This window comes from Gymnodraco acuticeps, unplaced genomic scaffold, assembly GCF_902827175.1.
Source record: "Gymnodraco acuticeps unplaced genomic scaffold, fGymAcu1.1, whole genome shotgun sequence".
Taxonomy (NCBI): domain Eukaryota; kingdom Metazoa; phylum Chordata; class Actinopteri; order Perciformes; family Bathydraconidae; genus Gymnodraco; species Gymnodraco acuticeps.
In genome coordinates this window covers 1-72,089 of record NW_022990371.1, presented here as the reverse complement: position 1 = coordinate 72,089, position 72,089 = coordinate 1, and the positions used below count along the sequence as shown (strand labels likewise).

Below are 72,089 nucleotides of genomic sequence, written 5' to 3'. Positions count from 1 at the left end.
AGAGCCCCCCTACCGATAAGAGAAAAGAGGAGGAGATGGGAGGAAATGGGAGGAGGAGGAATGTTTAAAAAAAAAAAAAGGTTTGGAGGCCGTCCAAAAACAAACGGTGGCTGTTGTCACTATCATGTAAAACTGATCCAGAGACAGGTACAACTGCTGAAGGATCTGTTCTCCATCCATTACACAGGACACCAGAGCAGAGGCAGGGAGGGGAGCTGGAGGTCACTTAACCTAAGGTGAGGGGAGGTGAGGTAACTTAAGGTGAGGGAAGGTGAGATGAGGTCACTTAACTTAAGGTAAGGTGAGGTAACTTAGCCTAAGGTGAGATAAGGTAACTTAATTTAAGATGAGGTAACTTAACTTAAGCTGAGGTGAGGTAACTTAACTTAAGGTAAGGTGAGGTGAGTTAAGGTCACTTAACTTAAGATGAGGTAACTTAACTTAAGGTGAGGTAAGGTGAGATAAGGTCACTTAACTTAAGGTGAGGTGAGGTAACTTAAGGTAAGGTGAGATAAGGTCACTTAACTTAAGGTGAGGTGAGTTAACTTAACTTAAGGTGAGTTAACTTAACTTAAGGTGAGTTAACTTAGCTTAAGGTGAGGTGAGATAAGGTCACTTAACTTAAGGTAAGGTGAGGGTTAGGGATGGGGATGGGCTCCGATAGCCGGATTTGCTAAGCTACTACAATGCTAACGAATCTCTTATCTCTACCTTTCGTCTCTCTTTATGCCTTTTTGTTTTTAAATGGATAACATTTAGACAAATCCTGCAGCTGATTTGAAAGCTGTTTCTGGTCTTTTAAAAGCCATTACTGCATTTACACTCAGAGTAATACTTTTAGCGTGGTCCTTAAGTCGACCCGGTTACGTTTTTTTTGCCTCAAAGAACCCGTCTGAAATTATTTAAGATACAAATTTAAGGAAAAAATAACATTTCCGTACAGCTTACTGTTACGTACCTGTTCACTCCTCCGCAGACTGCATGGAGACAGGAACTCATCAAACTTGAATTCTGGCATTGAAATGGAAATGTGAGCAAGTAAACGGAGAACCAAGGGGTTGGCTAGCTGCTAACCGTTTGTTTGCGGTTCACGGTCAATGCTTGGTCAGCATGCCGCTCAGAATATGATTTTAAGAATAACGGCAGTTCAGGAAGGTCAAGTTTGTATCGTGAGAAGAAGATGTTGCTTTTACTAAACGAGGTTTTATGCAGATATTTAGCACAAATCGATGCTAATGAGCCTCATTCACAAAGACCAGATAAACGACTTGAAAAGTACACAACAGATACGGATACAGATACAACAGGCTGCCATTGATTAAAGACTGTGGTGTTTCTGCCTCGGCCGACATCTTTTATTTTAACTTTGTACCACCCACAGATGCTTAAAGGCAACCTGAGATTATATAAGGAGTCAGATTCGATACAAAAGGCTATCGAACCCCATCCCTACTGAGAAGGAATTCATGTTATTTTAAAATTTTATTATATTTTTATACTTTACAAGAAGGGATGAGAAGCACATCTTTTTAAAGAGAGACATGAAAATATGTCATCGTCCATCCATGCAGTTCTTCCGAAACAGAGAAGCATCAAAGTGAACGACTGCGTCAATAAAAAGGTGTTTTAATATAAATCTCATTGTTCTTCATCTCATCAAGTAACAACATTCATATCCTTGGAATAAACTCTAAAAATGAATGAATGCCGTGGAGGTTAATCCCAGAACAAAGGGAGAAGGTGGTATTTATTAATAATTCCCTGTCAAAATGCGATTTCACGAGCTCACACCGTTTATTTATTCATGTCAATCCTATTTTAAATGGCTGACTTCAAAGCTTCTTGCTTACTGTGCTAAATGAAGAGCTGCTTCTCTCTTTCAGTGTGTTTGAATTTGTATCCCCCCCCCCCCCCCCGCTCCGAAGTGGGATGCAGGGTGAGGGGAATGTAATCTCTATGAGAATAACGGCGCTCTGCAAAGCCACAGAATATAATAGAAGGAGGTTTTCCTTCTCGTGTCGACCTCCTTTAATCCTCATTGCTCATCCTTCAGCATTTCAAACAGTAAAGATCGGGATTGTATATTTTGCTCATTAAAGGGAGAGTTCTGTGTTTTTAATGTGGGGTTAAATGAGGGCTGTGTGGAGTTTATGAAATATCATCAATTAACAGTCACACACATCAGTCAAATGGATCTAATGACTTCAATCAATAGCTGATTATCATAAATGACACATTCGTTGTTCGGGGTGTTCAGCATACAAGACACTCTCCTTCCACTCTTGCAGCGTACACATCCAGAAGAAATCCTGGAAGACTAATGATCAAATGGATCTAATAACTTCAATCAATCATTTTACATTTCATTTTATAATAACATAGCCCATTATCATAAATTACACATTAGTTTTTGGGGGGTGTTCAGCATATGACACTCTGTCCTCGCAGCGTACAATTACGATTCCTGATAAATCTATAGGAACATTTGTATAAATCTTGAGGAGAGCAAAAGAGGAAGGATCCTTCTCCAAGGATACACAGACGTGCAATAGATGATGTGTTTATAGATTAAAACCGATGAAAATGACAACATAGAGAATCTAAATGTCAAAAATCATCCGTGTGTCGCCAAAAAATACCAATTTGGGTAGTCATTAAACAGAAATCACACGAATTGGGAAATGACATCACTTTACTGTAATGCATCCTTTAAAACAGGGGTGTCAAACTCAAGGCCCGGGGGCCACAGCCGGCCCGCGACTTCATTTTATGTGGCCCTGCAAGAGCTTGCAAAGAATGTAATACGTTTATTATACGATTAAATGCCGCTTCACAGAATCAGGTTGCCCATAAACTACATGTCCCACAATGCATTTCGTTTTGTGACATGCCACTGAAGAGACTTGCAATTATTTGCTTTCAGACGTAGTTAATTACTAAGTTATTATCCTCTCCGATAATAATCCAATTCAGAGGCAATAATGTAATATAACACATTATTTTATATCTATTATATATTTATATATATGTATATTTTATATGGTTACAACCGGCCCTTTGAGTGCAACCATAATGCTGATGTGGCCCGCGATGAAATTGAGTTTGACACCCCTGCTTTAAAACAAGGAATCAAACAATACTTGTGTCATGTTACGATATCTTAAATCTAACATGAGATCAACATCATATTGATATATTGCCCGGTCTCCATTGATCATTGATTTGTTAGCTTTGAAAGCACATATTTACTGCCTCCATGCATTAGTGTTTGTGTTATTGTGGGTGATTGAAAACGAACCCTTTTTAAAACCCTGAAATCACACAATAACACAAACTAAATAATAGATATTTGCAGCTGTGCATTACATGCTAAAATGTCCTGGTTTCGTCAATGGAGTCTGGTGGAGTTTTAAAGCGAGGTAAAGAGGTGAGGATATCCAATCCATTTGATTTCTATAGCACATTTAAAAACAACAAAGTGCTGTACATCAACAACTATAAAAACATAGCATACATACATAAAAACAGACAGGACATGAAACAAATGTAAAACACGAGACAATGAAACCAGATCAGAAGCCACCGACTGAGAAACTCTCCTACATGACGTGAAAACAATACAAAACACTATGAAAACCCACATTTAAAAGCACAAGTGTCACCTGGCCTGTAAAAGCAAGTGGGTTTTTTAACGAGATTTCCGTATCCGAAATGTTGCGTACACTTCAAGTGATATTGATTGATTTCCACCTCATCAAACCCCACTTTAAAATATGTGAGCCATCCCTTTAACAACTCATTTAAGTGCATGCTTACTACAGCTTGGCAAAGAACATGAAAATGCCTTGTTCAGGCCAGTATAAAACGTATTTTCAAAGATGTAAAGAGAATATTCCTAATTAAGTAAGAGTTGTAAATGCGTTTCAAGCCTGTGAGGATTTCTTTAATGTTTGATTTTTTACAATTTGGGTTATTTTCAAAGAGTTTTTAAGCCATCATTCTTCAACTAACTGCTGTGAATGAAGCGACGTCGCTGAAAAAGAAGTACAGAGAGATGCAAAGTGTCGGGGGGGGGGGAAAGTTATTCGGATCTTATCAGAGGTTTTTTGTTAGCTGCCCATGTCTGTGGTGTCTTTTCTGATGATGTGAAACGTTACAATTGGTTATCCTTTCATCTCTAAAGGCATGCTGTACGATGATTAAATAATAAACTATCAACAAGTGGTACATTTTAATTCTATAATTCATAATTTTTCTTTGACTTTTGTTGCTTTTTGGTTTATTTATTGTATATTTGAATAAGAAAATGGAAAGTTATTATACAAGCTGTCTGTTGAACTTCCTTTTTAGCAACGATGCCACATTCACAAGGAATACCTTCAAGTGTTATTATAGCAAGAAAAATGATGGCTAAAAGACTCAAATGCAAATAATAATGTCTGGTATCGTTGAATCATCAATAATTACATGTGCCATGGATATTTATTTTTTCCAGATTTGGTGATATTTTATGCAATTGTTTTTCTCCATTCTGAGTTGTATTTGTTTATCGTATTTGTATGTTTATTTTTATTTACTTTCATGCCTTCAATACCATGATTTTGCTTACAATCTCTTACTGAATAAACAAAAGAACACATTGCCTTTTAAACAAAAAAATGTCATTCAATATTTTAACCTTTTCGAATCTGTTTTTCTTGCATCTCCATAATGAGCTTATATCCTGCTGTGTGTCGACCAATGAGTCTTCTGAACCATCAGCAGGAAAGTAAATAAGCACGAGGAAAATGTGAATTTAAGGGATTCACTCCTGATGAAACTGGACACTGGTTCTTCCAAACGTGCAGATCTGAGTCCTCTCAGGAAATAACCTTCACCTAGAGCTCAGATCTCACGTTGCTCCTCTGACCATAAGCACAGCGACGACTGCGTTTACAGAAATACTCCTTTGTATTGCCCTTAAAGGTAGGGTAGGTAAGAATGGAGAAACCAGCTCGAGTGCGCTAGAATTTGAAAATACACAACCGGGAAAAATATGCCTCTTCCTTCAGACTTCCTCACAGAGCCCCTCCTCCAACACACACGAACGCGCACATGACCAATGAGGGCACGAGGTAAGTTTGTGCACAGAACTGATGATATTTTGTTATATATGTATTGTCAAAGCATTTAATATATTCATTGCTATCGGGACATTAAGAGCATTCCATGGAATATAACAAATGTTTCTGAAATAAATTACATGCCCCACCTTTAATTCAAATAATACAATATTGCTGGTTACCAAGCTGTTTTCATACTAAAAATGACTATTTAGAAGTTTTCCGATGGTGGTGGACTTATGCAAAACATATGAAAGTAAGCCTGCAGCAGACAATATCATAACAATTACAAAAGTAAAACACCAGCATCACTCCCTTGAAAAAGAGATCTATGATCTCAAGGGACAATCTGGATAAATAAAGGTTTGAAATTAAATGAAAAATCACCTACCTTAAAAGGACCTTACAGAAACTTATAAAAAAGATGTTTTGTCCCTAAACCTAAAGATATTGACTTAAATGTCATAAAAGAGAGAAAAATCGGAATACCTCCATATTTGAGAGGCTGAAAACAGCATTTAGTGCCATTTTTGCATGAAAAACTGCTTGAAATGTGATTTTTGTCAATCGGCTTAAAAGAATCAGATTTGGTTTATTACCAAACACATTTTCACATAAGGATAAAACTATCATAAAACCAAAGGAAAAAACAATAAGAATACGACAAATAACTGAAAATCTTAATTCAAAGTGGTAATTAAGCAGAAATCTTGATTAGTCAATTTATCGTTACAATAAATTACCCTTAAACCTGAATATTATATCGATACACTTCATGTCTCTTTTGGAAAGGGACTCATTTTTGATATGTCCTCATATTTGGATTAAAAGACAAAAAGTGGAATATATGAATTCCACTTTTCATATATCTGGTGTAAGCGTCCGTGACACCAGATCACCTCATTTCTTTGTTGCAGTGAGATGTAACCGATGAGGGAGTGAAGTTTTGTTTTGCTCGAGTCCTTTAAAGACTTGTATCTGAAGAAGAAAAACAACTGATTAAATTCAGAGCATCTCATTTAATGTTTTTTGAAATATCCTCGAAATGTAAAGTGCTTGTTTCTGCCTCTGTGTGTCCGATGTTATTACAGTGTGTTTCCTTTTCTAATCTATAAAGGACTTATCCCAGCAGCCTTCATCCAGGAAGAAAATAAATGCTTTAAAATGTAAATTTGAAACGCCCTCAAACATCGGAGCTGATTTGCATCTGCTGCGTATCTCAGAGATGAAGGAGCTGCTTCAGGCGTTTCCTACAAGATGATTTTAAGCGATGTGTCACAGCCAATCAGAGTGAAGTCGAGCAATAATATCCAAGTCCAGTCCTTTCCCATCCCTCTGTGCAGTGTGTGTGGAGAAGCACGAGGCAGCGGGGGGGGACCTGTAGGACATCCTGACCTCTGACCCGTTACACAACACAGGAACACATTCAAATATAAAGATTAGTTTGACTTGTAATACTTTTTGTTATCTAATAAGTGGATTATTGATGGTTAACTTAAGTTCAGACGCTTCATATATCAAAGTCAACTTTATTGTCAATCTTTCAGTTTCTGTGTACAGATCGAAATACCGTTTCCCACAATCCCGAATACGAAAATACAAATGTATATACAAATATGTATATATCTATATATATATACACACAATCAACAGACACATTTGTACATATGCACACATTAAGACATATATAAATGCACAACAATCAATATATACAACATAACAGTCACTTCAATAACTTTGATAAATGTATAACTTTGACTTTTGACTATATGAGCAGTTTATGGATGGTAGAGACACTACATACTGATATACACCTGAACATCAGCAGGAGAGGACTCTTTAAAGTAGAGACACTACATACTGATATACACCTGAACATCAGCAGGAGAGGACTCTTTAAAGTAGAGACACTACATACTGATATACACTTGAACATCAGCAGGAGAGGACTCTTTAAAGTAGAGACACTACATACTGATATACACCTGAACATCAGCAGGAGAGGACTCTTTAAAGTAGAGACACTACATACTGATATACACCTGAACATCAGCAGGAGAGGACTCTTTAAAGTAGAGACACTACATACTGATATACACCTGAACATCAGCAGGAGAGGACTCTTTAAAGTAGAGACACTACATACTGATATACACCTGAACATCAGCAGGAGAGGACTCTTTAAAGTAGAGACACTACATACTGATATACACTTGAACATCAGCAGGAGAGGACTCTTTAAAGTAGAGACACTACATACTGATATACACCTGAACATCAGCAGGAGAGGACTCTTTAAAGTAGAGACACTACATACTGATATACACCTGAACATCAGCAGGAGAGGACTCTTTAAAGTAGAGACACTACATACTGATATACACCTGAACATCAGCAGGAGAGGACTCTTTAAAGTAGAGACACTACATACTGATATACACCTGAACATCAGCAGGAGAGGACTCTTTAAAGTAGAGACACTACATACTGATATACACCTGAACATCAGCAGGAGAGGACTCTTTAAAGTAGAGACACTACATACTGATATACACCTGAACATCAGCAGGAGAGGACTCTTTAAAGTAGAGACACTACATACTGATATACACTTGAACATCAGCAGGAGAGGACTCTTTAAAGTAGAGACACTACATACTGATATACACCTGAACATCAGGAGGAGAGGACTCTTTAAAGTAGAGACACTACATACTGATATACACCTGAACATCAGCAGGAGAGGACTCTTTAAAGTAGAGACACTACATACTGATATACACCTGAACATCAGCAGGAGAGGACTCTTTAAAGTAGAGACACTACATACTGATATACACCTGAACATCAGCAGGAGAGGACTCTTTAAAGTAGAGACACTACATACTGATATACACCTGAACATCAGCAGGAGAGGACTCTTTAAAGTAGAGACACTACATACTGATATACACCTGAGCATCAGCAGGAGAGGACTCTTTAAAGTAGAGACACTATATACTGATATACACCTGAACATCAGCAGGAGAGGACTCTTTAAAGTAGACACTACATACTGATATACACCTGAACATCAGCAGGAGAGGACTCTTTAAAGTAGAGACACTACATACTGATATACACCTGAACATCAGCAGGAGAGGACTCTTTAAAGTAGAGACACTACATACTGATATACACCTGAACATCAGCAGGAGAGGACTCTTTAAAGTAGAGACACTACATACTGATATACACTTGAACATCAGCAGGAGAGGACTCTTTAAAGTAGAGACACTACATACTGATATACACCTGAACATCAGCAGGAGAGGACTCTTTAAAGTAGACACTACATACTGATATACACCTGAACATCAGCAGGAGAGGACTCTTTAAAGTAGAGACACTACATACTGATATACACCTGAACATCAGCAGGAGAGGACTCTTTAAAGTAGAGACACTACATACTGATATACACCTGAACATCAGCAGGAGAGGACTCTTTAAAGTAGAGACACTACATACTGATATACACTTGAACATCAGCAGGAGAGGACTCTTTAAAGTAGAGACACTACATACTGATATACACCTGAACATCAGCAGGAGAGGACTCTTTAAAGTAGAGACACTACATACTGATATACACCTGAACATCAGCAGGAGAGGACTCTTTAAAGTAGAGACACTACATACTGATATACACCTGAGCATCAGCAGGAGAGGACTCTTTAAAGTAGAGACACTATATACTGATATACACCTGAACATCAGCAGGAGAGGACTCTTTAAAGTAGACACTACATACTGATATACACCTGAACATCAGCAGGAGAGGACTCTTTAAAGTAGAGACACTACATACTGATATACACCTGAACATCAGCAGGAGAGGACTCTTTAAAGTAGAGACACTACATACTGATATACACCTGAACATCAGCAGGAGAGGACTCTTTAAAGTAGAGACACTACATACTGATATACACTTGAACATCAGCAGGAGAGGACTCTTTAAAGTAGAGACACTACATACTGATTGTAAAGTTATATTTGTATTTATTCATGTTAGCAAACTATGGATAAGCTTAAAAAGGGAATAATTTGGGTGGAACTGTGAGCTGGATGTGGGGCCTGTTTGGACATATGTTTTTGAGGACAAAGGAAGATGGGGGAAGGTGAAAGCATGTCTTGAGTTGCCTTCAGTTTAGACATGCTACAGTGATTGGGGAAGCCTAAGGTCTAAGGGGTCTGTGATATTTGGGGCGGCCAATCAATGATGTCCGAATGGGAGGATCTGATAACTCCTCCCATTGACACAGAGTAGAAACACAGAAACACAGGCGGTGTTCAGCCTCTTTCCTCTGGCTGGCTCACGTGCAGGTAAATTCGGGATCCCAAAGATTAACTGTATTGAATTTGTACTGTATTGATTGTATTATTTTGTCATATTACCATTAAAGTAGATATTGTTTACTTGGTGGCACTGGATTTCTTCCTGTATTATAACCAGCTTCATAGGAACGCGCGGAGATTTGAAAAGCGGATCAGATATCCCTTTTAATCTCTAACAAGTGGTGACCCCGACGTCTAGATATAGCGAAGCTGAGGAAGAATCCAGACGACCGGAATGGGTCGAGAACAAACGCTTTCAAACTTCTCAGACAATCAGCAGGGCCCTGCACAACTCTACACAAAGGTACAGACGCCTGTTATGAAATTCGACTGTCTGGAATTGGATACACTAAAATTTTAGGATTGTCTGTAGGTGTTTCACAGTGTTTTTTAAAGTTTAAATGGAATATACAATGCATATTTTACTATGTTAGGAAAGTTATATACAAAACACAAACGTTGATCGCCAGGTAGACCAAAAGTCCTGCGTAACGAAAATAGAGCAGTTTGGCGCGGATCTGCAGGTAGAAAATTCCTGAGTGGCGTAGAGACGGGGCAGTTTGTGGGTGCGAGGTTTGACTCCTGCACGACAAAACCTGAAAACTCGATATATAAGATCGGGTCTCCGTCTAAAACTGGGGTAAATAACAGACTAAGGCTGAAAGCTAAAAGCCAGAGTTCTGTTATATACCAATCGAGGGAGAGAACGCGAACCTCACAAAATATTGTGACGGGACCGTCTCTCGTTTTCCCTTGGTCTGTAAACTTAATTTGAAAAGCTAAACGTGTGATAAAGGGCTTTTCACGACCTGGGAGTTCCCCATGGAATGGTCACATTCTTTCAGAGTGTCGAAGCATCATTCGGGTCCACTAGCCTGTTGAAATAAACATCACATTATAAAAGCTGGACAAACTGTACGGGGAATAAATCTGTGTGATTTTTCAATTGTCTCCGGGGATAAAAGAGGCACTCAGAAGAGTGAAGCTCATTTGTGGTCTGCTGCTGCCATCTAGTGGCTGAAAGGGGGTAACACACCCTTGACATTTGTATATATTTTAGCTTCAAACTTAGAGTTTCATCATTACATTGCTGGCCGGTATTGAAGACGGGAAGCACGTTAATAATAACAACGACAATAGCCCAGTATATGAATACAAGTGAACACATATTAATTAAGTCGGATAAATAAAAGCGAAGTGAATATGGAACGACAGAATGGTAAGGACTATTCTGAAATTCCAGGGAGTTACCGGGAGCAATGGGAACAGATTAAGAGATTGATTTTAAGTGGAATCAAACAGGGGGCTAAAGAAAAGGCTTGTACGGATCTCAGATTCCTACACGATACAATGATAACAGAGAATAAAGTGGGGGATGACGACACCGTAGGTAATTTGGGCACAGCATTGAATTTATATGAAAGACAGATTGTAAAGCAACTTGCACACCTAAACGAACAGAAGCCCAGATGGTTTGCCCGTAGCAAATGGAACAAGCAACAACAGGCACTAGATAGATTGAGGAGGGTTTGTCACAATGCTGCCCTCGTAATGATTGGAATTAATATTCCTCCCGTCACAGAACAAAATCTCCCGGGTGCAATGGCAATCCAAAGCCCCATAAAAACAGATGAAGTTAAGACTCTTCTGTTCCCTCATGGTATTAAAGACACAGAGGTGCCTACACATGGAGACATTCTGGACTATGTAGCAGAACGAGTCGAATATTTTAGAAGAATGCAAAATAATGTTGTCTCTAACTCAGAGCAGAAATCTCTAACTACGCCCATACAAAATCCGGCTATTCCCACCCGCTCCTCTCTCCTTTACCCGGATTTAGGTAGTCTGACTACACAGCCCCCTCCCCCTTATACTCTACCCGACGACAGCGCAAATAAATTGCAAATGATGGTGGCAGATACATCGGACACAGAAGGAGAGGAGGCGGCCATAAGCGTAGGGAACTATAGGATGGTGGGAACAGTAGCGTTGAGTCCGTTAAGGGGCGTCCCTACTCCAAAGAAAAGACTAAATGTTAAACAAAAACAGGTTTCCTCCCCGTTAGACAGAATGGACAGCGCACACACCACGCGGAGGCCTAGTTCTAACACAGACCAGGAGGGGGTTTCCCCGAGCAGGGACAGTCGACCACTTGATAAGGAGCTCACCTCAGAAAAATTGACTTCCCTTCTGACAAATCTTACAGATAACCACTCAGGCGCTACACAGGCAGACACAACATACACAACTGACCTCCTAGATGAGAGGGAAATACGAGAAAGGCGGTGCTATGAACAACAGATTCAAGATAGACGCATGGAGGAAGACAGGAGACAGGAACAGAGCGGATATGAGGGCTCGCTAGAAGATATAGAGAAGGGGGAGAGATGTGATCCTTTTCAGAACAGATCACGCCAAACGTATACGTCTAATTACCCAGGTGTTGAGGGGGGGGCATCGGGCCATGAAAGTGGGGAAGAGACGGCGAACCACAGAAGTGATAGAAAGATAGCGGGCCATAAAAGGGATAGGGAAACAGCAAGCCATGAAACTGGGGGGTTTTACAATGGAGCAGGTGGCCAGGGTCGTAAAGACAGCTCTCAGGAAGAGGAAGACAGCAGGAGGGCGAGGTGCAAAGTTAAGCAGATATCTCTGACAGGAACAATAAGTGAACTAGTGGAAGTAGATCAGGTTCTTTCAATGCCCCGTAACAGATTAAGGTCTCACCACACCGCAGAAGACCCCACCAAGCATGCTTTTATGTATCCAGTATTACAGGCGCCTTTAGTGGCCGCGCAAAACGGGAAGACGGCTTATCATCCTTTCACACTAGGGGACATACATGCGCTGATCGATAAAATGCCGTTGCCTACTGAGGGAGGGAGACATTGGATGCGAAGGTTTGCGGACATGGCTGTAGGACAGACTATCTGTCTGGGAGATTTCAGGAGAATACTAGCACAACAGACTTCCTATTATGAGGTAGAAAGAGTTGAGGATAGATCAGGAACATCGACAATGAAAGATGACGTGCCTATTTCCTTTGACGATGTTCACAGCAAGCTGGGCAAAGCAATGAGAGAGCATTTCCCACAGACAGGGGGAGGTTACGGATCACTGTCATTTACATTTACACCTGGAGAGGCTGCAGCAACCATGTTGCTCAGGGCACGCCAACAATACACAATGGCAACTGACTACAGTCCAGATAATAATGACCAACATATACAGATGTTCCGTAAAGCAGTGCTTGCGGCAGTGCCGAAAGAAATTAAAAGTCTGATGGAGGACAATCCAGAGGTAGATCAGTTAAACACACAGACGTGGGAACGTCATTTAGCCCATCATTTAAGTAAATTCAACAAACAACATACAGAGGTTAAAACTGAGGAAGAGGAGTTGAGGGTGCAGTTACTGCGAACGCAGCTGGAAATAGCCCGGAAAACAGTTCAGAATGACAAAAAGAATGCCAAACAGTTGATTGTTCACCCAGTAGCGCCGGCCGCGCAGCCACAGGGGCAGCAAAACCCAAAAGGGGGCCTTTCCAACCAGGGTCCGCCCTATAGTCAGCCCCAATTTGGCTACAATAATAACTCTTGGCAACAGAGGGGCGGGTTCAGAGGAGGGGTCAGAGGTCGAGGTGGCTTTGGGATGACTCCTAGATTGGAATACGTGAAGGTGTGTTTCATTTGCGGACAGCCAGATCACTGGTTCAAGCAGTGCCCACATGGAGCCCCACCTGGAAGGGGGCGGGCTAAAGGGGGGAACGGATCGGAGAAACCATATATCCAGACACCCCAGGAGGCTGTCCCATTGCCGCAACAACCGAACCAGGGTCACATTGCCCCTAATGCTATGGCCGCCCCCTATGGCCAGTTTGTCCTATATGAGGGGGAATACTACGAAGAATGAAGACGCCCAGGGAACCCTGGATGTACGGGCCTGGCGGATCCATACATTAATATGACTGTTAAAGACTCAAACCTACCGTTCCTTGTTGATTCAGGAGCAAGATATTCCACCATCAATTCTCCCGTCTTCAAGGCGTCCAAAACATCTACAACAGTCTCAGTCATAGGGTTTTCGGGAAAAATAGAAATAATACCGCTTTCCACGCTGTTATCCACCAAGATAGCAGGACAGACATTCTTACACCAGTATATTCTTGCACCAAAAAGCCCGGCTAACCTCATGGGTAGGGATATTCTGATCAAAGCGAATGCCTCCATCCTCTGTTCCCCGGATGGACTGATAATATCATTCCCAAATGGCACAACCATCAATTGTTCGTCTGCTACCATAACATCAGGTTCTCAGATGATGTTGGCCCAGTCCACTGAGGCAGAAGCAACCCAACATGCCACTATATTCTGGGGACTGTTGGACCGACCTCGGGACAACACACCTGGACTGTATTCCATTTTTCAACAATGGAAGCCATGGATTAACCTCCTCAGGCCTTATGGCCCCCCTCCAGACCCCCCCCACCTGACGCTGAATTATGATAGAAAAGACGACCTAGGTTATGAATATGAGTATGATAATGAGGTGTCTATGGCCGTGTGGGACGTTACCACGACAAATCTCTTTGTGGGACAGGCGGGTGTGGCTGCGTCGGTTGAGCTCTCTGAGGAACAACTGTACTGGTACCGTTTGTCTGCTGAGTCCACACCGCACATTACATTAGCTATCAAAAAGAGTTATGAAGCTAAAGAACTTGGTCCCATGGTAAAGACGCTGCTAGAAGTCGAAGATTGGGAACCTACGCAGATCGCAGCACTGACATACTCTCCCTCACACAGAGCGTATCGTCTTAAAATCTACACACAAGAATGCATCCACATGGAAAGACACGAAGTAGATAGACATCATGGTAGGGAAAAAACTGACCATGCATATACAGTTGACATGTTGCGTGATCTCCCGTCTAACCTGTGGGCGTCGCACTCTCATGATGTAGGTTTCTGCTTAAAAGCCACACCAGTAACATTTGAGGTCAGCAGCTCTGTGCCTGTGAGCCGGTCACAATACCCGATCAAGCCACAGGCAAAAGGGGGTGTTGACAAGGCAGTTGAGGGACTGAAGAAAGCAGGGGTGTTAGAACCCTCACAAAGCCTTTGGAATACTCCCATACTTCCTGTATCAAAATCTAGCGGGGAGTACAGAATGGCTCATGATTTGAGAACCATTAATGCTATTACGACTACAGCTCTGATACCAGTTCCTAACCCCTACACGGCTATCTGTAATGTCTCACCTGAACATACATGGTTCACCTGTATTGACCTAGCCAACGCTTTCTTCTGCATACCTCTGGCAGAGAGTATGAGACCTATTTTTTCTTTTACAATAGGAGGGGAGAAACTACAATACACAAGACTACCACAAGGCTTCAGTTTGTCTCCAGGAATATTCAACAAAGTGCTCAGGGAACAGCTAGAGGGCGTTACATTGCCAGTGGGAGTAGTATTAATACAGTATGTAGACGACCTTCTCATCGCAGCACCTTCTGCAGCCTCTTGTTTGGAGGCCACCAGACACCTACTGGTGCGCCTCCACACATCAGGGTTCAAAGTCTCCAAGAAAAAGCTACAATGCACCCGTAAAGAGGTGACATTTTTGGGCAGAGTGATTTCCCCAGCAGGCACGGGCATGTCAGCAGCGCATCAGGAACACATTTTGAACCACCCGAAACCCAAGACAGTCAAAGACATGTTGTCTTTTTTGGGCCTCACAGGCTACAGCAGACACTACATCCCAGAGTATAACCCAAGAACAGCTGAACTCAGAAAACTCATCAACGAGAAAGGCATGCGCAATCTCACTGCCACACTAGACTGGACACAAGCGGCAGAAGCTGCGTTCATTTCTCTCAAACAATCCATGTCTCAAGTCACGGCTCTCGCCGCGGCATCCTATGCATTACCATTCTTTCTTGATGTTTCTGAAAATGAAGACACAGTAAATGGGATTCTTTTTCAGAAAAAGGGGGGTTGTAGGACAATATTGATGTATGTCAGTGTTACACTGGACAGAGTGGAAAACAGAGAACCTCCCTGCATGAGACACGCGGCAGGTACAGCACGTATCTTAAACAAGATTTCACACATTGTGATGGGCCATCCTTTGACAGTACTGACAACACACAGCATTGTCTCTTTTGTGAACTCAAGTGCATTCACAATGACTTCAACGAGACAAACAAGGCTGGAGAAAACTCTGACAAAGGCACACATCACATACACACACGAAGGAGTTAACAGCGCAGACACCATAGGTAGCGGAGAGCCCCATAGGTGTGAGGAAAGAATCATTCAAGATGTGAAGCTAAGAATAGATCTCAGAGACGAGCCCATCCCACAGGCAGAAAACCTGTTCACAGACGGCTGTTGTTTTAGACATCCCCAAAACGGCCTCCAAGCAGCCTATGCCGTGGTAAAACAAAAACCTGAGGGAAACTTTGAGGAAGTATCAGCTGGGGAAGTAACAGGGAAAGTATCAGCACAGTTGGCAGAAGTAATGGGAGTCATCGCAGCATTAGAGCTATCAAAAGGAAAGGATGTAAACATCTACACTGATTCAGCATATGTCCACGGCGTAATTCACGTGGAAATGCGACAATGGTTGAGAGCAGGATTTGTAACGTCCACAAATACCCCCATCAAACATGAGAAAGAGATCAAAAGGCTTGCAGAAGCAGTAATGTTGCCCAACAAGTTAGCTTTACTTAAGTGTAAAGGTCACAACGCAGAAAACAACTACTTGGCTTGGGGTAACAATGCAGCAGACAAAGCAGCTAAAGAGAAGGCAGGATATACACCATGGTATCAAATGCTTGTCTTAAAATCTGCTGACTTGCTGCCCGCAATGACAGATGAGACGCTTAAAGAAGCTCAAGAAGCGGGGTCTCCTCAAGACAAAAAACTATGGTCAAACCGGGGAGCTACCAACAAAGAGGGGATATGGTACTCCCCAGATGGGAGACCGGTTATACCCCCAGAGTGGATAAGATCCATGCTTAAAGAAGCACACGGCCCAACGCATTGTGGTAAAACTCAGATGAACAGGCACCTGACCCACTGGTGGCACCCATACCTACCAGACATGATAGCAAATCACCTAGAAGAGTGTGTAATTTGCTTAACCCATAACATCAGAGCCACTGTGAAACCACACCAGGGAAAGTTTCCTTTACCTAAGATGGCAGGAGAAGAAATCATCATTGACTACACTGACATGATTGACAAAGTAAGAGGATTCAGATATTTGTTAGTAGTAGTAGATGGATACACAGGTTGGCCAGAAGCTATCCCTTGCAGAAGAGAAGATGCAGACTCAGTGATCAAATTCCTAGTCACGCATTACATTCCATTACATGGATTTCCTAGGAAAGTGAGGTCAGACAATGGCAGCCATTTCAAGAACCATGACCTACGCACAGTAGAAGAGTCCCTAGGACTAAGACACAGTTTTGGAGCAGTTTATCATCCACAGTCTCAGGGAAAAGTGGAAAGGATGAACCAGAACTTAAAACAAAAACTCAGCAAAGCATGTGAAGAGACGGGCATGAAATGGGTAGATGCATTGCCTCTGGCTCTTCTGTCAATCAGGAGCTCCATTAACAAAGGGACAGGTTTCTCTCCATTTGAGCTCACTTATGGTCACCAGTTCCCAGGTCCAGGAGCCCTAAGTGTAGGAAAGGAAGTAGAGGTTCTGAGTTCGAAACCATACTTCCAGCAACTTAAGGGATTAGTGGCAGATTTTTCCACCCAGGTTGCAGAGGCAAAAGGGGGACCCGAGAAACACGAAGCGAACACTGCGGAGTTCGTCTGGCTGAAAGCGATCAGACCCAAGTGGCTGAGACCCAGGTTCTCTGGACCCCATCGGGTGATGCAGAGGACATCTCACGCTGTCCGCTTGGAAGGGAAAGGAGACATCTGGTACCACTGGAATCAGTGCGCAGTGGGGAAACCTCCGGGAAGGACCCTAGACGACATCATCACGGACGTAGTCCGCGCAGAGGAGGAGGAACCAGAGGACAACACTCCTATCACCGACCCAGAAGTCGCCATAAGCGGGCGGGCTGAAGAGGACGGCGAGGAACGGTCCTGAGGGAACGAGGCAGAGCGGGGTGGATCAACGCTTCCAGATGGCGTCTGTCTCCTCCACCGGAGGCTGGCGTGTGAAAGCTGTCATCATCCTCCTCGTGCTGGGCCTGCTGTACCTGTCCAAGGTAGCCCCGCTTGATGAAGCTGTGACCATTCCAACGACAGGTGGCCCAGACTCTGAGGGCAAAATCACACCAACGGGCCAATCAGTGCCTAGCGACAAAGACAGGTTGTTTCCAATCACCACACTAACATTCAGTACAATGAGAGAGAGACACAGAGAGAGAAGAAGGAGGAATGCCCCTCTCTCTGCTCACGAACCACAGAAGATTTCTTTTGACTGCCCAACTGCAATATGTAACTCACCAAACTGTGTTATTACCTACCCTGTGTTTTTAAGCAAGGGTGGCGACTACACGGTGTGGGAAGCGTATCCAGGGACGCAGTATCAGGAGTTCCGGGTCTCGTCAGGGATGGTAAGAATAACACTCAACACCATTGCAAATATGCCCCCAGAACTGTGGTGTAGCACGGCAGAACAGTTAAAATATGAGTCCCAGTGCACGGCACGGAAGCCAGATTACAAAGCTCCCAATTCGGGGGTCACTGGATGTGCATTTATTGAACCAGAGCATGAAACAGATTTTTCTAATTTAGGGGTCGCCGGACACGCCTCTATTAGAACATATATTGAACCATATCATGAAACAGGTTCTCCGGAAAAAGCCCTAATATCCACTCCACTTAAACAAACAGGAGAGGATGTAGATTCTTCAAAAAAGGCCTTAATCGCTCCACCTAAACTAACTAAAACCAATTCGGCAATGAGTTTAATGTTAGACTATGCACATGAACGCAATGTTAGCAACTGTTGGCTGTGCCAAAACATGCCAGAATCCGTACATTCTCCCATGTTTAGCCCAATTCCTTTCACGAAAGCGGACTACGGTTTAGTTAGCTGGAATGACATAGCATCCCGCATTGGAGATGAGGCCGAGGATTGTTACACTCCTTCGTATCCAATAAACTCTGAGAAACCTCTACAATACAAGGGTTTAATCTCGCTCATTGTGGAGACAGTAAATAAGGATTACCTGCCAGAGGGGTTCAAACAGTTGACGGTCCTAAGACTAATATATGTGAAGAAATATATTAACCTAGCTTTTGAATACAGATTCCAATTAGCTCTAGCCCAGACTAATTGCTCGGTTAACTTTACCAGTCCAATATGTACACTGCAACCACACACTCCATCTTTATTAGTTGAGGCTTTGGTAACAGTAGTGCCCTGGTTCGGCTCCAGAACAGTGGACTCAGTTGAGGTTAAAATACATGACTGTTCGCAGCCATTACCCTTAGGTAAGTCCCCTACCCGTGACTGTTCTGTCTATGTTCCCCCAGTTGTAGTACATGAGTGGAAGAATGTGTCCATCTGTTTCCAGAATGAAAGAGGATCTCTTACCTCTCCAGATGTGGGCCACAGCGACTGTAATACCGTAATAAAGGTGCAGTTAGCCAGAACGCCCCTCCCGCAGAGGGTTTACTTAGTTTGTGGGGACCGAGCCTATGGCTGTATGCCTTATGACATTTTCTATGGCACCTGTTACCTGGCCTATCTAATCCCTTTAATCCGTAAAGTGAAGACTGATGAGATTGCAGCTATACTTCCCTCTCTACATAGAAACAGCAGGTCGATTACAGAAGGACAGCGGATGGCTAGTCTATTTTTACCATGGTACGGTATTTATGTTTCTCAGCAGGAAATTGTGGCGTTGTCCAAAGTAGTGGAAAATCACTTAAATGCATCTAACACAGCCATGTTAGCCGAACATAAGGAATTACAGGAGGTTAGGACTGTAGCATTACAAAACCGTATGGCACTGGATCTTTTATTAGCCGCCCAGGGGGGCACATGCAAGGTGATTGGATCTGAGTGTTGTTCTTTCATCTCTGATGCTACACCTGAGGTCATGGATATGGCTCATGATACCGCCAGGGGGATAAAAGAGTTGCATGAAACTCATGGGTTTACCCTTGGGGATTTAACTGGAACTTTTGGATCGTGGGGTGCGGGGTTGGTTAAATTTGCAGTGACCGTTTCAATGTTTATCTTAGTTGTGCTAATTGTGATAATCTGCTTGGTCACTGTAGTTAAACTAGCCATACGAAAGATGACCAAAACCGCCCTCCAGGCTCCACAGAGACTAGTGGGATATTCCACAGTGGATGACTCCGTGTTGATGTACGACGCCCAGCTTTCAGATCCGTGGGGCACAATCACGGCTTCTGCTCCATGGGGACCCCCACAAAATGAATGACAGGTTGATTAAAATTGACACTCAGAATGTAGAAGATGTATATAGATTTTACATTTTCGGGTTTTTACACTACGCAATAAATGTCTGATTCTTCTTTTTCAGATTTTTAAACAATGTATTTGACTAAAATGAATGTATAGATAAGTGCCTTACTTTTGACTAAAGCGTAGTGAAGTAATGTTAAAGCTTGAGGACACTGCAATTTTGCAGATTACGGATTAATCGAATCACCACTGTGAATGCTATACTTTGAACTGTGAATTTCAACTGGACCTTTACAATCCAGATTTTATACCTCAGGTGGATTGCTAATAATCCTAAATGTTAAATGTGTTTTTACTATAATTGTCTTGAAGCAAATCTTTGAGATGCAAGCTATTTTTAAAGTTTGTAATTTGATGATTAAGGAGGACTAAATGATAAATGATATATTTTACTATTTTCTTCTATATATTTTTTGGTATGTTTATTTTTGTGCTATTGATGGACGATTTGTCTAAACACTGAGGATATATTTTGGTATTTCTACACGGTCATATGAAGTTGATATGTGGAGCCATTCCTGAATGTTTAAATAGTCTGAATCCCAGGTTATAATGTGAGTGTCTTGAAATAGTTGATCTCTTAAAATGAGACCAAAAGGGGGATTTGTAAAGTTATATTTGTATTTATTCATGTTAGCAAACTATGGATAAGCTTAAAAAGGGAATAATTTGGGTGGAACTGTGAGCTGGATGTGGGGCCTGTTTGGACATATGTTTTTGAGGACAAAGGAAGATGGGGGAAGGTGAAAGCATGTCTTGAGTTGCCTTCAGTTTAGACATGCTACAGTGATTGGGGAAGCCTAAGGTCTAAGGGGTCTGTGATATTTGGGGCGGCCAATCAATGATGTCCGAATGGGAGGATCTGATAACTCCTCCCATTGACACAGAGTAGAAACACAGAAACACAGGCGGTGTTCAGCCTCTTTCCTCTGGCTGGCTCACGTGCAGGTAAATTCGGGATCCCAAAGATTAACTGTATTGAATTTGTACTGTATTGATTGTATTATTTTGTCATATTACCATTAAAGTAGATATTGTTTACTTGGTGGCACTGGATTTCTTCCTGTATTATAACCAGCTTCATAGGAACGCGCGGAGATTTGAAAAGCGGATCAGATATCCCTTTTAATCTCTAACATGATATACACCTGAACATCAGCAGGAGAGGACTCTTTAAAGTAGACACTACATACTGATATACACCTGAACATCAGCAGGAGAGGACTCTTTAAAGTAGAGACACTACATACTGATATACACCTGAACATCAGCAGGAGAGGACTCTTTAAAGTAGAGACACTACATACTGATATACACCTGAACATCAGCAGGAGAGGACTCTTTAAAGTAGAGACACTACATACTGATATACACTTGAACATCAGCAGGAGAGGACTCTTTAAAGTAGAGACACTACATACTGATATACACCTGAACATCAGCAGGAGAGGACTCTTTAAAGTAGACACTACATACTGATATACACCTGAACATCAGCAGGAGAGGACTCTTTAAAGTAGAGACACTACATACTGATATACACCTGAACATCAGCAGGAGAGGACTCTTTAAAGTAGAGACACTACATACTGATATACACCTGAACATCAGCAGGAGAGGACTCTTTAAAGTAGAGACACTACATACTGATATACACCTGAACATCAGCAGGAGAGGACTCTTTAAAGTAGAGACACTACATACTGATATACACCTGAACATCAGCAGGAGAGGACTCTTTAAAGTAGACACTACATACTGATATACACCTGAACATCAGCAGGAGAGGACTCTTTAAAGTAGAGACACTACATACTGATATACACCTGCACATCAGCAGGAGAGGACTCTTTAAAGTAGAGACACTACATACTAATATACACCTGAACATCAGCAGGAGAGGACTCTTTAAAGTAGAGACACTACATACTGATATACAGCTGAACATCAGCAGGAGAGGACTCTTTAAAGTAGAGACACTACATACTGATATACACCTGAACATCAGCAGGAGAGAACTCTTTAAAGTAGAGACACTACATACTGATATACACCTGAACATCAGCAGGAGAGGACTCTTTAAAGTAGAGACACTACATACTGATATACACCTGAACATCAGCAGGAGAGGACTCTTTAAAGTAGAGACACTACATACTGATATACACCTGAACATCAGCAGGAGAGGACTCTTTAAAGTAGAGACACTACATACTGATATACACCTGAACATTAGCAGGAGAGGACTCTTTAAAGTAGAGACACTACATACTGATATACACCTGAACATTAGCAGGACAGGACTCTTTAAAGTAGAGACACTACATACTGATATACACCTGAACATCAGCAGGAGAGGACTCTTTAAAGTAGAGACACTACATACTGATATACACCTGAACATCAGCAGGAGAGGACTCTTTAAAGTAGAGACACTACATACTGATATACACCTGAACATCAGCAGGAGAGGACTCTTTAAAGTAGAGACACTACATACTGATATACACCTGAACATCAGCAGGAGAGGACTCTTTAAAGTAGAGACACTACATACTGATATACACCTGAACATTAGCAGGACAGGACTCTTTAAAGTAGAGACACTACATACTGATATACACCTGAACATCAGCAGGAGAGGACTCTTTAAAGTAGAGACACTACATACTGATATACACCTGAACATCAGCAGGAGAGGACTCTTTAAAGTAGAGACACTACATACTGATATACACCTGAACATCAGTAGGATAGGACTCTTTAAAGTAGAGACACTACATACTGATATACACCTGAACATCAGCAGGAGAGGACTCTTTAAAGTAGAGACACTACATACTGATATACACCTGAACATCAGCAGGAGAGGACTCTTTAAAGTAGAGACACTACATACTGATATACACCTGAACATCAGCAGGAGAGGACTCTTTAAAGTAGAGACACTACATACTGATATACACCTGAACATCAGCAGGAGAGGACTCTTTAAAGTAGAGACACTACATACTGATATACACCTGAACATTAGCAGGAGAGGACTCTTTAAAGTAGAGACACTACATACTGATATACACCTGAACATCAGCAGGAAAGGACTCTTTAAAGTAGAGACACTACATACTGATATACACCTGAACATTAGCAGGACAGGACTCTTTAAAGTAGAGACACTACATACTGATATACACCTGAACATCAGCAGGAGAGGACTCTTTAAAGTAGAGACACTACATACTGATATACACCTGAACATCAGCAGGAGAGGACTCTTTAAAGTAGAGACACTACATACTGATATACACCTGAACATCAGTAGGATAGGACTCTTTAAAGTAGAGACACTACATACTGATATACACCTGAACATCAGCAGGAGAGGACTCTTTAAAGTAGAGACACTACATACTGATATACACCTGAACATCAGCAGGAGAGGACTCTTTAAAGTAGAGACACTACATACTGATATACACCTGAACATCAGCAGGAGAGGACTCTTTAAAGTAGAGACACTACATACTGATATACACCTGAACATTAGCAGGACAGGACTCTTTAAAGTAGAGACACTACATACTGATATACACCTGAACATCAGCAGGAGAGGACTCTTTAAAGTAGAGACACTACATACTGATATACACCTGAACATCAGCAGGAGAGGACTCTTTAAAGTAGAGACACTACATACTGATATACACCTGAACATCAGTAGGATAGGACTCTTTAAAGTAGAGACACTACATACTGATATACACCTGAACATCAGCAGGAGAGGACTCTTTAAAGTAGAGACACTACATACTGATATACACCTGAACATCAGCAGGAGAGGACTCTTTAAAGAAGGCAATAACACACAAACACTAGCAGCGGTGAGATGTTTCTTTGTCTTTGGGACATGAATCAGGATGTGTAGGAACAGAAGACATTAACACGTCTTGCTGTCTACAGTTTGTTTTTTCTCTAAACCCTGGAGGGCCGTTATTTTAAAAACACAATCACTCTAGTCTAGTTTTTTAGTGTGTTAAAAATCTCCAGAGAGGAAAGTCTGTGAAGTTACGAAGGACCACAACGAGCTGTGACGTTCCTCTCAGAGCCAGAAATAATCCCTGCTAAATGATCTGAAGACTGTTTTATATTTTCCAGCCTCCTTGAAAGCAAAAGGCCACAAAGGAGCTTACTTTTAAAGATGGAAATGTGAAATACACACGGAGCGAAGGCTGAAGGGAGACTTACTTTTTACTTCTCTGCTGTATTTATGGAATATTGTATGTAAGATTATTCTAACCAGCACCAAATAAAAGATTAAGGTCTCAGCTATAAATACATGTTTCCTAAATTTAGACGATTTTTTAAAAGCTTGTCTCAACCCAAAGAAACTACTTGAACATTTAACTCAAACAAGAACTGGAAAATATGAACATTCTTCTAAAATAAGCACAATTTTAAGTAATGTATTTTTTAGGAATGTCTAATTAATTAAATATAAAACATTAAAATACCCCAACATGATGACATCACTGTGTAACACTCATGCTCATTTTGGCTAGAACATGATCAGAATATTTCCTCTTTGACGTTTCCTTTGCATGGGATTATGTTAGTCAAGTAGTTCAAAAAGGATGTTATGATTGTATGGAATATATCTTCAAAAACATGCAGAGTTTGAGATGTAACTTGCTTTGTCCAAACAACTATCCCGTACCTATGAATTGAACTAAAGCATGGGAACAATTTAATTAAATTAAGGCCGTAAATAACTGCTTGTGTTGAACAAATGAATAAATTGTAACCTCGAATCCATCGGCTTTGTTCAAAATGAAACTGTGAGTTCCTTTTTAACGACGCAAAATGAAAAGCAGGAGACTCTAAAGGATAGGGCATTAGCTCAGATCTACGGAGGCTATACATGTTTAATAAGGGGAATTAATAAAAGCACTTATCTGTGGATAGCAGGTGTGCGAATGGAAGGTCATTGAGTGTTAAAATGCTCCAGCTGGGACAGAAAATCTTGTAAAGTGAGAAAAAAACAAAGAAAATACGTCAAACAGATGCATTTTAACTGATTTTCGTTGTTTTGGCGCAAAACTAAAGTTGATTGATAATTTAATAGCGTCATTTGTAAAAGCAGATTACATACATCTCTTGTGGGACATGTTTACCGTCTGTATGAAGCAGCTGAGCCAAAATCATGGTAAAATATTGATATGGAGTGCATTAGTCCGGCCTGTGTGTGTATGGATTTGACAAAGTGAATATTTAGTCTGGCAGCGCAGCAGCTGGTCCTCTGTCTGAACATTTCATTCACTGAAACGCTGTCTGTGTGTGTGTCTGTGTGTGTGTGTGTGTGTGTGTGTGTGTGTGTGTGTGTGTGTGTGTGTGTGTGTGTGTGTGTGTGTGTGTGTGGTCTAGCATTACTATACTTGTGGGGACCTACATCTGTGTACACAGTCACGTGTGGGGACTGGCTTCCCTTATGGGGACATAATGGAGGTCCCCATGAGGGGAATCATTAATTTTAGGGTGAAGACTTGGTTAGGGTTAGGATTAGGGTAAGGGTAAGGGTAAGGTTAAGGGTAAGGGTTAGGCATGTGTTGGTTATGGTTAAGGTTAGGATAAGTCTCCAGGAAAATGTATGTAAGTCAATGTAATGTCCTCTGAAGTGATGTATACATGGTATATGTGTGTGTGTGTGTGTGTGTGTGTGTGTGTGTGTGTGTGTGTGTGTGTGTGTGTGTGTGTGTTCAACATCTCACTGGAAACATCATGTATTACTGCTGTAGTCATGTGGTTGTTGATTCTACCCATACAGATGCTATATAACGTGGTACTTTTACTCAAGTACTGTCATTAAGTACACATTTTAGCTGCTTCAAAAGTAATATTATGCCCCTTTGAGTATGTACGGCATTTGAATGCAACCTAAAGAGGATATGTAATAGTAAAAAACTGATATTTAACTACACAAGAAACACTTTTACTGTCTGTGCATAGTTTAAGTATTGTTTGCTGATACATACTTTTACAGTGTAGTACTCCTACTTATAATCTTAATCATTCTTCCACTAGTGTTTTTTTTCGCCCCAATTGTCTGAACCCATAATTAAAAAGAATATTTCAGTTATATAGTATTGTGTTTTTCGGTAATGAAATATGTTAAAAATCAAAAGATTTATAGATTCATTGTTTTAATTCTACAGAAAAGGAATGGACATTTGAAAAAATACTTTTTTGTTGAATAAAAAGTCCAATATTTGCCCCTAAAATGTAGGGAGAACAGTAAGTATCATAATATGCAATTAAATCTGGTAGTTTTCAGTAGACGGTTAATAGAAATGTACATAAGTAGAATTAAAAAGGTGTTTCTGGGAAGTGAGAGTGGAGTGAGTGTTTGAAGAATCAGCGCACAGTGGCTTTAATTACACACCTGAAATAGGTCTGAATGAGAGGTGGCTCCATTATCTCCACTAATTAATTAATCAGTGAAAAGTTAATTAAAAGGCAGAACATTAGCTCAGTGGTTAGCGGTGTTAGCTCACAGCCAGCAGACCCTTGAATAATCCTAATGAGGGAAAGTTTCTATATTTATATCCTTTTTCTCCCCCGGGGCGTAAATATTAGACGATATGGTTCTGGTTTCTATTTCTAATACTTATATTTAAATTTGAAAGCAATCTCTGGCAGAATATATGTGTTTCAGCAATAAGAGACATTCAAATCACTAGATATTAAGCGTTTAAATATGTTTTAATGAGCATGAATTGGCTGTTAGGTGTTTGTATTACTGTACAAACATATTTAATACAAAATGAATAATAAAAGTATTCTTGAATGTTTTAATGAAGGCTGCTGGGAAATTGTGTGTGTGTGTGTGTGTGCGTGCGTGCGTGCGTGCGTGCGTGCGTGCGTGCGTGCGTGCGTGCGTGTGTGTGTGTGTCCTGCTGCTGATACTCAAAGTGACCTTAAACTGTGTTTACATGTGAAATGATTTCCGTCTGGCTTCCCAAGAAAAACCATTTACCATCCTGATCTGAGTGAGTCCTGTTCGTCATGTTTTGAACCACAAAGAGACAAAGGAAATTATTACAAAAAGACACAAAATCACCTGAAAAAGACGCAAAACAACTAGAAAATGACGTTAAAATTACAACAATTTACAAAAAGACATGAAATGACCACAACATGACTGCAAAGAGACACAAAATGACTACAAATAGACATTTAATGACTGGAAAAAGACGCAAAATTACCCAGGAGAGACACACAATGACTACAGAGAAATACAAAACAACCACTAAGAGGCACATGAGCAGAAAGGCACTCGACACAATTACAAAAAGACACGAAATGGCACAAAATGTCCCACAAAAAAGGCAAAAAGACACTCAAAGTGACCAGAGACACAAAGACCACACAAATGACCGAACAATTTCAAAGACAATCAAATGACCTCAAATAAAGTCACATTATCAACTCATGTGTGTATGTGCTTCATCCTTCTCTGTGTATATCACTATATATTTGCCCTAATACATCTCTTGACAGGGAGTCAATGTGACAGTTATCAGATTAAAAGTCTCTCTCTTCTTCCTCTCAGCTTTTCCCTCTCTCTGTGCCAAATCCCTCTCAACAGTTTCTCTTTCTCATTGTTATTATGCAGATGAAGCCCAGTTAACTCTCCCCTCTAAATCCGAGTGGGATGAAAAGCTATTTCTGACAGAGAATCAGTGGGCTTCAGTGTGAGATCACCTGCAGAGACTTTCTTTCTGCCATAAGAGAGTCCAACAGGAAGCTCTGTGTGACTGGATCTTCAGGGGAAAAGAGTGAGCATCAAAGTCTTATTTTTATCAAACATCACCGAGGAAATGAAAGAGAGTCTGCTGGCAGATCTAGGACAGTTTGAACACCTAGAAAAGTTTTATTTTCAGCATTAATTGATAATGTTTTCAATGCTGCAGCTCTCTGATGCTCTCTAGTGGGCAGGACGGCTGTCACAGTTTCAACTAGAGGATTACTTTTAGTTTTATGACATATGTTATATAATACTGGAGAGAAAGGGATTATCATTACTTTTATAAATAGATGTGACAAAAGCAGGGGTTTTTTTATTATACAAGGGTATAATGCAAAGCCTATGGAGGACTGAAGGTGCCGTTATTATTATAAATAATACACTGAATTTATAAAACTATGGAAAATTAAATGGATATGTAAAAGCTGCAATTTCCAAACAAAAGTGCAGGTTAATTTGAGTTAAGATTAACCAAAAGCTGCCAACATTAAGGCTCCAAGAAATACTTAATTAAATGAAGAAATAAATAAGTTAAGATATAAATAAAAAATAAATATAAATATAAACAAAGTAGAATAATTTAGGAAATAATCAGAAATTAAATTAATAAAATATGTCATTTTTCAAATACCTTAAAGGGGACCTATCATGCAAAATCTGAATCAGAATACCTTTATTAGTCCCACAGAGGGGACATTTGCATCGTTACAGCAGGAAAGAGCCACAGACAGCTTAATGGTACATATGTTTAAAAAAGTACTAAGTTATGATATAATAAATTTTAAAAAAACTTAAAAAACTTTAAAAAAAAATACAAATCCTGTAACAGTTCTTAGGATTTAGCAGCCAGGTATATATTTCACAGTTATTAATGGCATATATAGCATATAAAATGCATTTTTTGATGTATTTTATACATAAACATGTGTCCCCGGTGTGTCAGGGGAACTCACGCAGCGTCAGAAAATAAAACCCTCTCTCTTTTCCTCCGTACCCAAATCTCTAAAAACGGGGCTGCAACGGAGCTGATCCAGATTTGCGTCCGATATGACGTAATATCTGAAATGTGGACCCACGGGCCAATCAGAAACGTTGCTATCAGAAACGTTGCTGTCAGAAATAATGCCCGACTGTTTTGGACGTAATATGGTCGGTGTTTACATTAGCATCGCTAACACTCAGAGCTAACCTGTACTGGAGAGCATGTGCGTGAAGAAGCAGGAAGATAAAAGGAACTCACCTTGTGGTATAACCGGCAAGAGAGAAAGCCTTTGAGCTCCAAACTGTTTCAGAGAGAATCCTTGATAATCCATGATATGGCGTTTCATCACGGCAGCATTTAGTTTAGACAGTAGCTGCCGGGTCCCGCATGAGCTCAGACCCCTCCTTTTTTTTCTTCTTTTTTTTTTTAAAGCTTTATCCCCAAAGCAGCACTTTTGAAACAGGAAGTGAAACAGACGGATATGAGGCATGGCTAGAATGATCTGTTTGGTATTTTGAGCAAAACACTTCATAGAAATGTTTTATATATATTATTATATATCTGAGACCTATGCTATTGCCTAAAAATAGCATGATAGGTGACCTTTAAAATAGAAATACAATAATGTGAATAATCACTGTTATCAATTAATGTTATTAAAACTAATGAAATTTAAATATTGTTAAACAAGGCTCATTTCACATTTGGGCAGCAACCAACAATATTTTACTTTCTCTATGTATTTATTAAATAATTGGTTTATAAAGGGTCAGATATCACAATCTCTCATGACATTCAACACACTAAAAGGAACCAGAAAATATTCCTCTAACCTCAATTAGTAAAGTAACTTGCAAATATACATTTCCAAAGACCGTAGAAATAAGGTATTTTGACATGAAATTAAGCAGAATTATAAGGTAGCATTAAATTGACCAACCATACTCAAATGTGTACTTATATATAGTTCAATTTCAAATGTAGAAACAATCAAAAAGACATACAAAAAAGACAACACAAAGTCAATAAATTGTGAAAAAAGTGTTTTATTCGCACTAAGCATGTTATTTTCCCTGAGAAGAAGTGTCTACAATAATCTACAAAATGGACGATTAAAATCCTCTAATTTCGCAGCTACAGTATGTCCACAGCTTCCTAATCATCAAGGCATACGCGATGTCACCGTGACAGAAACTGCACGTTAGTGTTTTAGTCGGAGTAACGAGGAACACTCTGAAGGCCGGTCCTACTTTTTATTTCCTTCCACACATTTTATGGCACACATTTTTCATTATAGCAGGATCAGACCCTAATCTCCTCGAGAAATACCCACTGTGCCATCCACTATTTTACCCCTTTCATTTCGTCAACACTTCAACCCCCCCCCCTCTGTCACACATTACCTACACAAAGTCACAAGTCCCAAAGGTGCTTTGATTGTAATGAGCTGCTGAGCAAAGAGCTTAACTCCCGCTCAGGTCTGATTTATTTTAATTTTGTATCCACACTTTGAATATTTCTGCTAGTCGAGGCAAAAAAAAAAATGGGCGATTAACTCAATTGTATTTTCACTACTCGTCAAGAAAGTCTGATTAAAAGGGAAATGTATGCACTTTTTGTAGTGTGCATGAAGTTGGGAATAGTTTGTCCTAACATGCCACATTGAATTTAGACCCTATTCCTTAAATATCTGCTGTGCAAAGGATTGTGGGTAAGCATAGCCAGAAAAGTATGCTGCAAAATGTGACCAGGTGCAATAGGACTGGTATGTTTGTCATACTGCATTTACTATATATTGGTACTTACTCAATCTTTTTTCTGGCATTCCTTATAGTATGGTCGTATGGGTTGTTGATTATTTTCAATCCCAAAAAAGTCCCTGGTCGGGGGTAGGTAGTTTTTGAACTTTCATTAAATTCAAGAACTTGGGGGGTGGACACATTTCTGATTTGTCACGTTTCACAAGATGGCATTAACCACCATTTTTTTAAATTCTATATCAGGGAGGCACTACTAGTCATGTTAAACATTAAAAGGCAGGTTAAAAGGTATGTCACTTTATTACATTTAATCTGTTTTCAGGCAAGAAAATTCAACCATTAAGATTGCCAATATCTGGTTGGATTGTTAAAATAGTTTTGGAGATGACAAACAGCCTTAGACAAGGAATAAGAGATACATGGATGTAGATTTGCTAGTACATGATGCAAAAAGGACTCCACTCTCGAGTATAAAATCCCCTGGATATTCCGGCAATCTGCAGCTCCGTTTAGGCACATTTACATGATTAGAAAAAGGTAAAAGAACTCCGGTTTCGGCTATAGCGCATTTGTTACAACTTTTAGGGCCTAAGGATAAGGGCTATTCATGTGTTGGGAACTTGATATACCAAAAACGAAGGTTATACACTGATTTGCAGAAGTCTCTTTCCCAATGTTAGGTCCGTATTGTGACTGACAAGGAAATTATAATTCCACCGTTTGGCCACAACGAACATTTGCTTCCAAGATTAGGCGCGTTCACACCGGAGTACTTTTACCCGTATTTTTCCCGTTTAATTCCGTTAGTGCCTGGAATTTTGCGTTCACATCAAAAAGAGAACTTAGTTCCGAGAACTTTTACTCCCATTTTCAGTCCCTGCTAGAGAGGTGGTACTTTCCTGGGGAGAAAAAAGTACCAATTTCGACTGGCTGGGCGAATTGCCAACCACGCCCCGTAAAACTCTGAAAAGTTTTGTGAAGCCGCCATTGTATTTGCTGGCATTAGCATTAGCATTAGCCCCGTGCACCAACGGAGAGAGAATAACTTATGGCAACACAAAAAAAAACATGGGAGCGGTGGAGATGAGGAGGTGTCGGCGGTCTGGCGATTTACTCGGAAGGCGTAAGTACAGCAAAGTCAAAGCACTTGGTGTGAAAGCGGCTCTTGAGACATTCCCAGTCGTAGTAGTCAGAAGCAAGATATTAGGTTTAAAACAGCTGTTGCTTTTTAATTAGTCTGTGTACTAATTTGCCTAATCTTAGTGGGTCTTTACACCACGATGGGAACAACAAGGGAACAAATGAAACTTTTAGTTTCCTGAAAAGTAGCTTGTAGGACTCAAAGTCCGAGAACTGTTGTTGAAAACCTGGCTTTTGCTCCAAATAGGGTTTATTTTCCGGCTGATTTTGACACATTCACCCTTCTCCCCTCACATTTTAGTGATGTCCATAGAGTCGTGAATGTCGATCACCTGAAACCCGAGGTTGTCGATGCCCAACTTCTGCTGTTTGTCCTGATTCTCCTGATTGTGACTGTTGTGGTTTTTCTGGTCTGCGTCCGTCTCAAAGCAGTGGACGCAGTGCGGCGTTGTGACCCGCACGCTTTTGGAAAAGTTTGAGAAGTCCACCCGGTACTTTCCCGTCTTGGTGCGGGAGATGATGGGCAGAAAGCTGAACCCCCACTGGATCTCCTGAGGGATGTAGGAGGTTCGGACCTGGCAGGAAGAACTAGTAGACTCTGCTGTCCCGTCCAAAAAGACCACCAACTCAAAGTCCTGGTTGGGGAGAGAGTCCGCTGAAAGCTCGTAGAACGGACTGGAAGTGTTAATCACATGGTACAGGGTCAAAGGGCAAACAAAAAACAAGTTATCCTTTCCACTGTCCACCATAAAGTCAATATCCACCTGATCCAGAATGACGGTGTCTCCATCGGGAGCGGTCGTTGTCCTGAGCAGCTTTCCGTAAATCTGGCTGCCGATCAATAACGTCTTTCGTAGATTTGCGACTCGTAGCAGAAGACACAGACTTCCTTTCTTCAGGCAGATGACGGCCGTGTCGCTGAATGTGATGCTCTTCGCCCGTCTTTTGGGTAACGAGATCTTGGCTAATATGACGCCACACATGAAGCAATTGATGAAGACGCCGATTAGAGATTGGATGATGATTAGAGCAATTGTTCCGGCGCAGTGTCCGGTTAACGCTCTACCCCCGTAACCAATGGTGGTTTGAGTCTCCAACGAGTAGAGAAACGCCGTCGTGAGACCGTTGACGTTATCGATGCACTGCACATGTCCGTCGGTTCGGTTCTGCCCCGTCAGATCCCCGTTGCTCTTTGCGATCCAGTACCACAGCAGGCTGAAGACGAACCAGCTGCCGGTGAACGAGGCCACGAACAGAAGCAGAACGAAGCGCCAGCGGATCTCCACGAACGTCGTCCAGAAGTCCAGTAGGTACGCAAAGTGGTTGCTGTACTCGATGTTGCCGAACTCGATGTTGCAGCGCCCGTCTTTGGTGACCAGGCGGGTTTTACGGCCTCTGTGTGGAGCCGGCTGGATGTGACCCTGGAGCACCTGGAACATCCTGTAGAGAGAGAGAGAGAGAGAGAGAGAGAGAGAGAGAGAGAGAGAGGAGAGAGAGAGAGAGAGAGAGAGAGATAGAATATAAGAGAAGGTATAGATATGAGATATATCTAGGAAGAAGAGATGAGATAGAAGAGAGAGACTATTAGTATAACTGTTTTCTCATCAATATATCACAGGTTCCCAGATATATACAGTAGAACCTGTCTCTGATTGGCTGAAACAACACAAACAGATTCAATGGGCAGCAATTACCCATAATCCCCTTCATGTTTCAGCCCCGTTTCCAAAGTGCTGATGTCTCTGTCTGTTACTTTAGATTGAAAATAAGGAGCCACTCCCCACGCCCCTCTTGAGAGAGATTGGTTGACAAAAATGAACTCATGGAGGAGATTCAGGTGAATAAGGTGGGGGGGGGGGGGGGGGGGGTTACCTGTGGTTGTTGATTGCTTAATGGTTACTCAACGCCAAAAAAAAATTATGACATCATAAAGTGGCCAAAATCTGATCAGGGCCTCATTTGTCAGACAGGTTTTTATAGAAATGGATCAAAAAGAGAGAGAATCTTTGTTTCCTGAAAACTTTCAGAGTCTCTTTCCACAGAGGGGACACATGTTGATGTAGAAGAGACATGAAGAAGAGGGGACACATGTTGATGTAGAAGAGACATGAAGAAGAGGGGACACATGTTGATGTAGAAGAGACATGAAGAAGAGGGGACACATGTTGATGTAGAAGAGACATGAAGAAGAGGGGACACATGTTGATGTAAGAGACATGCAGAAGAGGGGACACATGATGATGTAGAAGAGACATGAAGAAGAGGGGACACATGTTGATGTAAGAGACATGCAGAAGAGGGGACACATGTTGATGTAGAAGAGACATGAAGAAGAGGGGACACATGTTGATGTAGAAGAGACATGAAGAAGAGAGGACACATGTTGATGTAGAAGAGACATGAAGAAGAGGGGGCACATGTTGATGTAGAGAAAACGTGAAAAAGTGGATTTTGCATAATAGGTGACCTTTAAGTGGGAAGTCATTCTTCAAATTTGCCTCAATGAGGCATGTGGTGCAGTGGGTTGTGCGTTGGTGTTGGGATCAGGGGGTCACAGGTTCAAATCCCACTGCAGTCAGCATGTCGTTGTGTCCCTGAGACACTTCTCCCCAAAGTTCTCCTGTGGAGATTGCCCACAGTACTGAGTATGTAAGTCGCTTTGGATAAAAGCGTCTAACAAGTGACATGTAATGTTCACTATCTGTTTACAACTCTCAAAAGTGATCTGTTTCATTCTGAAAAGTCAGCTTTTTGTAGACCATCATGGCTCAGTTCAAAATGTTGTTTCAAAACAAAACTCATCTTTTCCGACATAATTTGGTATAAGATGATTTGCTACCACAAAGGTTTCACTGTTTGTTCAAACAGAGACTGAAGTGTCATCCATCTCTGGTTTTGACGCCAGGTGCTATTTATATTAGCATACCTGCTATGCTCTGACTAAAGTTAGATTTAGTAAAATATAGATTTGTATAACTTTTATTTTAGTTAGGGTTAGGGGTTAGTAGTAGTCTTACTTAAAAACTCACAAGGTTTTTATGAGTTAACTTGTCAAGCAGTACACAAACAATGTTGGTGCTTGTAGATGTTTTAAAATCTAACAATAAGCATGTTGATGTTGCTGCTGTTAACACCTAATGTTGTTCATAAGCATTTTAGGATATCATTACATGTGGCAGAACTCACGCTGAGTTGGTTTTAAGTCTTTTCATGGGATTTGTTGACAATAACTCAGAATATCATAAGCTTTTATAATTTAACAATGGCTCTGATGAAGAGTATGTGTCCGTCAGAGCATGAGAATAAACAGTCAGTCATTCCCCTTATTTTCCATTATATTGGAAATGCATCCGTTTAGTGTGGATTTACAACAGGATAATGCAGGTTATTGTTTCACCTGTTTTACCGTGCAGCTTGAACCATGTGGTCCACTTTAATCCTTACATAACACACTAAAGATTTACACTCAAGAAGCCTTTGTTTTGAAAAGAAAATGGTACTAACATTTGAAAAAAACATATTTTTGGATTTAAAAGTTGTTAAACTCTAAGAATGAACTCATTTAAAACTAGATATGTATTCAACAGTTGTTGGTAATAGTATAATGATTATGACATTGCTCCTTATGAAGTACATACTTAATACTTTTCATCATGTTGGTGCTTGGCAAACTAAGAAAACTGCTTGTACTCGTTATTTTCCCCAAGTTTCTAAGCATTGAATTTCTCCAGTTCTTTGTTTCACATAATTTGCAAAGCCCATTTGAAATATTCAGCCACAGTGAGCAAACAAGAGAAAGTTAACAATCACACAGTATGTAAATTATAAAGTAACATTCCTCTAAGAAGCAGTTATCCTAAAGTAAAAGCATGCGTATCATTTCTGGGTTGTTAGAAATAAAAACATCTCAAACTTTTGCACACAAAACCTAAAAGTAACCATCCATCAATCCAGTTAAAATAAAGCGTATGAAAGTGTAGTTTTCACCGTACCTGCTAAGTGAGACCATGGGTCCAGAGTGCTCACTCCGCTCTGACGCCTTTCTCTTCAGCGAGTGGCCATAGAAAGATTTTAATCCACAGTGAAATGTCCTAATCCCAGCCACATGCCGCCGTGTACACTGGAGAGCTCACAGTGACTGCCTCCATCACCAACAACTTTAATATTAATACAGAGAGACATTTAACATGAGAAGAGGGACACCTTTCTGGATGCATGCATTGAAGGAGGCTGCAGATGCTGTGTTTGTTTTCAGCCCTGAGAACATTTGGGGTTTGCTTCGGGCCTCCACAAAGAGAAATCCCTCAATTGCATTTCCCCATCCCCCCCTTCTTTCTGCATTCGAACCTGCCTCACATTTGCATCAAAATGAAAAGCTGCAGGGAAGAAATGTCTTTGACGTTTTCTCCTATAGCCGCAGGAGGAATTCTCTTTGTGGAGGATCTTTCCAGGAACTGTAGATAATAAAAGAGACTAGGGGGACGGTCATTGATCAGAAGCCCCTCAGAGTGGATAGAGATGCCATTAAGGGAATGTAAATGAAGCAGGAGATGGATGGAGATGCAATCTGTGGCTTTCTGAAAGACTAGTTCAGCTTACTGTAACTTTCTGCAAACCAGTTTACTCATTTTAAAGACAGAGGAATAATCACCATGTACTTTGATAGTCGCTTAATCGCTATTTTATCTGCAAAACTGTCAGAAAATGCTGTTTTAAGCCTCTTAAATATGTTGACTATGATATTAAAGTGAAAACATCTTTGTGTTTTCGGCTGACCAAACTGGGATTTACATTTCACAAGACTAAAAATAATCACCAACTATTTTGAAAATAATTTTATCATTATTTACCCCCCCAAAAAAATAGCAGATATTTAGAATTTAACCAAAAATGTTGTGCATTAGTTTGGACATTATTTGATTCACCCCATGTTCTCCTAACCTTTACAAGAGAATGGTTTCACAGCAACAAACTACTGTAGTCCTTTCATGATATTAAGGACAATGTGTTTTTAGAAATTGAATATGCTTGCTGGTTATTTGTTTTAATAAATGTGAAATGCAGAAATAGCCCCCTCTAGTGCATAATATTCAAACACTAAATCACATACCTGTAGTGTTGTATATTTCTCTATCTGTAGTACCAAGCAAAGCAGTAAAAGCCGGAAATGGTTTAAATCTCCTGTAAGCAACTAAATGCCTAATTGTAACACCTAATTTTTTTATTTAAATACCACTATTATAAAGACATTCATAAAAAAACATTAACATACAAAATAATGAGAAAAACTTCAATCCAAATGTGAAAATTAAATTCTCAAAAGTAAGACCATTAGACAAAGACAATATTTATAAATTACAAGTCAAAAGTAGACCGTAAAAACCGTGGAATAATGACAAATGTAGCATTGTTTGAGTACTGAAGGTATTCTTTTGAAGAGCAAAGAAATATATATGCTGTATATATATATATATATTAGGGCTGTCAATTTAAATTAGTTATTCACAAAGCTTGTAACTATTTAAATAAACAAATCCATTAGATTGAAAGCCCTAATATATATATATATATATATACACACACACACACACATAGGTATGTAGGTGGAAGCAACCAATCACAAGGTCTGTAGTTCGATTCCCAGCCCCTTCAGTCAACGGGTGTTTCTCAATGTCGAGGACGCTTCCTTGGTAGGACATGTCTTCCGAGTCACTTCCTTCAGAAGCGAGGCAAGAATCCTTCCTAGCCTCGAAAAACGAAGAATGGTGGAACAGGCTAACGGGTGTGCGTCATATGCGAGGCCCCGCCTTAAATGGAGCGCAATTTCTGCTAAAGATTTTGGGAAATTGGTCCGTGCGCAAAGCATTGTGGGGATTTTAAGACCGCGGAGGATACACATGTGCAGCCTCGAAATTTCCCGCAACGAAGGACGCCGGCCTCGGTAGAATTCCAAGCATCCTGGACATTGGAACAGTCCTTCGGCAGGACTCGATGACGTAGCATCCTTGAAATAGTGGCTCTGGAGCATCCTTCCTCGACATTGAGAAACACCCAACATGTCCATGCAACTTTGGGTAAGAAACGTAACCCCAAAATAGCTCCTGATGGCCAACGGTGTGTGTCAGAGTGTGTGTGAATGAGTAGGTAGCACCTTGCATGGCAGTCCTGTTTTATATCCTATATGTTGCACTGTTGGAAGAGCCATATCTACACTTTAGCTAATGACATGACAATAAAGCCTTGAAACTTGACCTCTGAATGAATGTGTGTGAACGGGTGAATGCTGACTTCTGAAGGGGTCACAAACACTGTAAAAGAGGCTACATCAAAGCAGTCCATAGCATGTGTAGATATAATGTGGTTCTAGCAGCGGTGTGTTGGGTCCTCTACACGATGTTCCTCTCCAGCATGGGCTCCTTTTCGATGATGCGTCTGAAGCCCAGGTTGCTGAGGTCGATGGAGGTGAAGTTTCCCTCCATGATGAGTTCAGCCACGGCTCGACCCACGGCGGGCGAATGTTGCAGACCGTGACCGCTGAAACCCGTCGCAAAGAACATGTTGTTGATGGACGGGTGGAGGCCGATGACGCCGTTCTGATCGAAGGTGTTGTAGTCGTAGAAACCCGCCCACGCACTCGTCACCTGAGGGAGGAAACAAGGGGGGAGGAAGGAAGGGGACATTAGTACACAACTCTGATCATGCTTCTTCTTAATAATACAAACATAACGTCAAAGAAACAAGAAGAGAAGAAGTACGTTTTATTCTCTGTCAAAGCGTATTTGAGTTTTTAGAAAAGCGCTATATAAGTGTCCTGTATTATTATTATTATTATTATTAAGGCTGCAGTAATACACAAAATGTATTTCATAAAAATATAAACATTCATATTCTGAAAAACCTATGATTGAGACGGCATTGCCACGCTTCTAATATTTATAATAATACAAGTCATCGTAATAATAATAATAATAAATATATGTACTAAAAAATCGTATACATATAGATAATACTATTAACATGACCTATATACTGTATAATGCATTTTAAGGTATTATTAAAATGTAACTGAATTAGGGTCATCATCTGAAATTGATCTGCAAAAGCAATTTTGCAAGTAATTAAGTCCAGTGGGCGAGCATAACAAAGATATATATTCTTTCCACACCGTACCTTCAGCTTCTCTAAAGCCGGGACACGAGAGGCGAGGTGGGGCCAGACCTTCTCCTCAAAGAACTGGTGGTCCACCTCCAGGTCACTGGTGTCCGGCTCCAACGCCTACACAGGAGGGAAAAATACATATACAAAATGTTAGCACGTTTCCGATTATTCTGACAGACCATGAATGCAGCACAAATGCCAAATTCCAGAAGTGTTTGTGATTTGGATCCACTCCACGATATAATCGCCCTTGACACACTCTTTTCTACCAAGATTTTCTGCCAAGTTTTATGAAAATTGGGTAAGTATTGAGTCCGTTATCATTCGGAAAAACGTCAGAATTATGGGAGAAACAACTAAAACACAAGCTCCATCTTTCCTTTCGCCAATCAACCCAAATGGTTATTTGAAACATCAGTATTACCCAAGAGTTTTATGGAAATTGGGTAAGTATTTTGTACGTAATCATTCTGAAAAAGACCAGATTTATGGGAAAATTGGGGGGAAAACAACCAAAAAAACTGACACTCAATCTTTCGCCAATCGAGCCAAATTGGTATTACCCAAGAGTTTCGCAATCTATGCAGCCATAAAAGATATTAAAGCTAAGTGTGTACAACACTTTTTGTTTTGTTTCACACACCTCCTCTGGTGAGGTCCCAGCGATGTAGTTTCCTCCCAACCCTTCCCTCCTGAACCAAACTCCAGAGTAATCGATCAGGAAGGGAGTGTCCAGACCGGGGCCGTCAGGACAGTTCAACACATATATGTACCTGCAAACAAGTAATATTACAAAATATATAAAGTTATATCTACAAATTCTTCCATACAGTATATGTGTACCTGCCTCTGAACGTTGCTTAAGGTTTTTCATGCAGTTAAAGTCAGTTTTTCAGGGAATATTTGGCATAAAAACCGTAAAAATTTAAGTCTTTCTGCTGTTTTTTCAGGTCAGGGTTAATCCGCTTCTCTTTGGAGGAAGAGCTCCTTCAGGCGGCATGAAGAAAGATTTAGTGACGGTTTAACAGAGAAAGCTGTGAGGTGGTGTAGTGCAAAAGAGATGACATGTATTCAAAATGAAAACAAATAAAAATATGCATCTTTTTGTATATGTATATGTTTTTTTGTAAGTGTGTACCTCTTGTTTATGTAAATAAACGTGTAATTGTGTTTAGAGTAAGCAAAAATAAACAGTATAAAGAGGAGAGTCTGCACTATAAGGCTTAATAATAAGTAGTACTAGTAGATACAAAAAGAAATGGGAAAATAAATACTTAAAGGTGGGGTAGGTCATTTTGGAGAAACCAGCTCGAGTGCGCTAGAATCTGAAAATACACAGCCGGAACAAATCTCCCACTTCCTCACAGAGCCCCTCCTCCAACACACGAACGCGCACATGACCAATGAGGGCAAGTTTGTGCCCAGATGGAAGGCTGACAGGCAGGTCGGCCATCCAGTTACTTTAGCCGGCTCAGATGATTGGTCGTGCTTTTTACAGCGCCACAGCTTCCACAGATGAGATTTGTTTATGTATTTTTTGTCAAAGCACTTCAGATATTCATTGCTATCGGGATGTTAAGAGCATTCCATGGAATATAACAACAAGTGTATCTCGAGCCGAGTTTCCAAAGTGCTGATTCTCTGTCTGTTACTTTAGATGAAAATAAGGAGCCCCTCCCCACGCCCCTCTGAGAGACATTTGGTTACAAAGAACTCAATGGTGCTCTAGGAGGAGGTTCAGGTGATAAGGGGGGGGGGGGTTACCTTGGTTGCTGATTGGCTAATGGTTACACAAGACAAAACATCGTTATGACATCATAAAGTGGCCAAAATCTGATCAGCTCATTTTCAGACAGGTTTTTATAGAAATGGATCAAAAAGAGAGAGAATCTTTGTTCCTGAAACTTTCAGAGTCCTCTTTCCACAGAGGGGACACATGTTGATGTAGAAGAGACATGAAGAAGAGGGGACACATGTTGATGAAGAAGAGACATGAAGAAGAGGGGACACATGTTGATGTAGAAGAGACATGGAGAAGAGGGGACACATGTTGATGTAGAAGAGACATGAAGAAGAGGGGACACATGTTGATGTAGAAGAGACATGAAAGAAGAGGGGACACATGTTGATGTAGAAGAGACATGAAGAAGAGGGGACACATGTTGATGTAGAAGAGACATGGAGAAGAGGGGGACACATGTTGATGTAGAAGAGACATGGAGAAGAGGGGACACATGTTGATGAAGAAGAGACATGAAGAAGAGGGGACACATGTTGATTGTAGAAGAGACAGGACATGAAGAAGAGGGGACACATGTTGATTGTAGAAGAGACATGAAGAAGAGGGGACACATGTTTGATGTAGAAGAGACATGGAGAAGAGGGACACATGTTGATTGTAGAAGAGACATGAAGAAGAGGGGACACATGTTGATGAAGAAGAGACATGAAGAAGAGGGGACACATGTTGATGTTAGAAGAGACCATGGAGAAGAGGGGACACATGTTGATGTAGAAGAGACATGAAGAAGAGGGACACATGTTGTGTAGAAGAGACATGAAGCAAGAAGAGGTGACACATGTTTGAATGTAGAAGAGACATGAAGAAGAGGGGACACATGTTGATGTAGAAGAGACATGGAGAAGAGGGGACACATGTTGATGTAGAAGAGACATGGAGAAGAGGGGACACATGGTTATGAAGAAGAGACATGAAGAAGAGGGACACATGTTGATGTAGAAGAGACATGAAGAAGAGGGGACATGTTGATTAGAAGAGACATGAAGAAGAGGGGACACATGTTGATGTAGAAGAGACAGGAGAAGAGGGGACACATGTTGATGTAGAAGAGACATGAAGAAGAGGGGGACACATGTTGATGTAGAAGAGACATGAAGAAGAGGGGACACATGTTGATGAAGAAGAGAATGAAGAAGAGGGGACACATGTTGATGTAGAAGAGACATGAAGAAGAGGGGACACATGTTGATGAAGAAGAAGAGACCTATGGAGAAGAGGGGACACATGTTGATGTAGAAGAGACATGAAGAAGAGGGGACACATGTTGATGTAGAAGAGACATGAAGAAGAGGGGACACATGTTGATGAAGAAGAGACATGAAGAAGAGGGGACACATGTTTGATGTAAGAAGAGACATGAAGAAGAGGGACACATGTTTGATGTAGAAGAGACATGAAGAAGAGGGGACACATGTTGATGTAGAAGAGACATGAGGAAGAGGGGGACACATGTTGATGTAGAAGAGACATGAAGAAGAGGGGACACAGGTTGATGAAGAGGAGACATGAAGAAGAGGGGACACATGTTGATGTAGAAGAGAGATGAAGAAGAGGGGACACATGTTGATGAAGAAGAGACATGAAGAAGAGGGGACACATGTTGATGTAGAAGAGACATGAAGAAGAGGGGACACATGTTGATGTAGAAGAGACATGAAGAAGAGGGGACCACATGTTGATGTAGAAGAGACATGAAGAAGAGGGGACACATGTTGATGTAGAAGCGACGTGGAAGAAGAGGGGACACATGTTGATGTAGAAGAGACATGAAGAAGAGGGGACACATGTTGATGTAGAAGAGACATGAAGAAGAGGGGACACATGTTGATGGAGAAGAGACATGAAGAACAGGGGACACATGTTGATGAAGAAGAGACATGAAGAAGAGGGGACACATGTTGATGTAGGAGAGACATGAAGAAGAGGGGTACACATGTTGATGTAGAAGAGACATGAAGAAGAGGGGACACATGTTGATGTAGAAGAAGACATGAAGAAGAGGGGACACATGTTGATGTAGGAGAGACATGAAGAAGAGAGGACACATGTTGATGTAGAAGAGACATGAAGAAGAGGGACACATGTTGATGTAGAAGAGACATGAAGAAGAGGGGACACATGTTGATGTAGGAGAGACATGAAGAAGAGGATTTTGCATAATAGGTGACCTTTAATATACCAGTTGAGTGAATACTGACCTTTTGCGTGGCTCCACAGGAAGTGAGATTCCCAACATGGCGGCCAGTTTCCCAGAAAGAGCTCCGGCTGCGTTCACCACCATAGCGCATTCAATGTGCTGATACTCCAGACTGTTGCTCACCTGCACCTGGTCAAACACATTATTACATTTCATTTCATTTTTATTTGTTCCGTTCATGGTATGCACAACTTAAAGGTGGGGTAGGTAAGTTTGAGAAACCGGCTCGAGATACACTTTTTGTTATATTCCATGGAATGCTCTTAACATCCCGATAGCAATGAATATCTTACTTAGCGTTCGTGTGTGTTGGAGGAGGGGCTCTGTGAGGAAGTCTGAAGGAAGGGGCAGATTTTTTCGGCTGCGTACTTTCAAATTCTAGCGCACTCGAGCTGGTTTCTCCATTCTTACCTACCCTACCTTTAATCGATAACAATTTGATCACACAAAAAAGGAGTTGTATTATTTTTTTTGAGCATCTTCTTCAAAAACTTGATTGTGAGAACTTGTTTTTTTCATATTTACTAGGAATACTGATTTGAAAACGTTCTAAAACTTGATTAAATTGTCAATCCTGTTCTTGTGAAGAAGAAGAAGAAATTCAGTTTCCACTCTGTCGTGCACACACATGTTACAGGGTTAGGTGTCTTGCTCAAGGGCACGTCGGCAGTGGCCCAGGAGGTGAACTGGCTCCTCTCCAGTACCAGTCCACACTAGGGCTGAACGATTAATCGATTTTGAATCGAAAACGCGATTTGAAAGCCGGCGATTTTTTTTTACATTTTTTTTTTCTTTTCTTGTGTGTCAGTCATCCACACCAATCAGAAGTGCTGTGCTCCACATGTACCAGCCATTGTTAATCAATCAGAAGTGGCCCATGATAGAAGGTGATAGACAGATTGATCCAATCACCTGCCAAGTATTTTTGAAAGTGCCTGCCCTTTCCAAATGGCTTCCAATGGAGCTTTAGATGGTTTCTGAGTCAGGTTAGTAATGCTCCATCACATGTTTCTATTACAGCGTGAATCTTAAACTGAAGCTTGACTTTAAAGCAACCCAACGGAAGTTTCATGTAAGTTTAGTTTTTTCACTCGTAGCTCGGGCTGTGGGGGTGCTAGAGACAGGAGCACGTTGATGCGACCTTCCTAGCTGGAGATATGGCCGCATTTTACAATAAACTTACGTTGGGTCGCTTAAAAACAAATATCGCAATTCGAATCGCAATATTTGTCAGAAAAATCGCAATTAGATTTTTTCCCAAAATCGTGCAATAGTCCACACTCCGTATTATTTGGTCCAATCGTGACGTGAACCGGCAACCCTTCGGTCCAAAGTCCAATCCCCTACAGACTGAACCACTGCCGCTTGTGAACAACATGATAAGCTGAGTTTAGTAAACCAATACTTAATTGTTATATAAATGAAGTCTGTCTGACAACAGGAATAAAAAAGCAAAGGAGTTGTATTCTTTAAAAAAGCGCTATATTAGCATCTGCTTCAAAACCGGCATCTTTGTGAGAACTTGATTTTTTTACATTTACTAGCAATACTTATTTAACAACTTTCTAGATATATAAACATATATAAAAAACATGTCTATGAAGTGTTTCAAAATACCAAACAGATCACCCATTCTATCCCTCTATTTCACTTCCTGTTTCAAAAGTGCTGATTTGGGTATAAAGCTTTAATAAAAATAAAGAATTGATCAAAAAAAGGGAGGGGTCTGAGCTCATGCGGGACCCGGCAGCTACTGTCTAAACTAAATGCTGCCGTGATGAAACGCCATATCATGGATTATCAAGGATTCTCTCTGAAACAGTTTGGAGCTCAAAGGCTTCCTCTCTTGCCGGTTATACCACAAGGTAGGGCTGCACGATATTGAAAAAAACTGACATTGCGATTTTTTTCTTCCCCTGCGATATATATTTTGCGTTTTTTTTAACTATATTTAACCGGATGAAGGATTTTAGTCGTCTGGATCTTAACTGATTGACTCATCATACCTTAAGAAGTCATGATCTAATATGTCATGATAATGCATGTTGCTTACCCTCAAGTAAGGGGGTTCATCTGTGAAGAACCTTTTTGTATCCAAAATAGTTCCAGATGGCAGATGTTGCTTTTCTTTTTGGAAGTAAATCTTCATTCTCGCCGGTATTGTCCTCCTGTGCCTCGCTCATTTTTTACCGGTGTTTTAATGGTCTGCAAACTAGCGGGGTGGAGCCTGCTGTGATCTGATCTAGAATGATTGTGATTGGTGGTTTGCTGTGCATGCAGGGCCGGCATGTCACTCACTCAAGAACCCCTGACATGAGAGCCGCGCAAGTTTTCCTTTTGTAGCAAGCAGCAAAATAATTGTAACATGAAGTGTTTGAGTTAATTTGCCTACTTAATATCGCACGTCCTAAAAAATAAATGAAAAAAATATATATATTATAAAAAAATAAAATAAAATCGCAAGTCCCTGCGATGTGAATATCGCGCATGCGCATATCGCGGTTATCGCCATGACACGATATATCGTTCAGCCCTACCACAAGGTGAGTTCCTTTTGACTTCCTGCTTCTTCACACACATGCTCTCCAGTACAGGTTAGCTCTGAGTGTTAGCGATGCTAATGTAAACAAAGACCATATTACGTCCAAAACAGTCGGGCATTGTTTCTGATAGCAACGTTTCTGATTGGGCCGTGGGTCCACATTTCAGATATTATATCATATCGGACGCAAATCTGGATCAGCTCCGTGGTTCCCCGTTTTTAGAGATTTGGGTACGGAGGAAAAGAGAGAGGGGTTTATTTCCTGACGCTGCGTGAGTTCCCCGACACACCGGGGACACATCTTTATGTATAAAAGACATCAAAAAGTGCATTTTGCATGATCGGTCCCCTTTCAATGATGAAAAACTTAGATTAAATTGTCAATCCTGTTTTTGTTAAACTTGTGAACAACATGATAAACTGAGTTAAGTAAAGCAATACTTAATGTTTGTATATTAAGCAAAGAGAACTGTCACTAAACGTTGATGAATATTTAAAATGGAGATCTTTGAATTGAATATTTTATTTATTTGTTGGACGTCACAAATCTTTGTAACATTGAATTTAAACACCAAGGTGTAGCCACACTTACTTTGACAGATTTGATCCTCCTTTGAACCACTTGATCACCTTCAGTGGTTATAGCAATGTTTGATGTGTATTTAAAATCTGTGGAAGAAATTAAAACATTGATATCAGTCAAAAAATACCAAAAACATAAAAAAATATATATATATTGGTTATCTATACAATACACCATTTTAAATATTTAGAAATAAGTTAGAATACACTAGATTAGACCCAACTACAACAACTAAAACATTTGATTTTATATACATTGGACAAGTGTGGAAAGTAAGGCGTAATACATTTTTTAATTCAAGTGTTGAACCAGACCGGTGTTGAAAAAGTTATATATAATTAACAAGTGATTCTTTAACAAACTTAAGGATAACAAAGCCTAAATAATCCACTAGATTAGACCAAACTATACCTACTAAAACATAAAAAGAGGATTTGATATACATGGGAAGGTAATGTGTAATACAAATGTTAATTAAAATACAACATGTTGAACCAGCCCGGTCTTACTTGTGTTGAAATACCTTCAGTTATATATAATAAATAAGTGATTCTTTAACAAACTTAAGGATAACAAAGCCTCTAGTATGCATTAGGGATGGGAATTTGAAAGCAAATGTATATTCGACCCCCCAAAAAACGGTTAACCGAAATGTACATATCCTATAAAAAAAAAATTGAGTAAAATCTTTTTTTCCAGAATTTTTTTTTTTACCCAATTTTTTTTCAAGAATTTTTTAGAAATACATACATGTTCAAATAAGTGTAGAAACCAAGTCGAATTTGTCAAATGTATTGAACTGGTGATCACAGTTTGACAGCTATAGGCCTACAGCTTTCATGTGTGGAGGCGATTCACAATCAGGCCAGCTGTAGAGAAGACCCTCTCAGCTGGAACGGAGGTTGCGGGTATAGCAAGGTATAGCATGCATATATAAGTTTAATTTGGCATAGTTTGACCTCTACACCGCACTCACTAACCTGGTCGAAATATTTCCACACATTACTCCTTTTTGACACCATGTCTGTTGTGTAGGACTCGAGAGTGTAAATAATTACCGGACTATGACTGGTAAAATATGTTGAATACCGGCAAAACTAAATCTCTCCTGTCAAAATGTCTATGCACTTTGCCGCCACACACGGTTGCCAAGCAGCGCTTATTGTTGTTTAGGCTGGCCACTCATGTGTCGCGAGTGTTGACAGGGGGCGGGGGAGCACGCTCATGAACTGTTAGCGCCGGAACCTCGCAACGGCTGCGGAGCTCATTTGCGCCACATTTGGGCCTAAGATGAGGTTTGAGTCTGCGTGATCTGCGTGTAGGGAGGGGCAGCAGCCATATCATTAGCTAGAGCTAGATCTGATGGATTTGGACATAAACGCGAGTGAAGTATAACCGGACACGAGAGAGAGAGATCAGCACCTGCAGCTCTGCAAGGGACCGGTGAGCGGAGCAAAACACACCTTTAGACGTCACCTAACACATTTAGCTATGGCATAGTCGTATATATATACATTGAATTATTCAATTTGATAATATGTAATCAACTTAGGCATCACTCCCAAAAAAAAAAAAAAAAATTAATAAATATATTCATAACTCATATTCGAATACATTAATTATTATTCGAATACCTGAATAATTTCGAATATTCGAATATTCGATTAATCGTTCCCATCCCTAGTATGCATCAGTCAACCCTCTCAGTAAACACAGAGCTGAACCACAGATCAAATGCACGCTGAAGGCTCTTTGAGCAGGTTTTCTCTCACTGATTGTGCTGTTATGTTAAATGTTTGTTTTTCATGTATCGTGTCTTGATATCTGTCTATGTTGATGTTACACATGGAGCTGCTGTGATGCAAGTCAAATGTCAGACTTGATCTGACGATTAAAGTATTATCGTTCACGTATCTATATCGTGATGTTTCAGTTTTAACCCCTCACCTGTGACCTCTCCGATGCACTGCTCCGCCCCCAGAGAGAGAGCCTTCCTCTTGAAGGCCTGCAGCAGCGTCCAGGGGTCGAACCAGCCCTCGTTCTCCAGCCCTGGAAGAGGAGGAGGAAGTACTTTTACTTTAGAACATGTAGTAATATTACAGTGTAGGAATCAGGATCAGAGTCGGAAATACTTTATTTATCGCTGGGGGAGTCATATGGATATCGTAACAGTCGCTCGATTTTGAATTTGAGAAAATAATGAATCAATTAAACGGAAACACTTCTTGAATTATACTATAACAAGTCCTGCTTTCAACATGTTACTTAAGTGAAAGTATTCATTTCTTCAGGTTTAATCTAAGTTACTTTTAATGACATTTGGCATTTGGTTTGTTTAATATTGATGTTAAAGATTATTTTGAGATCTCCAAAATTAAAATATATTAAAGGTCCCATGTCATGGCCATTTCTACTGATCATGATTCCATTGTTGAGGTCTACTAGAATAGATTTACATTGTTCAATGTTCCAAACTCACATTGGTTTCTCATACAGCATCTCTGTATACTATGTGTATTCACTCTCTGTCCTACACGGCTTGTTGGAGCTCCTGCCCCTCCCCCCTCCCTGTGAGCCCACTGTGCTCTGATGTGTGTTTATCTGTTACAATTAGGGCTGCTCGATTATGGCAAAAATCATAATCTCGATTATTTGGGTCAATAATTGATATCACGATTATTAAAAAACGATTAACCATGTACTTTGAAAACATCCATTTATTGAAAAGAAAAATGTGAACAGTATGTTTTTAACAGTTGATTACCCTGAACTTTAAGTATAATTCAACTGAAAAACCAATACAAAAAAATATATATATATTAAAAAAAATAATCGTTTTATTTCGATTATGTTGTTTTCATAATCGTTGCAAGCCAAATTCATAATTGTGATTAAAATATGATTAATTGAGCAGCCCTAGTTACAATGCCGTTTGTTAGCAACCAGGACATGTCACCAGTAATGACAAACAGATGACAATGCTGCGTGGGGTCTGGGTGCCGTGTTGGCGGGACGTTGCGGGGCTCGCTGCTCCGCCTTTTGAGACTCGAGGAGCGGACAGTGTGAGCTGGATTACTGGTGTCGTTTCCTGGTTGCTGCGTGGGGTCTGCGAGACAGCGAGACATGGCGAAACTCAGCCTGAGCACACCAGTGGCGTAGCTGTGGGTGGGCCCGGGTGGGCCTGGGCCCACCCACATGCGCGTCATAGCGCAGAGCCGGGAAGCACAGAAGGAAGTGCCACAAACTGCAGTTCATCTAGTGGCCGACAGGGGATGGATGCAGAAAGGAGTAATTCCCATAGACCCCCATGTTAAAATGCCCAACTTTACAGCAGAAATAAACATGTTTCTAGCCTGGATCCAATAAAACGTATTCTGGATATAGTTAGATTCCACCTTCATGACAATGGAATAGGGAGTGCATTTTTTTACCGTGAGTTTTTATAGTAAGTAAAGTAACTTTTGCCGTGAGTGAATGAAAGTATTATTTCTTCTTGAGGTCTGCAGTTTAGCGTGTACACATTTGCTGAATATGAAAACACTCAGTGTGTGCCCACTGTGCGACTGTCAAGGATAAACAACCTGTGGCCCCCGATATATGTCGTATGTATTATTGCTACACAAACATTACATTGCAGTTTAAGTGTCGCCAACTCCATTTCTAATATGCAAAAGACAGCAAAATGCGATTATTTTTAGTATTTTAGATCTTTCCAATCCAGTCGAGAGATCTCTCTCCCCCGTCTGTGTGCGAGGGGGCGGAGCAGTTTACACACACGCAGCTGCTACATGCAGCAACACACACACACGGAGGAGATGGCGGAGAGAACGCGCTCCGAGGTGGTTAAACTATAGCCGTGTCAATGTGGACAATACTCGTTACCAACAGTGGAATAAGAGTTTAGCATGTAAGGGCGGTAACACGAGCAATGTGTCTAAACATTTATCAAAAGTGCTCCACATCCAGACGGAGGAATGCACCGCGTTCGACTGTCTTTCTAGTAGCTCTGTAGCCCCGTCCACGAGTAACGTTTCCACGTCAGGTGTTATGTATGCTAGCAGCAACACACGGAGTTAACTACATGATACAAACATGGGTTAATGATTAGAGGAAACTGAGTTATTTATTTTGTTAAAGTTTCAGCTATTCTGTCATCACATTATTTAATACGATTTGTTAAAACACTGTTGTTTCTTTTGATGTGAAATATTATTTATTTAATTTAAATAAAAAGCAATGTTAGTTTTGTTCACAATTTGTTTAGTTAGTTTACCTTATTTTTTTCTCCAAAAGAACCGATAAAAGTAATGTTAAAGGACCGGATTGATAAGCGCTATCGATAAATGTAGTAGTACCGTTAAAACCTTAACGATACCCATCCCTATGTGGATGTCAGTTTTACATTCTGAGGCCGCCGTGCATGTTTTTTGTTTTCACTGCTAATGTATGCTTATGTTCTATTAGTGCATTAAAAAATCATTAAAATCATTAATGAAGTTTCAGCTCAGACCCCACGCTTAATATGTCTCGCCCTGGCCCACCTACATTTCTCCAGGCCCACCCACACAATAATTCCTGGCTACGCCACTGGAGCACACACACGTGAGCTGCGGCTGAGAAAAGATACGGCTGAGTGAGTGTGTGTGTGTGTGAGGAGCTCCACGGATTGGTCCATTTGGATCGTCATTACGTCGCTTGGTTCCCGGAGGAAAAGAGAAATGTCCAACGAGGCGTTCTGGAGCAGCATAGACAGGTCTTCTCTGTGTTAGAGTTTTACTCGCTACACTCTACTTCCCTTGTTTTGTAATTTTTTTTAGACTTTTTAAAATATTCATTAAAGACATTTTATTATAATGGTTATCAATTATTTATTTTTTAAAATCAATTATTAAAAGAATGGCTTTTAAGGATTTTTCACAAGTCTGAAATGATGGCATATCATAAATACATACAGCATTATAAAGAATACATGTGAAATCAGTGTATTAAATTCAAATTAAAAACACATTTTCTTATCAAATCTGACAATAACCAGCTGAGATTAAAATGTTTTAAGTTGTCTTATTATGTCAAACACGTTGTAGTGATTATGTATATTATAATTGTGTCACTCACCGTATGAAGCGAGCGCGACACCGTCTGTGTTTATCCACGGAAACTTCTCCTTTAACTGAGTCGCAGAGAGAAGAGAAACATGGGCTCCGAAGCTCCTACAGACACAAAAATAACCATTTATTTAAAAAAAATAACAAATATAATTGTGCCTTAGAGCAGTGATTCTCAAATGGGGGTACGCGGACCCCTGGGGGTACGTTGGGGTACTGCAGGGGGTACGTGAGATTTAAAAAAATAATAATAATAATAAAAAAGGTTAATTAAAATAATAATCTTAGTAAAATAAGTAAAATAGAAAACACAATTGTATATAAAACCTTCCTAGAACCACCAAGGGGGTCCTCATATAAACATGTCAAATGTGTGTATTGTATTTTATAGTTTTTCACAATAACATATTACTTAAATTGAAAAACTCCTTGGAAAAAGTGTTGTTATTTTTCTTCATGCATAAAATGAAAATATCCTTAGTTTGTTGTAATGCATACCACGAAGGAGTTAATACATCACACACTGAGAGAACATCACTATATTGTAATTATTTATATAGGCTTTTTCGATCAAAACATTTCGGGATCGGTCAGGGGGTACTTGGCTGAGAAAATGTTTCAACGGGGGTACATTACTGAAAAAAGTTTGAGAAGCCCTGCCTTAGAGCTACAATTCAAAACTACAACTCTGGATGAAAGATGGCCGACACCTCTGGGTTTTGTAGTTCTCCTCCATGATGTGAGCCACTTCCTCGTTGGCCAGGAAGAGGTATCCCGAGTGGTTGAACTGGAGGTCCACCGGGTCTTCATTCAACACGTGGAGATGTTCCTGAGACGCAGAAAAATCATTTACAAACTAAGAAAATGAAAAATAACCGAGAGGAGATTTAGATAATATTAGAACATTAAAAAAGTCTATTTTTTAGGCACGAATATAATCTATACGACAAATTGAAAATAAAATGCAAAAAATACAACAGAAAATACTTTTTGATAATATTAGAAAATAGGAAAGTTGTCATTTTTGAAGAATATTTTACGCCATGAATTGAACTAATGCACTACCGAAAAAAGGTAGATGGGACACTTAAATTAGTATAGAAATACCCATTACATTTGGGAAAAAACGGCATTAAATCTAATTTATTAACCAATAAATTAACATGTAAATAATTCAAAATGTAATTGTTTTAATCGTAAAATCAATTAGCAACCAAATTTACATTTGTTGGCCCTAAATTGAGAATATTACATGAGCTGTTTTGAGGCCATAAAGAGGCATACAATTAGAAGATCTTGCCTAAGTGTTTTTATACCCGTCTTATTCTTAACTTGTTATTATTTCTGTATTTTTGTCTCTTAAAGTACATTGCATACCGTGTTTCTCTTGCATGTTGAATTGCCTTAGTGTTGAAATGTGTTCTGTCAATAAACTTTAACTCTGCATATTTACATAACAAAAGGGACTGTGACATTCAATGATTTAAAGGGCCTGTAGTTCATTGGCGTTGAGTGCAGACTCGACCTACATTGATGTTCTTCATGAATTGAGCGGAGGCCATGGAGAGGCAGATGTTCTCGGGCAGAGAGAACTGCTGTCGGATGCCTCCTGCAGAAAGCACCGTGGAGGCCTGCGAATACTGCGGAGAAACAAGAAGGGGAAGCTTTGAAGATTACAACAAGCTGCTGTGTGTTATGTTTGGGAGGATTTTAGACTCTGTTTGAACCTACAGACGCTCTTGTATCTTGTCCTTTTAGTGTCAACACTCAGATATATTAAATATTTTTCTTCTTTGATTAATTGTGGTATTACAACCTTATTTCTTTTCCCCACTTGCAGAGAAATTCCCTCTCAAATACAAATGTTTCAGGCATTTTTGTCCAGAAAGTTTACCATAATTTCACTCATCTAGGAGCTGCTGCAAGTTTAAAAAGAAAAGGTGATTTATTTGTTGTTTCTCCTCCAATCGTTTCATCCTTCCTTATTGCAAACTATTCAACATCCAAATGGAGAACAACTAATGTCTTGAAATACCAGATGACAATAAGATACGAAAAAGAATAAACACTAGTTTGTGTGAAATTAGAGAGAAAATGAAATTCGCCAAGAAAATTGCGACAGAAACGATACCGGCAAGAATGAATAAGTAAAGGCGATGGCCTGATTAAATTATGCAATGTACTATACTATAAATGTACAAAGTATATGTTGTTCTTAAAGTTTGCCATTGTTATTGAATTCAAGCGATTGTTTGTTTTATATAAGTGTATTTTTTAACTGTGCAAAACCCATTAAATAAATCATACTATAGGATGCCTTGCAGCATGTTTGAAAATGTCCATCAAGTGGTTTTAAGCTATACATACTGTTGGATGCTTTTTAAAAGATGTAAACAACAATGCATGGTAACGGGTCTCTCCTGGTCTCTCACCGTTGGGTCCTTCTCCAGCACCACCACCTTCACTCCTCCTCGCTCCCTCTCCTTCCGTTTGATCCAGTAGGCGATGGACCAGCCGATCACGCCCCCCCCCCACGATCACAATATCCGCCCTCTCTGGAGGGAGACTCTGGTCCATCCCCAGCGGGCTCCAGCCGCTCCCCGGCAGAGCGTCCAGAGCCTTCTGCCTCATGGCCGCCAGCTGGACCTCCAGTTCTGAATCAAATCAACGTTTATTAATATAGCCAAAACCCAGAGGTGGTAGAAGTACTCAGATCAAGTACTTGAGTAAAAGTAGAAGTACTCAGGTCTTGGACTTGAGTAAAAGTAGAAGTACTCAGGTCTTGTACTTGAGTAAAAGTAGAAGTACTCAGATCTTGTACTTGAGTAAAAGTAGAAGTACTCAGATCAAGTACTTGAGTAAAAGTAGAAGTACTCAGATCTTATATAATGTTCCTCAAGTAAAAGTAGGAAAGTATTCTCATCAAAATATAGTGAAAGTAGCGACAGTAAAAGTAGTCGTTGTGCAGATTGGTCCATTTCAGAATAATATATATGATATGTTTTATAATGATTGATCATTAAAGTGTTCTCAAAGCTGGTAAAGGTGCAGCTAGTTTGAATGACTTTGTATACTGCAGGGTAGCTGGTGGATTTACTCCAGGTGGAACTAAAGTCTGATTTAACACTTGGTTATATTTCACATCATTCATCCACATCTGTGAAGTAACTAAAGGTATTACATGCATGTAGTGGAGTACAAGTACACCATGTACCTCTGAAGTGTAGTGGAATAGAAGTACAAAGTAGCAGACAATGTAAATACTCAAGTAAATGTCAAGTACTTGAGTAAATCTACTTAGTTACTTTACACCACTGTTGACTTCTCCTGGTAAATGGAGCAGCTTTAAATCTACTGTAATGTTAGGATAAGCAGTGGGGCTGAATCATCATCATTTGGCAGATTTTGAGTCGCACCAGACCAAAACTTAAGATCTTTTCTCTACAATTCGGCTTGTATACATTTTTTATTTTGACTTCCTCTTTTAACTGGGTCAGCTTTAAATCTACTAAGGAGAAGCAGTGGGAAATGTAAATGTTATTGTTGACTAACTGTTGCTTTAAAGCTTATATATGCATGCCGATGTGTAGAAATACATTTGATTGTTCAACAGAGGATCTTAGATGTGACATACAAGTTTCCTACATTGATGAATTAACAAATAAATGAAGGATTGGAGGATTTCTGACTGAGACTTCGCTAGCTTTTCTGATGATTACCTCTCGAAAACTTTCTCTGATTTACACATTTTGAGAGAACTAACTGTTTCTTGGACAATTACATGTATGCCGAATTGTAGAAATACCTTTAATTTTTTAACAGAGAGCTTCAGATGTGACATATAAGTGTCCTACATTTGTAGATTAACAAACAAATACATAATGTGATGATTTTTGGCTCTGATTTGGCTTGGATTGATGACACTTCCTATAATGTCCCCCTACCTTTAAAGAAGTCATCCCGGAGAGGTCTGCTTGTACTCAGGCTTTTGCATAACGTTAAATGTCCATACTTCCATGTGTTTGGTTGTGTCACCCGTCTGGAGGAAACTGGAAATAATCCATGTGCTTTCCGCAGATGCACATGCACCCTTTGCCACGTTGACATTGCTGCAAGCTAACTATCTAAGCTAGTTTGCTAACAAAACAGTAAAGCGCCAACAAAAACAAAAGCAATGTGAGAAATCTTGCATGTCTCTGTTTTTTAAAGTGACTGTCCAGACAACTCAGTAACCTGACAGCGAGGTCGAATAAAAGTCAAAACAGACAAAACCGGGAAGAGAAAACGCCGGTTTCTGGACGGCCTTCAAAATAAAAGCACACATTTGGATATCAATCAGAATTCATTCATTAGTCCCACAGAGTTTAGTTACAGCCATAGGCGTCATTTGAGCTGGGGACTCTGGGGACATCTCCCGAGTCCACACCATTTTGTAAAAGTATAACTTATAAATGTTCTGAGAAATAGCGTGCATTAAGAAATCGAATAAACAAGAAGACTGATTTAGTGTCAAGATGTGCAATTTGGACATGTTAATAAACTTTAATAGAAAATGCTGTGCAGCAGCAGGGCGCAGGCACTGCACAACAAATAATTCCTCCTGACTCTAAAATTACCCAAAAAACATGCAGCAATGTTGTTTGGCCTATTTGCCTGATGTAAATGTTGTCTTTTTGTTTTATTTTCATGTCAGAGAGTACCAGAATCCGGAGTTAAAAACAAAGATATATCCAGTAACACGCCTCAAAACAGAGATTTATACGACAGTGAACAGTAAAAGTTTGGACATGTCGTCCCTTTCTTTTATTGCATTTGCTGAATTTTTGTGAATATTCAAGCAAACTTTTCATTTTTTAAATTATGTTTTATGGCCAGACAGATTTGTTGTTAATATACAGCCCAAAATGTTCTTCCAGAATGAGGATTTTAACCAATGTCTCACAGTGATCTGGATATGGACTGCCTGCTTTAACCACTGAGCTGCAGCAGCTCGTGCAGGCAGGATGGATTTGAAATGACTGGAAATGATGTCCTTTTTTTTGTTTCGTCCCTTGGAAGTAGGGGGTGTCCCCTTTGGACTGGCAAGGACACAAAATCTGAAGACACACAAAAGTAATAAAGGAAATGAAAAAATAAAAAATAACATTTCCATGTTATTTTATTTTGAAAATGTCTCACGGAACCGCATTATATATCACTGCATGCTTGATGCTGGTTGGTTACAGGGGGCAGTGGCTCGTCATGTGATCGTGGAGAGCCAATCAGAGGCGAGATAAGCATGCTGGGTGCATTTTCCCATAGATATATAAACACTAGATGGCTCCGTGAGTATATTGGTAACATTTCACATTTGAAATAAATAAATAAATGTAAGATTTCCGCACTCTCGCGGGAATATCTCCGCAATGGAACGAGTTTAAGTTTAACTTTCTATTGCATGATAAAGCCCAGGGCAACACCTTCGTCACACATGTTGCCACTTGTTTGTACCATTTCCAGGCGATTTATAATCTGTTCTAGAAAAACGATGTGTATTGGGATATTTGTGGAGTTAGGTGGTCCGCGAGTGTTTTTTTATTGATTAAGTGGTCCATGGTATGACAAAGTTTGAGAAACACTGTCCTAAAGCATATAATCAGGCTACAGCCGTTGTGTATTTTATTATGTGAAGCACTAAATGGTTTTAGAAAAATATCGACTCTTTGTTTATAGATATCTACTAAACTAAAGCAAATAAAGAGAGTAGGCCTGTTATACTGAGTGATATATATTTTACACACGGCTCTGCTTTCTGCACGGACCTCACAGCTGTTCTCACTGTAAACATCGCGTTGCGATGAGAGCAGTTAATAAAATAATATCCAGGGGATGCATGCAGAGCTGTCATTGGCTGAGATAAGTCCGACCGTGCGTCACGACGCTTTGAAACGTCTCTGTTCCCGGAAATGCATCCACGAAGGAGCCGTGGAGGACCGTGGAGGACCCATCAGTGTATCCTCGGTTATAGCTCCTCCAGAGAGACTCCTCGACGCTCGATCCTCGGTCCTCGAAGTGCATTGAGAGAAATGAGATGTCCTTCAACATGGCGCGCTAAAATTCATTTCCGAGTCACTACCGGAGGACCGAGGAGTCGAGGAGGGGGATTTGATGAAATGAGAAAGGGCCCAAGTTGTTCTTCTTAATAATAATAATACATTTATGTTGGGGGGCCGCCTTTCATAACACCCAAGGACACCTTACAGGGGCATAGGGGCAATAGGGAACAATTTAAACAATGGATTTTGTGATATATCAGCTGGGGTGAGACAAGACAAACCACAAATGGACTACAGAATGACACAAAAGGACACATACAGTTTATATTATTTTTGGTCTTTTTTCAATAACATATTTCAAAGGTTCTGGATTTGTTTACAAATCTAGAAACTAAATACAAAACTATGATGATATGAAGATCTCATGTCAAAAATAATTGTGATAAATTAGACAGAACTGGCCTGTCTGTGAGCACATTTTATGTTGGTTTGGTTCTTCTGATAAAGGTGTGAATATCTAAATAATATACCAACATATGCTATTGTCATTAGTTGTGTCCCTGTTCTTCAAGCTAAGGCATTGCTAAATTAACAACTCTTGGCTTACAGAGTGGTAACATGAGACCGATTTTTATATATAAAATATAAATGTATTTTAATTTTATAATTTATTTATAATTTATTTTAAATATTAACAATATAATAAAATTAATGGAAATATATACACTGGCAAATATTTAATATAAATACCTTGTGTATGTGTGTATAGCTATTGCTTTATCTGATTAATGTTATTTTCATATGAAAGTCCATGATTATAAGTATGCAGTATCATAACTACATCTTTGATGTTTATAAAAAACCAAACCGTTTGAAAATTGAGCAAGCTATGGTTATTTAAATAGTAAACCATAATGTTATGAATGAGAGCACTGCCTGTAGCAAGATGGCGGCCAAGTGGCAACGTCGGTTTCCATTGGCCAGCAGCGTGGGTGAGTCATCTAGTGTTTATATATATCTATGCATTTTCCCCCCACTGTCAATATCATTTAGTGATACAGCATTCCAACTATCTGTTCTTCTACGGACGAATACTTTATTATTCTACCGGGTTATTTTGCTGCACTTCTGCTCCCACACTCCACATCGCAGAAACTCTGTTCAAACATCATTACGTTCAGCTCGGTCGGGAATCGATGGCTATTACTTTTCTCATTCATAACATTCATAATTCCCGAGATATATCCCATAATTCATCACATTTTTAACCTGGAAGTCAATGGAGAAACTCTTCAGACTTGAACAATCTTCATGCGACTTCAACTGCTAACTGTGCCTTCATACTTTCACTCAGAAACCTCATTCCAACTTCAAAATGTTATACATCTTTCTGACATTATTAATATTAAACAACTTTTAAATCAGATTCATACTTTTAGAGATATTAAACATTGTTCAGGCCTTGGTAAAGAGGCCTTCTTCAGATGTTCACTTGTGTATTGCGCAGCTCGTTAAGGCTGTAGTGTGTGATCTCAAAGCTAGAGTGGAGGACAGCTTGAAATTCGCCTTCATATTATTTTTTTAAACCTGCCCTAATTCCCAAACCCTACACTCCTGAGACATAATTATTCATGAGAAACGTAGGAAAATATCTCATAGATTGAAAAAAATAAAAAAAATAAAACAAAATGCCTCTTGAGTGCATGAAGTGACAACAACTTTCAACATTTCTCCATTAAAGCCCATTGTAAATTCATGCTGATATTTCCTCATGGCAGCAGCCACACACCTTTAGTCACGAGCTCTATGTTAAAAGTCTCGCTGAGGGGGATCACGCTGAGAAAAAACGCTTTTATGTGTAAGTGCAAACTCATTTGCTTGAGTGGCAGCCTGCTGAAGGGTAGATACTTTTTGCTCATTTAAATGAACTACAGTACGCTCTGGTACACAGTTTTTAAATTCCTCCAGCATAATTAGTTCACACATTGAGGTAATGTCATCAGCTTTACAAGCTCTACACCACCTGTCAAAGAGGATTTTCTTCTCCTTCGCGAAGTCCACCTACGTCTGGCCAGGAGTTTTCTCCAGGCCGCGAAAACGCTGCCTGTAGGCCTCAGGCACCAGCTCAAACACCCTGAGAACATCACCTTTAACTTTGTCACACCATACTATCCTCGACAGAAAGAGAAGAGCAAGCCTCCTGAGCCCTGCCGACTAGCTTGCACTGTAAAAGTATGGCCCACACATCTTCTGGCCAGCGCAGAGCAGTAGCAACTCAAATGCACCAAAGTAGGTTTCCACTTATGACTCACGAAAGACAGGGACCAGCTGAATGTTGCTACCAACATCAAAAGCAGCAGCAGAACCTGACAATGGTTGTGTACCCGAAGAGGTACCAACTGAACCTGTCTGCAGCTCTAGCTGACGCATCCTGAAAGCTGTGTCTGCATCCAACTTTCTGATCTCCAGCTCCCTCCTGAGCTGAAACTCTCGCTCACGCTCCTCCTTCTCCCACCGTAGACGAGCTAACCTCACTTTCAACCTGGCATCTAATTTAGAACCAGTATGAGAGGACTCACTCAACACAAGGGAGGCCATACTAAAACATACAAACTAATTTTCAAATATATCTGATGCTACACAAACATTGACTCTAGTCTTTCAAATAACAAACTTCCCCAGATCCTGCATACCACAACTTACCTACCTATCTTCTGGAGCGTACCGGGCTCGAGGCGACTTAAAAAAGGTAAATATCAGCGGCCGAAACCCTGACACGCCTGCCCCCAACAGGGACTAAATCCCCACCCAGGATTACCCCGAAAATAAAAAGGCAAAAATAATCAATGTTTATTTATATAGCCCAATATCACAAGTGTTACATTTGTCTGTGTGGACTTCACAGTTTGTACAGAATATCAGTATGACAATACTCAAAATAATAAATGAGTGCCTGAAGGAAGGACTGATTCAACCCAGCTAGACACTCCCACTGTTCAACAGTAAGATACTTCACAGCCAATGCTACACTTATATACACTACTGCTCACCACCAAACACAATATCAACACTACAATCAATCAAGTACTCACTCCTTGTCTCAAAGATCCCGGACGAGCCCCCATTTGTCACGTTCCCTCCTAAACTAGGCTCTCAAACTTTGACAAAAACAACCGGGCGAGAGAAAAAGGAGAGGGAACTGACTGCTGAAGCCACAAAGTGAGGTTTTAATTAAAAGTAAAGAGGCTCACCAGCCAATTTGCAAAACAAACTTTATTAACTAAGAACAACTTTCTGTTAAAAGAAAGTGACTAAATACTACAACACACACAAAGATAAACTGGAGCACATCTCCTAACAATTCACAAAAGCACACACACACAAGGACCCACTGCGGCACGTAACACAGATTAAAATGTGTAACGTGACATAGCACAATGTAGTATATTAATTACAATGCATAGTGTCTGCCCATTTTAAGTTAACATTGATAATAGTAATATATGATTGCAGACTCTTTATTGAGCATAGCATAACTTTCTGTCATCAGAAATACATTATGATTAATGATTTCCCCCTGGGGGTTCATGTTGAAGTTGAACCCTCGACCCCTCTTAAAAATAACAATGAGTTGTGTTTAAAACTTTGGTTCTGACCAACCAACCTACCATAGACTGCAACCTACACTACAGATTTGAGACTGACTACAGATGCGTTAAAGAACATTGTTACGTTCCCTCTTGGCTAGGGGTACAAAAGGGAAACGACACGACCAGATTGGATTTGGTATATGTTACCGGTGGTTTTATTTGTAACGGCAACTGAGTAAATGGTGTACACAAACAGCTTGGCCCAACAACGGGTCAATCTGTCACTATCTCACAACAGGGTCTCCAAAAGAGAGTTGCCCAGTACTATACAAAAGGAAAGGAAATACCTCACTTCTGAAGTGGAAACAAAACAACAAAACGGGACTGTGGGAAAACACAGCTGGTGCGGGTCTACAGGTGCTAATCACCTGGATCTACGCAATATACCCACAGGAATGCTGGTCTACAGGTGCTAATCAACCTGGATCTAAGCAATATACACACACAAACCCTATACTAACACAGAACCCGACGACACGCTGCTAATCAGTGTGCTCGCCCAGAAACCCTACTGAATACACTGCTAATCAGTGTAGCTAACACAACATGCACACGGCTAAACAGTCTCAGAAGTCACAGAACGAAGGCAATGTCACAATGCGAGGGTTGAGGCGTCTGTCACACAATACAGAGCCTCCCGAATGGTATCCGTGCCAAGCCTTTATACTCCTCCCCTGGATGACGTGGCAGAAGCGGGCAGGGCTTGGGTGACGTCTGTCCAATCCCCACGGATGTTGCGAGGTCGAGACGGCCACTGACAGCATAGGAACTGCCCAGCTCATTTGCATACACACACAAACAGAGTTAAGGGCACAAGGTAGCAGCGGCTGTAACAAACATGTTAATTGAAGGAATGTTCTAATCAAGTCAGCCTTCAGACAGGTTTTAAAGTTTGTCAAAATGTGTTGCTATGATCAATATAAAGTTTAGATGATCGAAAGGGTTAGGGTCGCTGCTTTTAATTGATATATTCATATCTTAAACTGCACTGTAACTTGTATTATCTTTGCTTTTGAATGCCATTTTCTTAATGTCTTTCATTTTTGTGAAGCACTTTTGAATGCCTTGTCCCCCCGTAGGTAGTTAAAGTAATTATTGGGGTTAAAGTCCCCTCGTAGGTGGTTAAAGTCCCCTACGTGTGCCGTTTTGGTTTCAAGACCCTGGTTCACGGAGGATACCAAAAAGTCCTAGAAAGACAACTTAAACATAACTAATGTGCATTTAAAGAAAAAAAGAGGAATAGTTTCGGCGAAAACTAAAAGGTGCCATGGGGTCAGATTATAGTTTTCCAAAGGGGGGTTTGTTTAGCATGAAACACTTGAAACATCTAAAGGACAAGTTAAACAAGAAAGTAAAAAGAAAGTGATCGAAAACTATTTCTAGCTTTCCCGAAATACATTTATTCTTAGTGTTGCAAGTCTATTCCATAGACATTTGCCGCCTTTAGTAGAAGAATGTATAACAAATTCTCTCTGGTGACAAACTTGCAAAGATACAAGTCGGTTTAGTCAATGTCAGACGTTTTAGGGGGATAAAAAAAACATGTTTTTGAAAAGACCCCAATTGTTTACCCCTTCTCATCTTCTGCATTGGTCCATACTGAAAAGAGGACAACCAAAAACAGAGCGGACACGGTGACATAGACGAAAAAGAAAATGATGTCCAATTTTTTAGCCACTCTGGTCCAGTAGTCGGGCTTCCTTTCTTTCTTCCTGCTGAGGAGCAGAGCGAGTCCTTTCACCGCCTCACTCAGCTCATCTGGGAGCTTCTCCAAGGAATTGGACTCCTCCATCAGTTGGCTTCTTTTGTCCTGCAGAGGTTTTTTAGTGGAGTGATCATGGACCATAACAACCATAACAAATTACCAGCTGTTCAATTTGATATACCAATTGTTGTCAATTGTGGTGAAAATAATTAGTTGGTACTGTAAACAATTTTTATACCAAACTGTTTGTTTTAAGAGTAACCCAATTCTCACCTCTTTGGCCACAGACAGCAGTTCAGATGGCGGTTCATCAGACACATTACACACACAAGCACAGTGAGTCCATTTCTTCACATCTGAAAGGAAATTGTTGACACAGGACAGCAGCATGTTCAAAATAATGTATTATTAATTGTGGATGTTTCTTTGTGTATTCCAAACATATGAGTAAATACAATATAACGATAGTTAAAACCCACAGGTTTAAAGAATGTGTTCAGTCTCACCTCCATCATAGTTGCCCTGTTTGTCTCCACAGTCCTCACTCAGGCTGCGGTTTTTATCTGCCTTTCTTTCTTTAGATGCAGAGTCTTTCTCAATCAGATACATCACCACAATCGTCTCCATAAGGCTGACCATCATCAAACCAAATATCCCAATGCAGTACACCGCTGAAGAGAAAAGGCAACATCATTAAAGTGGACGAAAGGCAAGCCATTGTTGTTCCTGCTTGAATTAAATGAAAGTCCAATAAAATAATGACTCTGAGCTGCTTTACCTATAAGCGGTATTTTGTCTGAAGAGCAAGGCAGAATGTCGTTGAGAATAAGCTGCATCACAGTGACAGCGAGCAGCAAAGTGACCTCGAAGCTGAGCTTCTCTCCCCCGCTGTCAGAGATCACGAAGGAGCCCAAGTCCAGACCGAATAAGAGCAGGACCGGTACCAGGAAGTTGACAATATAGAGGAGAGACCGCCTCTTCATGGTGATCTGTGATCCAAGATGGAAAAACAGTGAATGTGTTCACTAATGCTGCAATGATCAAAAACATTATTTACTATAGGTTTAAGTTATTTTGCATGAAATATGAAAGATATTGCTCCACTGAAAGATGAAGTTTCCTGTTTATATAATTTAATTATATTTTATATGTTGTCACAGGGACTGTCATGGTTGACACGTCTCATCAACGTTGCGTGGAAGTCGGAAACAGTACCGAAGGAGTGGCAGACCGGGGTGGTGGTTTCCCTTTTCAAAAAGGGGGATCAGAGGGTGTGTGCCAATTACAGAGGCATCACACTACTCAGCCTCCCCGGGAAAGTTTACTCTAAGGTACTCGAAAGGAGGATCAGACCGATTGTCGAACCTCAGATTGAGGAGGAACAATGCGGATTCCGTCCTGGTCGTGGAACAACGGATCAGCTTTTTACTCTCGCAAGGATCCTGGAGGGGGCCTGGGAGTACGCTTATCCGGTCTACATGTGTTTTGTAGACTTGGAGAAGGCGTATGACCGAGTTCCCAGGGAGTTACTGTGGGAGGTGCTGCGGGAGTATGGGGTGAGGGGGTCTCTACTCAGGGCCATCCAATCTCTGTACTCCCAAAGCGAGAGCTGTGTCCGGGTCCTCGGCAGTAAGTCGGACCCATTTCCGGTGAGGGCTTTGTCACCAATCCTGTTTGTAATATACATGGATCGGATTTCAAGGCGTAGTCATGGGGGAGGGGGTCTGCAGTTCGGTGGACTAAGGATTGCACCACTGCTTTTTGCAGATGATGTGGTTCTAATGGCTTCATCGGTCTGCGACCTTCAGCACTCACTGGATCGGTTCACAACCGAGTGTGAATCGGCTGGGATGAGGATCAGCACCTCCAAATCTGAGGCCATGGTTCTCAGCAGGAAACTGATGGACTGTCCACTCCAAGTAGGGAATGAGTCCTTACCCCAAGTGAAGGAGTTCAAGTATCTCTGGGTCTTGTTCTCGAGTGAGGGAACAATGGAGCGTGAGATGGGCCGGAGAATCGGAGCAGCGGGAGCGGTACTGCAGTCGCTTTACCGCACCGTTGTGATGAAAAGGGAGCTGAGCCAGAAGGCAAAGCTCTCTGTCTACCGGGCCATTTTTGTTCCTACCCTCATATGGTCATGAAGGATGGGTCATGACTAGGGATGCACGATATTGTTTTTTTTTTTTAAACCGATACCGATAACTTCCTGCTTCTCAAGACCGATACCGATACCGATAACCGATAATAATATAATATATATATATATTAAATGTACCTGTAGTTTTTGCACACCTGGTGGTAAAAAAAAGACTAGTAGTGAGCAAATGACATGAGCATTACTACTATGAACAAAACAAAGCCAAGAACAGTTTTGACTCTTCAAAGCCTTTTTCAAAAGCCTCGTCGATAGGTAAAAGCCCCGGTGCCTTTGCAGCTTGCTTTGGATTCGCCGCTAGTTTAGCAGCGCAGGCGTCTTCGTACGCTTTTAACACACCATCATAGCGATGGCGATGTTTCAGGTGACTAATCAGGTTGGAAGTATTATAGCTCGTTGCCTTTTTCCCTCCTCGTGGAACTTCTGCATTTGTTAATACAAATAGCAAGCGAACAACTATCTAACTCTGAAACTTTGAAATAGTCCCATACTACCGACGACATGTTTGTTTACTGTCCTGGCTTCACGGCCGCACACCATTTACGTCACAGCCAGGCATGAGTTAGGGAGCGCTGGATTTGTGAAGAACTCCCCTCTTCCTAAACCACTAATACCACAGTACTGGCAAAACGGGAGGAGCCGAGTGAAAAACAAGCGCCCCTCATCCCAATCCACCCACACCGCAGTATTTTTTTCTTTTTTTTTACCTAAAAAATATATTGTATATTATCGGGGCTATTCATACTTTTATCGGGTTTATCGGGATGACGTCATAATTCCTAATATCGGACCGATAATTATCGGGCCGATAATTATCGTGCACCACTAGTCATGACCGAAAGAACGAGATCCCGGATACAAGCGGCCGAGATGGGTTTTCTCCGCAGGGTGGCTGGTGTCTCCCTTAGGGATAAGGTGAGAAGTTCAGTCATCCGGGAGGGACTCGGAAGTGAACCGCTCCTCCTTCGCGTCTAAAGGAGCCAGTTGAGGTGATTCGGGCACCTAGTTAGGATGCCACCCGGGCGCCTCCCTAGGGAGGTGTTCCAGGCACGTCCAGCTGGGAAGAGACCAAGGGGTAGACCTAGGACCAGGTGGAGGGATTATATCTCTTCGCTGGCCTGGGAGCGCCTTTGGATCCCCCAGTCAGAGCTGGTTGATGTGGCCAGGGAAAATAAAGTTTGGGGCTCTCTGCTGGAACTGATACCTCCGCGACCCGACCACGGATACGTGGGAGAAGATGGATGGATGGATGGATGGATGGATGGATGGATGGATGTTGTTAAGGATGATTAAGTGGCCTCCATCAAAAATGTGCGATTATTACAATGTATCCAATGAACAAGAATGTCAATGGGTTTGCTCTTTTTTATTCTGCTGTTTAGAATGCAAGCTAAATAAAACCAGCAAGTGGAGCTGCAGACATTTTCATGCATATTTTTGCAAAATGTACAACCAGACCCGGCGGCAGACATACGTCTCTGGGCGGGCATTTGATTTACCAGGGCAGGCCCACCCCGAAACTTACATTTCCCGGGAAATCTCGAGATTTGTCAAGGGGAGGGGGGAAGGTTAGGTTGCCATAAGGCTGTTGACGGTCTTATTATAGGCTACATCCATTGGTTGGTTTTGTGGCACATTTGTAACGCTGTGCCAACTTGGGCAAGCACGCAGGCAAACTTGAGCGCACACAGGGTGGAGAGGTGGAGTAAGGTTGAGCGATGGAGAGAAAGGGAGAGAGAGAGAGATTGAGCGAGGCAGAGAGCATGTACAGCGGTCTGCTTGCGCACAGAGCAGGAGTTTGTGAGAGAGCCGGCCTGAGAGTCAATTTCTCTTAAAAATATAATTGATTGCCAGCCTCCCTTGTCCCTGGCTGGCTTGCTAGCTCGTTGGTAACGTAACTGATGTCTTCTCTAATGTGACTGCATCTGGCGCTGAGTTGCCATATTCCTTTCATGAACCACTTCTTGATATCCATTGTTGCAGATAAATATAAATGATAATAGCCAAACTAACCTAGCAAGAGTAAACTGACAGGCTGCTGTGCCGTATCTCACTCAAAAACCCACACGACTCTACCCAGCGAAAAACCAGTCTCGTGCGCAGCCTTTCATTCTGAATTTCATTCAGCCTTTCATTCAGAATTTCATTCAGAATTTCATAGCAAAATAAAAAAAATGCTATTAAACTAATCTTTCAACATAGTTTAAAACAAAAATAAATATTAGGACAAAGCCCTACAAATAACAATAAACATAATCAGTGGCGGCTCCAGAGTATTTTTGTTGGGTAATCTATGGTAGGGCTAACCCATGCAGTGGTGGGGCTCAAGTCAGTATAAGTAATTACATACACGCTCCCCTTGACAGTGAAACGCCACGCGTGAGGTTTAGATTATTTCCCTGTCTCAATCCAATTTGAACTGTATGAAATAAAAAGGCACATTTGTCTTGTAGTAAATCAAAAGGGCGACCTGGAGCCAATCCTGCAATTTCCCCACAGGTGAAAGAGTTGACATGCTGAAAACCCAACCCCTGCAGGAGATTTTTTGAAATACTAACATAAAATACACATTCTGGTACTCTCTTGAGAAGAAAAATAAATAAATCTATTACTACACGACATATTTTAAAAAATGAATGCCATTTTAGTTTTTTGTTACTTTGTTCTGAAAGCTGAACCTGCTGCTCCTCACAGAGAGAAGATGGAATAGGCTGTGTGAATTACTTTACATTGTGGATAAGGGTGGATAGCCCCCATTGTTCTGTGTGTCAAAATGAAAGACAGCCCACACACCTATCAATCATCAAACCGTGGGGTCTTATTTCATTATGTGTTGATTTCTATCAACACGTAATGTTGTATCGATGTATATTGTCACGGTTTGTGCAGGAAGCAGGACCCAAATGCAGATTAAAGTATCAAAAACTCCTTTATTTCAAGGCAAAACGATAAACGAGGACAGAACAGAACACTCACCGACGACCAAGTCATAACACAAGACGAACCGACAAAGACAGACGGAAAAACCAGAACTTAAATACACCCAGGACTAATCAAACAAACACGAGACAGGTGAGGAGGTAGGAGAAAACACAGAGGCACCAGGTGAACACAATCGGGTAATCAGGGAGGGAAAACAGACAGAAAGCAACAGGCAGGAAACGGGGGTGAACAATTTACAAAATAAAACAGGAAACCCAAAGACAAGACAAAACAACAACACAGACAGATCGTGACAGTACCCCCCCCTCAAGGGACGGATCCCAGACGTCCCAAAACAAAACAAAAGTCCAAAACCTCAAGCAGGGTGGGTGGAGGGGGACCGGAGGAGGGACGCATCACTAAGCCACCAGGGTGGGTGAAGGGGGGTCAGGAGGACGGGACTAAACTGACCGCCCAGGGGCACGGCAGAGGACCAGGAAGGGGTCTCGGGCGGACGGCCCGGGGGCAAGGCAGAGTCCAAAAAGGGGAACTCGGGCGGACGGCCCGGGGGCAAGACAGAGTCCAAGGTGGGGTCCATGGAGGGGCGAAGGCAGCGGCAGGAAGAGTCAGGGGGCCGGACCCGAGGGCGAAGGCAACGGCAGGAAGAGTCAGTGGACCGGGCCCGAGGGCGAAGACCGCGGCTCTCAGGGGGCCGGGCTCGAGGGTAAAGACCGCGGCTCTCAGGGGGCCGGGCTCGAGGGCGAAGACTGCGGCTCTCCGAGGGCCGGGCTCGAGGGTGAAGACCAGACAGCTCCGGAGGCCGGGCAGGAAGGCGCTGACGGGACAGTGCCGGAGACCGGGCAGGACCCGGTGTCGGAGCTGGTGGGACAGGCCTCGGCAGGATCCCCCACGGAAGAGGACCAGGACACGGGATTTACAGGACCCCCGGCAGGAGAGCAGTCGGCGGGGCCTCCAACGGCACAGGACAAAGGGTTGGCAGGACCCCCGGCAGGAGAGTAGACGGCGGGATCTCCAACGGGACAGGACAAAGGGTTGGCAGGACCCCCGGTAGGAGAGTAGTCGGCGGGGCCTCCAACGGCACAGGACAAAGGGTTGGCAGGACCCCCGGCAGGAGAGTAGACGGCGGGACCTCCAACGGGACAGGGACAAAGGGTTGGCAGGACCCCCGGCAGGAGAGTAGACGGCGGGACCTCCAACGGGACAGGACAAGGGGTTGGCAGGACCCCCGGTAGGAGAGTAGTCGGCGGGGCCTCCAACGGCACAGGACAAAGGGTTGGCAGGACCCCCGGCAGGAGAGTAGACGGCGGGACCTCCAACGGGACAGGACATAGGGTTGGCAGGACCCCCGGCAGGAGAGTAGTCGGCGGGACCTCCAACGGGACAGGACATCGGGTTGGGATTTGAGAAGGGACTAGGGAAGGGACTAAAGGAGGGATTAGAGATGGGACTAGAGAGGGGACCAGAGATGGGACTAGAGAGGGACTAGAGGAGGGACTAAAGGAGGGACTAGAGGAGGGAACTGGAGGAGGGACTAGAGGAGGGACTAGAGGAGGGACTAGAGAAGGGAACTCGAGAGGAGACTCGCGAGGGGAACTAGAGGAGGGACTAGAGAGGGGACTAAAGGAGGGAACTCGAGAGGGAACTCGAGAGGGGACTCGAGAGGGGACTCAAGAGGGAACTGGAGAGGAGACTTGAGAGGGGACTCGGGTAGGAACTTGAGAGGTGACTAGAGAGGGGACTCGAGAAGGGACTCGAGAGGGGACTTGAGAGGGGACTCGGGTAGGAACTTGAGAGGTGACTAGAGAGGGGACTCGAGAAGGGACTCAAGAGGGGACCCGAGAGGGAACTCGAGAGGGGACCCGAGAGGAAACTCGAGAGGGGACTCGGGTAGGAACTGGAGAGGGGACTCGGGAGGGAACTTGTGTCGGTCGGTACGCCGACAGGACATGGGGAGCTGGCGTCGTCTGGGGAGCCAGCAGGAGACGAGGTGCTGGAGTCGGCCGGTACGCCGACAAGACTCGGGGAGCTGGCGTCGGCTGGGGAGCCAGCAGGAGACGAGGTGCTGGAGTCGGCCGGTACGCCGACAAGACTCGGGGAGCTGGCGTCGGCTGGGGAGCCAGCAGAAGACGAGGTGCTGGAGTCGGCCGGTACGCCGACAAGACTCGGGGAGCTGGCGTCGGCTGGGGAGCCAGCCCTGTTGCCGAAACTGGAGTCGAGCCCATGGCTTCCGGGGCCGGTACTGAAGCCGGAACCATGGCTGCTGGGGCCGGAACCATGGCTGCGGGGGTCGGAATAGAAGCCAGAATCATGGCTGTAAGGTCCGGTTCTGGAGCCGGAAACATGGCTGTAAGGTCCGGTTCTGGAGCCGGAAACATGGCTGTAAGGTCCGGTTCTGGAGCCGGAAACATGGCTGTAAGGTCCGGTTCTGGAGCCGGAAACATGACTGCTGGGCAAGGAACCGGAACACGGATCCATGGCTGTGTGGGGTGGTACTGGAGCACGGTACCATGGCTATGTGGGATGGTACTGGAGCACGGAACCATGGCTGCTGGGTCCAGCACTGGAGCCGGAACCATGGCTGCTGGCGCTCGGGCTGCTAGCCTGGCCTTGCGACAACTCCTCTTAGCAGCCTCCTGAATACTCCGTGGACCTCCATAAGCCTGACGAGTTCCGGAATACGACTCCTGGACAGGAGCAGGAACTGGGGCAGAAACACTGGCTGACTCCAGACGGACCACACCGAGACGTTTGTAGTCAGCAGGCTGGAAATCACACACCCAGAGGAAGTTCAAAATCCAGCCAGGCAAGAACTTCACCAAGTCTGGTTTCTCCATAGCCAACCGGTGCGCCTCTACCAGAGCGGCCTCCCTCTGCCGAACACTGGACGCTCCACTCCACCAATCACAGCAGCAAGCCAAACCAAAGGAAAAATGCTGTAGCTCCACCTCAAATGGATCATCTGCTGGGTCCATTTCTGGTCGGTTCGTTCTGTCACGGTTTGTGCAGGAAGCAGGACCCAGGACCCAAATGCAGATTAAAGTATCAAAAACTCCTTTATTTCAAGGCAAAACGATAAACGAAGACAGAACAGAACACTCACCGACGACCAAGTCATAACACAAGACGAACCGACAAAGACAGACGGAAAAACCAGAACTTAAATACACCCAGGACTAATCAAACAAACACGAGACAGGTGAGGAGGTAGGAGAAAACACAGAGGCACCAGGTGAACACAATCGGGTAATCAGGGAGGGAAAACAGACAGAAAGCAACAGGCAGGAAACGGGGGTGAACAATTTACAAAAATAAAACAGGAAACCCAAAGACAAGACAAAACAACAACACAGACAGATCGTGACATATATAGAGATGTACTACAGCAAAAGTATTCTCCGTCGGGACTTCCTGCAACAACACCACGTCGTTATCGTGATTCTGATTGGCCAGAAGACATTATCAAAGATGTTCCTTTGAGAAGATGATCACTACGTGACAAAAGTTTTCAAACCGTTTCTTGTCTTCGGTATTTACTGCTGTCTGTGCAATTTACTCTGCGCGAGTTGGCGGACTTTATTTTGCTTACTTTAAAATCATTTTTCATGGTGGGGCTAAGCCATTTCTTGGTATGGCTGTAGCCTACCCCAGTATACCCTGGCGCCGCCACTGAACATAATAATAAAACAATTAAAATGTTGTATTCAGCCCTGATTAAAACAGCGGGCCCAAATCCTGGATGGGCGGGCCCATGACGCCGGGTCTGTGTACAACACACTTACAGTATAAATTACAACGCTTTGGTTTTGATGAAAACGTTGGACAGATTGGTGCTGGACTGTCATGCCGATGAGAAACCACTCAGACTCCGTACTCATAATTTGGCGAGTCCATTCTGTTACCAGTGAACTGTTTTGGTAGACTTCAAACGTCAACTCCTCCTCTAAGATGAAAGTGAAAATACAAGTTTGAGATGTCTTATCAGGTCAACACAGGATACATCAACAAGTCCTCCAACTCATACGACCAAATGGGCCGATTGTTCAGGCCCTTATTACGACCAAATATGGCGTTTGTTCAAGCGCTTAATACGTCCTATAATTACGTTTTAAAGTTTTCGCCCTCTAGTGCTCCCGTTGAATGCAAACGTTACAGATGGTCGTTTATTCACCCTCTCTGTAGAATCCTAAATTGTAGGATAGTTTGGTCATTAAAACGCTTTTTGATTAGATTTCTAGCGAGAAGTGTATATTGTACTTTTAGAATCCACATCCAGTCGATATGTAGGATCTATAGTTTGATATATATTACGAAGATGATTTGAGGTATGCGGCAGCCTCCATGTAAAGTTACGGGTTGAAAACAGTATTTCCGGTCTCGATGTTTTCATAATAAAACCAATGATCAAATGATTTAACAGTGATATCTGCAGTACTCATCCACTAAAAAACATCAGTTTATCCTTGTTAATTATACGACATTTATTGGTTTAGCTCACCTGAGCCTCTCAGTCTGAGAGGAGAGCTATCCAGCTTGTTGTGGAACAAACAGCTCCGTTAGTGCAGCTAGCTAGATGCTAACAA

The 72,089-nt window shown here is 41.5% G+C and overlaps 5 protein-coding genes across 6 annotated transcripts in view; 2 read left to right on the top strand and 3 right to left on the bottom strand.

Moving 5' to 3' along the window:
- Nucleotides 1-4,647, top strand: part of LOC117551466 (vacuolar protein sorting-associated protein 37D-like) — a gene marked incomplete at its 5' end in the record, with an annotated part of 17,860 nt that extends 13,213 nt beyond the window's left edge. Inside the window, 1 exon segment of the mRNA XM_034224379.1 lies at nucleotides 1-4,647. This exon segment is cut by the window's left edge and continues 533 nt beyond it. Coding sequence (XP_034080270.1) covers nucleotides 1-19 — 19 coding nt within the window.
- A 7,715-nt stretch (nucleotides 4,648-12,362) lies between these two features.
- On the top strand, nucleotides 12,363-20,993 carry LOC117551465. Its single transcript, XM_034224378.1, has 2 exons — nucleotides 12,363-12,535; nucleotides 14,467-20,993. The coding sequence occupies exons 1-2, from the start codon at nucleotides 12,508-12,510 to the stop codon at nucleotides 17,592-17,594; spliced, it is 3,156 nt and encodes a 1,051-aa protein (XP_034080269.1). The 5' UTR covers nucleotides 12,363-12,507; the 3' UTR covers nucleotides 17,595-20,993.
- Nucleotides 20,994-30,776: 9,783 nt separating this feature from the next.
- Nucleotides 30,777-35,908, bottom strand: kcnj1b (potassium inwardly rectifying channel subfamily J member 1b). 2 transcript variants are annotated; one of them, XM_034224375.1, is made up of 2 exons: nucleotides 35,628-35,908; nucleotides 30,777-33,075 (listed from the first exon to the last, which is right to left on the bottom strand). In XM_034224375.1, the coding sequence occupies exons 1-2, from the start codon at nucleotides 35,642-35,644 to the stop codon at nucleotides 31,926-31,928; spliced, it is 1,167 nt and encodes a 388-aa protein (XP_034080266.1). In that variant the 5' UTR covers nucleotides 35,645-35,908; the 3' UTR covers nucleotides 30,777-31,925. The 2 variants fall into 2 exon arrangements, with proteins under 2 accessions (XP_034080266.1, XP_034080267.1); XM_034224376.1 differs by lacking the exon at nucleotides 35,628-35,908 and adding an exon at nucleotides 34,103-34,611.
- Nucleotides 35,909-36,966: 1,058 nt separating this feature from the next.
- On the bottom strand, nucleotides 36,967-55,271 carry foxred1 (FAD-dependent oxidoreductase domain containing 1). The gene is given in 12 exon segments (XM_034224377.1): nucleotides 36,967-38,276; nucleotides 38,806-38,910; nucleotides 39,437-39,566; nucleotides 42,793-42,920; nucleotides 45,926-46,002; nucleotides 47,864-47,965; nucleotides 51,032-51,126; nucleotides 51,732-51,850; nucleotides 52,551-52,661; nucleotides 53,454-53,552; nucleotides 53,554-53,675; nucleotides 54,966-55,271. Coding segments are annotated over 12 exon segments (1,506 nt in total). The 5' UTR covers nucleotides 55,129-55,271; the 3' UTR covers nucleotides 36,967-38,021.
- Nucleotides 55,272-60,833: 5,562 nt separating this feature from the next.
- LOC117551467 (5-hydroxytryptamine receptor 3A-like) lies at nucleotides 60,834-72,056 on the bottom strand. The gene is made up of 6 exons (XM_034224380.1): nucleotides 72,005-72,056; nucleotides 71,289-71,449; nucleotides 63,190-63,400; nucleotides 62,918-63,082; nucleotides 62,685-62,767; nucleotides 60,834-62,516 (listed from the first exon to the last, which is right to left on the bottom strand). The coding sequence occupies exons 2-6, from the start codon at nucleotides 71,382-71,384 to the stop codon at nucleotides 62,274-62,276; spliced, it is 798 nt and encodes a 265-aa protein (XP_034080271.1). The 5' UTR covers nucleotides 71,385-71,449; nucleotides 72,005-72,056; the 3' UTR covers nucleotides 60,834-62,273.
- Between the last annotated feature and the right edge of the window lie 33 nt (nucleotides 72,057-72,089).

Bases quoted from the DNA above. Each gene is read 5' to 3' on its own strand.
- LOC117551467 (XM_034224380.1), bottom strand. From the start codon at position 71,384: ATGAGTACGGAGTCTGAGTGGTTTCTCATCGGCATGACAGTCCAGCAC. The intron at 63,083-63,189 runs GTAAAGCAGCTC...TTTTCTCTTCAG, and splicing joins AGACAAAATACCGCTTATAG to CGGTGTACTGCATTGGGATA. The intron at 62,768-62,917 runs GTGAGACTGAAC...ATTTCCTTTCAG, and splicing joins ACAGGGCAACTATGATGGAG to ATGTGAAGAAATGGACTCAC.
- LOC117551465 (XM_034224378.1), top strand. From the start codon at position 12,508: ATGACGTGCCTATTTCCTTTGACGATGT. The intron at 12,536-14,466 runs TCACAGCAAGCT...AAGCCACACCAG, and splicing joins CCTATTTCCTTTGACGATGT to TAACATTTGAGGTCAGCAGC.